Here is a 72,089-nt window from a genome sequence, read left to right as displayed (position 1 = left end):
TGTTCCTGTAAGATATTAACAATCTCTTCAAAACTTTTCTCCATTGGTTTAGCTGGGGTAATTAAATTCCGTAATAGGCCGTACGTTCTCGCGCCCATCAAATTTAATAATACCGACGCCTTCTTTCCATCGGCCACCTCATTTGCCTTGCAGTACACTTCAATTCTTTCCACATACGTGGTCCAGTCTTCTACCTCGTTGTCGAAAGCAGTGATACTGCCACTCTTTGGCATCTTGGGTGGTTTAAAATGGCACCTCCCGCGCTTTTTCTTCTTCCCCAATGGAATAAAATGGTGCCTCCCGCGCTTTTCCTTCATCCCCTTGCTGCCACGCTACTCCTAGCATTCTACAGGGTAATGGCGGCGACCCGCGGCTTCGGCGCGTCTCACTTTTCCTTCCCCTCGTTTTATTTTCTCTACGCTGCCCGGTTCTTGTGCGCGCCACCCTCTCTCTCTTTTCCTCCCGACGACGCTGCACGGCCCCTTTGCAGAGCCGCTCGATCGAGCTCGAGCCCGCCGCAGTCCGGAAGGGTCAGCACACTACCTGCTACCAGCATGATTTGCTGGATCACCTTGACTGGGGAGCCAAGCCCAGCTCTCCACAGCCTCCCCTGTAATTCTCCGAACTCCGATGGATCCCTGGGCGGTTGCCCGCGGTCGACGCCCGTTGCTCTGACTTCGACCTCCAAGAAGCTTCTTTTCAGGGAAAGATCCCCGTGAGGTGATGCAGTACTGCAGGTGAGTTTGAACCTGCTCGTCGCCAGTGTAGTGTCCGCATATCAATAATACACGACTGCAGGAGAACAATAATAACAGGTATTTACTGAACAGAGGGTAAGCTTAAACTGAAAGTACAGAAGCCTGCTATGGCTTTATATACAGGTGTGGTCACTGCCGGTACTACAGTATAAAAAGTCAGTTCTCTCTTAAAGGTACATACACAACTTCCTTAACAATGGATTGCAGCATTTTCCCGATGACTGATGTAGCTTTCAAAAGCTCTTATAATAATGTGTCCATGACTACACAAACCACTCTGGGTCCAGGTATAGTGTGTATCAGTAAAACAGGTTTATTAAGCATTAAACATCCGGTACAAAGAAGTAGTACTTAACAAGAAGATAGTCACAGTCTGTTCGTTCAAACCCCGGCATTCCTTCCGAGTGTCCGCGGCGCAAGTCTCCTGATGTATCTTGCTGTGTTCTGTTGACCGAAGCTCCTATCAATCTCTGGTTACACAGTGCGTGCTTTCGATGTTCAAAACCTGTATCTTTATACCCATTTCCCTCTCGTTTTGCCGACATGGCAGTAATTAACCCTCTAACATCTGGTAAAAAGTCTTGTTCCCCTCTTTACCCATCTTATGACCTTGTTTGATCCTTCTGACTTTTTCTCCATGCATAACAAAGTACCCTTATCTCAGATCTTCACTTTTCACAGAACACTCCCCAGAATGTTGACAAAACAGTCGGTCCATCCAATAGCTGGACCAATGAAGGACGTCTCCAACTCTTATCTATCTCTCTAGTTTTATCTCTTTAAGCATAATATTGCTGAATTCCTCGTCTCCGTAAAGTTAACACAACATTCCATTACTTCAGTAATTTTAAACAGAGCTTTTTAGTCAGGTTGGCATAATCCCATCCTGCTTTGCTCTCAGCCATTCTCCATTTTATACAGGCTTTTAGGCTCTTAACATACAATTTCACATATTATAGTTATATTAGAATGGTTATCGAATCTTAATAATGTTTACTAAATCCTACAGGTGCACCCTATCCTACACTGATGTCACGCTAACTGGCCTGTAGTTCCCTGTTTTTCCTCTCCCTCCTTTCTTAAACAGCGGTGTTACATTTGCGACCTTCCAATCCGCTGGGACCATTCTACCGCTATAGGGGGGGAGGAGCTAAACACGATCAAAATCACTAAGGAAGTGGTACTCTGTAAAATAATGGGACTCAAGGTGGATAAATCACCTGGACCTGATGGCTTACATCCTAGGGTCTTGAGGGAAGTGGTGGTAGGGATTGTGGATGAATTGGTAATAATTTTCCAAAACTCCCTGGACTCAGCAAAGGTCCCGGCAGACTGGAAAACTGCTAATGTAACACCCTTATTTAAAAAGGGCAGTAGACAGAAGGCTGGAAACTATAGACCGGTTAGCCTAACATCTGTGGTAGGTAAAATTTTGGAGTCCATTATTAAGGAGACAGTAACAGGACATTTGGATAACCATAATTTAATAGGACAAAGTCAGCATGGTTTTATGAACGGGAAGTCATGTTTGACAAATTTGCTGGAGTTCTTTGAGGAAGTAACATATAGGGTGGATAAAGGGGAACCAGTGGACGTAGTGTATTTAGACTTCCAAAAGGCATTTGACAAGGTGCCACACAAAAGATTATTGCTTAAGATAAAAAATCACGGGATTGGGGGTAATATTCTGGCATGGATAGAGGATTGGCTATCTAACAGAAGGCAGAGAGTTGGGATAAATGGTTCATTCTCAGACTGGCAATCAGTAACTAGTGGTGTTCCGCAGGGGTCAGTGCTGGGTCCCCAACTCTTTACAATCTATATTAACGATTTGGAGGAGGGGACCGAGTGTAACATATCAAAGTTTGCAGATGATACTAAGATGCGAGGGAAAGTACTGAGTGAGGAGGACATAAAAAACCTGCAAGGGGACATAGACAGTAAGTGGGCAGAGATTTGGCAGATGGAATACAATACTGGAAAGTGTGAGGTTATGCACTTTGGCAGGAAAAATCGTAGAGCAAGTTATTATCTTAATGGCAAGAAACTGGAAAGTACTGAAGTACAAAGGGATCTGGGGGTCCTGGTGCATGAAACTCAAAAGGTTAGTATGCAGGTGCAGCAAGTGATTAAGAAGGCCAATGGAATGTTGGCTTTCATTGCTAGGGGGATAGAATATAAACATAGGGAGGTATTGCTTCAGTTGTACAAGGTATTGGTGAGACCGCACCTGGAATACTGCGTACAGTTTTGGTGTCCATACTTAAGAAAGGACATACTTGCTCTCGAGTCAGTACAGAGAAGGTTCACTCGGTTAATCCCGGGGATGAGGGGATGGACATATGAGGAGAGGTTGAGTAGATTGGGACTCTACTCATTGGAGTTCAGAAGAATGAGAGGCGATCTTATTGAAACATATAGGATTGTGAAGGGGTTGGATCAGGTGGATGCGGGGAGGATGTTCCCGATGATGGGTGAAACTAGAACTAGGGGGCATAGTCTTAGAATAAGGGGCTGCTCTTTCAAAACTGAGATGAGGAGGAACTACTTCACTCAGAGGGTGGGAGGTACATGGAATATGCTGCCCCAAAAAGCTGTAGAAGCTACATCATTACATAAATTTAAAACAGAAATAGACAGTTTCCTAGAAGTAAAGGGAATTAAGGGTTACGGGGAGCGGGCAGGAATTTGGACATGAGTCTAGGTTCGGATCGGTCATGGCCCTGTGGGTAGCGGAGCGGGCCCAGAGGCCGTGTAGCCTGATCCTGCTCCTATTTCGTGTCTCTAATTCTGTTAGATTCAGGAGATGGTTCTATGATAGTAGATTGGCGGTTAGGATCAGATCAGCCATGATCTTATTGAATGGCGGAGCAGGCTCGAGGGGCCGATTGGCCTACTCCTGCTCCTATTTCTTATGTTCTTATGTTCTTACAATCTAGGGAATTTTGTAAGATCAAAACCAATGCATCCACTATCTCTTCAGCCACCTCTTTTACAACCCTAGGATGTAGGCCGCCAGGTCCAGGGGATTTGTCGGCTTTTAGTCCCATTAGTTTTCCGAGTACCTTTTCTCTACTTATATTAATGACGTTAAGTTCCTCACCCTCATTACACCCTTGGTTCCCCACCATTGTTGCTGTGCTTTTTGTGTCTTCTACTGTGAAGACATTTTTTTAATGTTTCTGCTATTTTCTTATTCCCCATAATAATTTCTGCTGCCTCAGCCTCTAACATAGAAACATAGAAGATAGGAGGAGGAGTAGGCCATTTGGCCCCTCGAGCCTGCTCCGCCATTCAATGAGATCATGGCTGATCATCCAAACTCAGTACCCTGTCCCTATAGAAACATAGGCTAAACCTATTACAACACAGTCCAAGCAGAATCTATTACCTGTGAACCAACAGCTTCAAATATCTGATTAATCATTCCAGTAAAATATTTGCATTCACAGTGGAAGATAAGCTGTTTTACCTCTACGATAGATGGGTTCATGTTCCGGAATATGCAGAGCCAGTATACACACGCCTGCCTTGTACTGAAGGGTCTGCAATGTTAAAAACAATGTTTGGCAGGTTTTCTCAATTACAAAAATGAATCTGACCAGCACAAGTCAAATGAGGAATATCCGGGGGCAGTAGATGACACACGGTCCAACCACCCAGTCCCCAGGTTTGACACATACCGTACACTACTCTGCCCATCTTACCTTCAGCCGCCTGTTCAGCCATTCATTACACACCACATTCAGTGTTCTCGCAGCTCTGTACATGTGTACATATGTTGGAAAGTACAGGGGCTGCACTGTGGTACAAAGCAGTAACATAGTGAGGGATTGAGATGACAACACAAAAAAACAGGTTTTAGCTGTTTATTGATATCTTCTCAACCCTGAGATAAGACAGATCCTGACTACACACTCCAGCCTGTTGGTCTTACTATTACATACAGGACTTACATGGGCAGCTTTATTCCTTTTCATCAGCATCGTGACATACAACTCAAAGTACAGTGAGATAAGGTAGCAGCTGGTGTGAATGGGGGGCTAGAGGGAGGACAATGATGAGGAGGAGATAGGTTCTTGTGACCAATTCCCCACATGGTCAGCTCTCAATCATACAGAGGCTAGCTGCTTCCCTGCATTTATATAGTGCCTTTCACGACCACCGGACTTCTCAAAGCACTTTACAGCCAATTAAGTACTTTTTTTGAAGTGGAGTCACTGTTGCAATGTAGGAAAGGGACCAACGTTTACTTTTGCTACTCTTTTCCTTTTTACATACTTGTAGAAACTCTTACAATCTGCTTTTATATTTCTTACTAGTTTTCTCTCATTCTATCTTTTCCCTTTTTATCAATTTTTGGTCACCCTTTACTGGTTTCTGAAACTCTCCCAATCCTCAGGCTTACTATTATTCTTTGCAACATTATAAGCTTCTTCTTTCAATCTAATGTTATCCTTAACTTCTTTAGTTAGCCACGGTTGGATCACTTTTCCTGTGGAGTTTTTGTTTCTCAATGGAATGTATTTTTGTTGAGAATTATGAAATATTTCTTTAAATGCTAGCCACTGCTTATCTACCGCCATATCTTTTAATCTATTTTTCCAATCTACCTTAGCTAACTCGCCACTCATACCTATGCAATAGGCTTTATTTAAGTTTAAGACTCTAGTTTTGGACTGAGGCAAGTGTCTCTCAAAATTAACATAAAATTCTATTATATTATGATCACTCTGCCCCAGAGGATCCTTTACTATGAGATTGCTAATTAACCCTGTCTCATTACACAACACATGATCTAAAATAGCCTGTTCCCTGGTTGGTTCCATGACATATTGTTTTAGGAAACTGTCCCAAATGCATCCCATGAACTCATCCTCCAGACTACCTTTGCCAATTTGATTTGTCCATTCTATATGAAGATTAAAGTCCCCCAAGATTATTTCATTATTTTTGTTGCAAGCTCCTGCTATTTCTTGATTAATATTCTGTCCAACGGTTTAGCTACGGTTAGGGGGCCTATATACTACTACCAGTGTTTTCTACCCCTTGTTATTCCTTAGCTCCTTATTCTACTTCCTGATCTTCCGAGTCGAGATCATTTCTCGCTTCCGTTTTTCAAAATGACGGCCACGGGATCTTTTACGCCCCCCCGAGATGGCAGAGGGGGCCTTGGTTTAACGTCATATCCGAAAGATGTCACCGCTGATAGAGCAGCTCTCCCTCAGTACTGCCCTGGAGTGTCAGCCTAGATTACGTGCTCAAGTCTCCAGAGTGGGACTCAAACCGACGACCTTCTGACTCTTACTCCCTGTAAGGGCGGGAGCGGGGACTGCAGGGAGGATGAGCAACCTGGCCACAGCACCATGGTACAGGGGGCCATTCAAGTGGAGGGAGTAAAAAGAAATGTTGTAGTGGTAGGGGATAGCATCATTAGGGGGATAGATAGGGTTCTCTGCCATCAAGAGCGGGAGTCCCGAAGGCTGTGTTGCCTGCCCGGTGCCAGGGTTAAGGACATCTCTTCTGGGCTGGAAAGAAACTTGGAGTGGGAGGGGGAGGATCCAGTTGTCATGGTCCATGTTGGTACAAACGATGTAGATAGGACAAGGAAGACGGTTCTGTTAAAGGAGTATGAGCAGCTAGGGGTCAAATTAAAAAACAGAACCTCAAGGGTAATAATCTCTGGGTTATTACCTGAGCCACGAGCGAATTTGGCTAGGATAAATAAAATTAAAGAGTTAAATGCGTGGCTCAAAGACTGGTGTGGGAGAAATGGGTTTTGCTTCTTGGGACACTGGCACCAATACTGGGACAGGAGGGAGCTGTTCCATTGGGACGGACTCCACTTGGCCAGTGCTGGGACTAGAGTCCTGGCGAATCATATAACTAGGGCTGTAGAGAGGACTTTAAACTAATAAGTGGGGGGGAGGTTTCTAGAGAGCAAATAATAGAAATGAGAACAGAGAAGGTCATAGACTTAGGTAGCAGCGGGGGAATTAAAAAACAGAACATGTCAGGAAGGGACAGAAGGTATGGAGTAAAAAGTAAAGTACTAAAAATGGAAAAAACAGGAACTAAGTGTTACAAAACATATTTGAAAGTTCTTCATCTGAATGCACGTAGCATTCGTAACAAAATGAATGAGTTAACGGCACAAATAACGACATATGGGTATGATCTTGTGGCCATTACAGAAACATGGCTGCAGGGTGACCATGACTGGGAATTAAACATACCAGGTTATTTAACAATCAGGAAGGACGGGCAGGAAGGGAGAGGAGTTGGGGTGGCTATGTTAATAAAGGAAGGAATCACTATAATACAGAGAAATGATATTGGGTCAAAGGAGCAGGATAGTGAAACAGTTTGGGTGGAGATAAGGAATAATAAGGGGAAAAAAACACTAGTGGGTGCAGTCTATAGGCCTCCGAACAATTGCAACTCTGTTGGACGGAGTATTAATCAGGAAATAGTTGAGGCTTGTAATAAGGGAACAGCTATAATTATGGGGGATTTTAATGATCATATTAACTGGACAAATCAAATTGAGCAGAGCAGCCTTGAGGATGAGTTCATTGAGTGTATTAGGGATGGGTTTCTTGAGCAGTATGTAACTGAACCGACCAGGGGGCAAGCAACCTTAGATTTGGTCCTGTGTAATGAGACAGGATTAATTAAAAATGTCCTAGTAAAGGATCCCCTTGGAATGAGTGACCATGACATGGTTGAATTCCATATTCAATTAGAGGGTGAGAAGCTTGGATCTCAAACAAGCGTGCTGAGCTTGAATAAAGGAGACTATGAAGGTATGAGAGATGAATTGATTAAAGTGGACTGGGAAAATAGATTAAAGGGTAAGACGGTACATGATCAGTGGTGTACATTTAAGGAGTTATTTTACAACTTCCAAAAAATATATATTCCACTGAGGAAAAAAGGGTGTAAAAGAAAAGACAGCCATCCGTGGCTAAGTAAAGTAATTAAGGATAGTATCCGACTAAAAACAAGGGCATATAAGGTAGCCAAATCTAGTGGGAGGATGGAAGATTGGGAAGTCTTTAAAAGACAGCAAAAAATAACTAAAAGATTGGTTAAGAAAGGGAAGATAGATTATGAAAGTAAATTAGCAAAAAATATAAAAACAGATAGCAAAAGTTTCTATAGTTATATAAAAAGAAAAAGGGTGGCTAAAGTAAATGTTGGTCCCTTAGAGGATGAGACTGGGAAATTAATGGTGGAAAACATGGAGATGGCAAAAACACTGAACAATTATTTTGTATCAGTCTTTACAGTAGAGGACACTAAGAATATCCCAACACTGGACAAACAGGGGGCTCTAGGGGGGGAGGAACTAAATACGATTAAAATCACTAAGGAAGTGGTACTTGGTAAAATAATGGGACTCAAGGCGGATAAATCCCCTGGACCTGATGGCTTGCATCCTAGGGTCTTGAGGGAAGTGGCGGTAGGGATTGTGGATGCATTGGTAATAATTTTCCAAAACTCCCTGGACTGAGCAAAGGTCCCGGCAGATTGGAAAACTGCTAATGTAACACCCTTATTTAAAAAGGGTAGTAGGCAGAAGGCTGGAAACTATAGACCTGTTAGCCTAACATCTGTGCTTGGTAAAATGTTAGAGTCCATTATTAAGGAGACAGTAACAGGACATTTGGATAAACATAATTTAATAGGACAAACTCAGCATGGTTTCATGAAGGGGAAGTCATGTTTGACAAATTTGCTTGAGTTTTTTGAGGAATTAACATACAGGGTGGATAAAGGGGAACCAGTGGACGTAGTGTATTTAGACTTCCAAAAGGCATTTGACAAGGTGCCACACAAAAGATTATTGCTCAAGATAAAAAATCACGGGATTGGGGGTAATATTCTGGCGTGGGTGGAGGATTGGCTCTCTAAAAGAAAGCAGAGAGTTGGGATAAATGGTTCGTTCTCAGACTGGCAACCAGTAACTAGTGGTGTTCCGTGGGGGTCAGTGCTGGGTCCCCAACTCTTTACAATCTATATTAACGATTTGGAGGAGGGGACCGAGTGCAACATATCAAAGTTTGCAGATGATACAAAGATGGGACGGAAAGTAGCGAGTGAGGAGGACATAAAAAATCTGCAAAGGGACATAGACAGGCTAAGTAAGTGGGCAGAGATTTGGCAGATGGAATACAATACTGGAAAGTGTGAGGTTATGCACTTTGGCAGGAAAAATCATAGAGCAAGTTATTATCTTAATGGCAAGAAACTGGAAAGTACTGTAGTACAAAGGGATCTGTGGGTCCTGGTGCACGAAACTCAAAAAGTTAGTATGCAGGTGCAGCAAGTGATCAAGAAGGCCAATGGAATGTTGGCTTTTCTTGCTAGGGGGATGGAATATAAAAACAGGGTGGTATTGCTGCAGCTGTACAAGGTATTGGTGAGACCGCACCTGGAATACTGCATAGAGTTTTGGTGTCCATACTTAAGAAAAGACATACTTGCTCTCGAGGCAGTACAAAGAAGGTTCACTCGGTTAATCCCGGGGATGAGGGGGTGGACATATGAGGAGAGGTTGAGTAGATTGGGACTCTACTCATTGGAGTTCAGAAGAATGAGAGGCGATCTTATTGAAACATATAAGATTGTGAAGGGGCTTGATCGGGTGGATGCGGTGAGGATGTTCCCAATGATGGGTGAAACTAGAAGTAGGGGGCATAATCTTAGAATAAGGGGCTGCTCTTTCAAAACTGAGATGAGGAGAAACTTCTTCACTCAGAGGGTGGTAGGTTTGTGGAATTTGCTGCCCCAGAAAACTGTGGAAGCTACATCATTAAATAAATTTAAAACAGAAATAGATAGTTTCCTAGAAGTAAAGGGAATTAAGGGTTACGGGGAGCGGGCAGGAAATTGGACATGAGTCTAGGTTCGGAATGGTCATGGCCCTGTGGGTAGTGGAGTGGGCCCAGGGGCCGTGTAGCCTGGTTCTGCTCCTACTGTGTTCTAATTCTGTGTTAGATTTCAGGAGATGGTTTTATTCCTGTTCCTGGCTGGGGTGGAGATCGCCTTTACAGAAGGTAAGTACTGTAGAAAATATAGGGACAGAGTGATCTCCTGGAAGAATTTCGATCGCCTAGATGGGTCGGAGAGGAATTTCCCAGATTTTTTTCTCCCAAATTGGCCATTGGGTCTTTTATCTGGTTTTTCGCCTCTCCCGGGAGATCACATGGGTTCGGGTGGATGGAGAGTGATAGAAGATTTGAGGTTAGGATCAGATCAGCCATGATCTTATTGAATGGCGGAGCAGGCTCGAGGGGCCGATTGGCCTACCCCTGCTCCTATTTCTTATGTTCTTATGTTTCTTATGTTCTAGAGGTGAGAGTGTCGCCCACTGAGCCGAGGCTGAGCCCTCTTAAACTCCAGCCTAGTTACTGGGGTTATCAGCATCTTCAAACCGCCCCCCACCCCACCAACCCCGTAATTGCCATTATTAACACAGAACAGTCCTTCATGTGATTAACAGCAGAATGGGACCAGTGCGCTCAGGTGTGAACTCGCTGGTGTCTCAGCAGGCGAGTTGAACTGGTGAATTCCTTTTCACACACTGAGCAGGTGAACAGCCTCTCCCCGGTGTGCAGTCGCTGGTGTCTCACCAGGTGCGATGACTGACCAAACCTCTTCCCGCAGCGAGAGCAGCTGAACGGCCTCTCCCTGGTGTGGATTCGTCGATGCTTCTTCAGGCCCTTGGAGCATTTGAAACTCTTGTCGCAGTCGGAACATTTAAACGGCCTCTCGTCAGTGTGAACCAGCTGGTGTTCTCGCAGAGAGGTGAGACGAGTGAATCCTTTCCCGCACTCGGAGCAGGTGAACGCCCTCTCGTCAGTGTGGACTCGCTGGTGCAGCAGTAGAGAGGAGGGACGAGTGAATCCTTTCCCGCACTCGGAGCAGGAGAATGGCCTCTCGTCAGTGTGAACCAGCTGGTGTTCCCGCAGAGAGGTGAGACGAGTGAATCCTTTCCCGCACTCGGAGCAGGTGAACGTCCTCTCGTCAGTGTGAACTCGCTGGTGCAGCCGCAGAGAGGAGGGATGAGTGTATCCTTTCCCGCACTTGGAGCAGGAGAACGGCCTCTCGTCAGTGTGAACCAGCTGGTGTATCAGCAGGGTGGAGGAGAGAGTGAATCCCTTCCCACACACGGACAGGTGAACGGCCTCTCCCCGGTGTGAACACGCTTGTGTATCAACAGCTGGCAAGACTGGTTAAACCTCTTCTCACAGTGAGAGCAGGCAAACGCCTTCTCCCCGGTGTGAACTCGCCGGTGTCTCAGCAGAATGGATTGTGTAGTGAATCCCTTCCCGCACACTGAGCAGGTGAATGGCCTCTCCCCGGTGTGAACTCGCCGGTGTCTCAGCAGAATGGATTGTGTAGTGAATCCCTTCCCGCACACTGAGCAGGTGAACGGCCTCTCCCCGGTGTGAACTCGCCGGTGTCTCAGCAGAGCGGATTGTTCAGTGAATCCCTTCCCGCACACGGAGCAGGTGAACGGCCATTTCACAGAGTGACTGCGTTGATGAGTCTCCAGCTCGGAAAGGCAACTGAATCCCTTCCCGCATTCCCGACATTTGCACGGACTCTCCTCGCTTTGGTTACACTTGTGCCTCCCCAGGCTGCTCGTTCGGTTGAATCCACGTCCACACACAAGACACGTGTGCAGTTTGCCCGCACTCTGATTGCTGCTTTCCGCTTCCATATGTCGATGATATTCAGGTCCTGATGAATCGAGTGACTCTGTCAGATCTTCGTGTGAAGTTTGCGTTAAGCTGCCCATCTGTAATTCCTCCCCTTGCAGGAGACGGTAAAAGAGGTTTATATAAGTAATTAATGTAAATACAGGAGAGAAAATAAAGAAAGACTGGCCTTTATACAGTGCCTTTCACGACCAACGGTTTTACAGCCAATGAAGTACTTTCTGAAGTGTAGTCGCTGTTGTAATGTGGGAAACACTGCAGCCAATTTACATGATAAATAATGGCCAGGACACCGGGGATAACTCTCCTGCCCTTCTTCAAAATAATGGGATCTTTTATGTCCACCTGAACGTGTCTTCCGAAAGACAGCCCTCTGACAGTGCGGCACTCCCTCAGTGCTGCCCCTCCGACAGTGCAGCGCTCCCTCAGTACTGCCCCTCCGACAGTGCGGCGCTCCCTCAGTACTGCCCCTCCGACAGTGTAGCACTCCTTCAGTACAACCCCTCCGACAGTGCAGCATTCCTTCAGTACAGCCCCTCCGACAGTGCAGTGCTCCCTCAGTACTGCCCCTCCGACAGTGCAGCGCTCCCTCAGTACTGTCCCTCCGACAGTGCAACGCTCCCTCAGTACTGCCCCTCCGACAGTGCAGAGCTCCCTCAGTACTGTCCCTCCAACAGTGCGTAGCTCCCTCAGTACTGTCCCCCGACAGTGCAGCACTCCCTCAGTACTGCCCCTGCGACAGTGCGGCGCTCACTCAGTACTGCCCCTCCGACAGTGCGGCGCTCCCTCAGCACCGCACTGGAGTGTCAGCCTCGCTTTATATGCTCAAGTCCCTGGAGCGGGATTTGAACCCACAACCTTCTGACTCTGCTATCCACTGAGCCACAGCTGACTCCAGTCTTTTACACAGTTTCATCATAACTTCCTTGCTTTTGCACTCTACGCCTCTCCTAAAGCAAGGGAGAGTTATGATGAATTGTTAAACAGTTTTTTTTGCAGAGTGACCAAGGCTGTCTGTAGGAAACAATTTTACATTTGAAAGAAGCTTGTATTGTGAAGCTTGTGCCCCTTTGCCAGGCCCGCTGCCTGCGGCCCCTCTCCCAGATTCCAGCCCCAGCTCTGTGCTGCCTGCGGCCCCTCTCCCAGATTCCAGCCCCAGCTCTGTGCTGCCTGCGGCCCCTCTCCCAGATTCCAGCCCCAGCTCTGTGCTGCCTGCGGCCCCTCTCCCAGATTCCAGCCCCAGCTCTGTGCTGCCTGCGGCCCCTCTCCCAGATTCCAGCCCCAGCTCTGTGCTGCCTGCGGCCCCTCTCCCAGATTCCAGCCCCAGCTCTGTGCTGCCTGCGGCCCCTCTCCCAGATTCCAGCCCCGGCTCTGTGCTGCCTGCGGCCCCTCTCCCAGATTCCAGTCCCAGCTCTGTGCTGCCTGCGGCCCCTCTCCCAGATTCCAGCCCCAGCTCTGTGCTGCCTGCGGCCCCTCTCCCAGATTCCAGCCCCAGCTCTGTGCTGCCTGCGGCCCCTCTCCCAGATTCCAGCCCCAGCTCTGTGCTGCCTGCGGCCCCTCTCCCAGATTCCAGCCCCAGCTCTGTGCTGCCTGCGGCCCCTCTCCCAGATTCCAGCCCCAGCTCTGTGCTGCCTGCGGCCTCTCTCCCAGATTCCAGCCCCAGCTCTGTGCTGCCTGCGGCCCCTCTCCCAGATTCCAGCCCCAGCTCTGTGCTGACTGAGCTGCTCTCACCTGGGGACAGCGCGTCACAATCGGGCCCCAGCCTCAGCGCCGGAGGAAGGTCCCGCCCCCTTGCCGCGCCGCCATTCGTTGGAGGACCAGGCCGCCCAGTTCAGTCCTCCCAGCTCAGCCCTCTTCCGATTGGTCAGCACTCCTGTCAGTCAGAATCACGTTGCTCCGGCTCACTCCACCCCCCCGCGCGGCTCAATCCGCTCCGTTCGGCGCCCGCGTAGATCCCGCCCGCCCGACTCTCAGGTTTGGTTTTTCTCGTCCTTTAATTTATAATCTCGCTCTCCGCTCCCCCCTCACCTCGATTTAAATCGATTCCCCAACACTTTACCCCGGCCGCTGATTCCGCCTCTTCCCCGGGCCCGGCCTTCCGTCTGCTCCCCGGAGGCCCCGCACAGGCGCACTGGCAGCCTGGTGTTGTGGTGAGGGGCCGAATGAGCATGCGCGGCCCTGCCTCTCCACATTTAAAGGGACACGCACCCCCTCCACATTTAAAGAGACACCCACCCCCTCCACATTTAAAGGGACACCCTCTCCCTCCACATTTAAAGGGACACCCACCCCCTCCACATTTAAAGGGACACCCACCCCCCTCCACATTTAAAGGGACACCCACCCCCTCCACATTTAAAGGGACACCCACCCCCTCCACATTTGAAGGGACACCCACCTCCTCCACATTTAAAGGGACTCCCTCCCCCCCTCTCATGTCCACTACTGTGGAGGAGGAATTATGGTTTCCTGGACCAATATGTCGAGGAACCAACCAGAGATCAGGCCATCTTAGACTGGGTATTATGTAACGACAAAGGATTAATTAGCAATCTTGTTGTACAAGGCCCCTTGGGTCGGAGTGATCATAATATGATAGAATTCTTCATTAAGATGGAGAATGAAGTTGTTGACTCAGAGACTAGGGTCCTAAATTTAAATAAAGGAAACTACGATGGTCTGAGGAGCGAGTTGGGTAGGATTGATTGGGGAATGTCACTCAAAGGGTTGACGGTGGATAGGCAATGGCAAACATTCAAAGACCGCATGGATGAACTACAGAAGTTGTTCACCCCAGTTTGGCACAAAAATAAAACAAAAAAGGTGACTCAACCGTGGCTAACAAGGGAAATTAGGGATAGCATAAGATGCAAGGAGAGGACATATAAATTGGCCAGAAAAAGCAGTAAACCTGAGGATTGGGATCAGTTTAGGATTCAACAAAGGAGTACAAAGGGATTAATTATGATGGGGAAAATAGAATATGAGAGTAAGCTTGCAGGGAACATAAAAACTGACTGTAAAAGCTTTTATAGATATGTGAAGAGAAAACGAACATAAGAACATAAGAAGTAGGAGCAGAAGTAGTCCATACGGCCCCTCGGGCCTGCTCCGCCATTCAATAGGATCATGGCTGATCCAAATCTAGACTCACGTCCACTTCCCTGCCCACTCCCCATGACCCCTAATTCCCTTATCAGTTAGGAAACTGTCTATCACAGTTTTAAATTTATTTAATGTCGCAGCTTCCACAGCTATCTGAGGTAGCAAATTCCATAGATTTACTACCCTCTGAGTGAAGAAGTTTCTCCTCATCTCAGTTTTGAAACAGCAGCCCCTTATTCTAAGATTATGCCCCCTAGTTCTAGTCTCACCCATCAGTGGAAACATTCTCCCCGCATCCACCCAATCAAGCCCCCTCATAATCTTATATGTTTCGATAAGATCGCCTCTCATTCTTCTGAATTCCAATGAGTAGAGGCCCAACCTACTCAACCTTTCCTCATAAATCAACCCCCTCATCTCCGGAATCAACCGAGTGAACCTTCTCTGAACTGCCTCAAGAGCAAGTATATCTTTTCTTAAATATGGAAACCAAAACTGTACGCAATATTCCAGGTGTGGCCTCACCAGTACCCTGTATAACTGAAGCAAGACTTCCCTGCTTTTATACTCCAGCCCCCAAGCAATAAAAGCCAAGATTCCATTGGACTTCCTGATCACCTGCTGTACCTGCATACTAACCTTCTGTGTTTCATGCACCAGGACCCCCAGATCCCTTTGTACTGTAACACTTTGCAGTTTCTCTCCATTTAGATAATAACTTGCTCTTTGATTTTTTCTGCCAAAGTACATAACCTCACACTTTCCAACATTATATTCCATCTGCCAAATTTCTGCCCACTCACTTAGCCTGTCTATGTCCTTTTGCAGGTTTTTTATGTCCTCCTCACTCACTGCTTTCCCTCCCATCTTTGTATCGTCAGCAAACTTGGATATGTTGCACTCGGTCCTCTCCTCCAAATCGTTAATATAGATTGTAAAGAGTTGGGGTCCCAGCACTGACCCCTGCAGAACACCACCAGTTACTGATTGCCAACCCGAGAATGAACTATTTATCCCAACTCTCTGTTTTCTGTTAGATAGCCAATCTTCCACCCATGCCAGTATATTACCCCCAATCCTGTGATTTTTTATCTTGTGCAGTAATCTTTTGTGTGGCACCTTGTCACATGCCTTTTGGAAGTCCAAATACACCACATCCACTGGTTCCCCTTTATTCACTCTGTTTGTTACATCCTCAAAGAATTCGAGCAAATTTGTCAAACATGACTTCCCCTTTATAAAACCATGCTGACTCTGTCCGATTAAATTATGCTTATCCAAATGTCCTGTTACTGCTTCCTTAATAATGGACTCCAACATTTTACCAACCACAGATGTTAGGCTAACTGGTCAATAGTTTCCAGCTTTTTGTCTACGTCCCTTTTTAAATAAGGGCGTAACATTAGCAGTTTTCCAACCTGCTGGGACCTTGCCTGAATCCAGGGAGTTTTGGAAAATTACCACCAATGCATCCGCAATCCCCACCGCTACCTCTCTCAAGACCCTAGGATGTAAGCCATCAGGGCCAGGGGATTTATCCGCCTTAAGTCCCATTATCTTACTGAGTACTGTGGAAATGTGAATAAAATGGACGATGAATTGGCTTACAAAAATGGCTTTGCACAAGGAAAGTCATATTAGATTAAAGAGCAGCCACAGCTTTGCAAAGTGCAAAGCTAGCAGAAAAGAGAGACACCTGCCCCAGCCTGCGGCCAAGTGTTAACGAGCAATAAAGGTCACTGAAAGGGCTTAACTGCTAGCTAGAAGATGATTGACTAGCTATTGTGCGGTGCCCAATCACGATCCGGTACTTCAGGAAGGCATATGCAGCAGTGAGCCTACTCAGGACTTGCCCGCCAGACTGAAGACCAGATCATGGCCAAACTGAAAGGGCTTAAGTGATCCCCATTGGAGAACGCTTGTTGCCAGGGAAGTGATGTAATGACCCTTGTCCCACTGTATAAAAGGGGCTTCCCTACCGGTATTCGCTCTTAGCCAGAAGACGTGTGGATCATCAAGAGAGTCAGACACCTCCGGGGGACGTAAATGCTGGCAACACGTGCCTAACCCGGTGTGACTCTCGGGACACGAATGTACTGTAAAAGACCTCAATATACTGTGTGACCACTGCGAACAGTTGGAAGTAATAAAATGTTGTTTTAACTCTCCGAACCCTCGAGCCTGAAATCATTCTTCGTACTACGGAACTCAAGACGAGGACCAGGAAAACCCGGTTCTAACAACTTGGCGTAATCGGCAGGATCGCAAGACATCAAGAAAGGGGAAAAAGGTAAGCACTATAATTTATTGTGCCCTTTTTGCACCCTGTCTCTGCGATCTTTATTGAACGAACCAACCGGGTAGCGTACCCTCTGGCTGGTGGTTAATGGAGCACAGTGTCCCATTGCTAGCACGCGACAGAGTCCAGGACTCTGATCTATCGATAAACTTATTCGTTAAGTCTACGACCTGTGGCAACATGACAGAACCAAGTAAAAAACCAACGACGGAAAAAGGAGGCAAAGCCCCTCCCGAAACCACGTTAGAAGAAATAGTAATCCAACTTAAACAGTATATAGAAAGTACATTCGATGTCCCACAACATGAATATAATATCGAACAAAAATTTGGTGCCTCAAAAGGACAATGGTCCCTTGATGATATAAAAAGAGCATGGGGCAAGACCACCCGTATGAAAGGAGGGAAAAGAAAAACGGGCTGGGTATTGGCCACCTTGAAACAGTGTAGGCAGAGAGGAGAAATAACTCGGAAGGCGGCAGAGGCCAAAGAAAAAGAACAAAAAACAGCTCTCCATGAACAGATAACAAAATACAAAACCGAGTTAGAGAAACACCAAAAATGCCTTGAAAAAGCAAACGAAAGAGCAGAAAAGTGGAAGGCAAAAATCAAGAAGGAAAGGGAGGCACACAGGGAAAGCCCAAAAGTGGTGATGATTACCCCGACGCCCTTGTACCCTACCTATCCTGCAGCCCCCCCTACAGCCCCTCCGGCATATGAACAGCCCACGCCCCAACCCCGATCAAACGAAGCCCATATTGCTAAAATAAATACTCCTCTTACGGACTCATCAGACGAAGAAGATATAACCGAGAAACCACCCCCACGCCTTGCCCCCATCAGGTTACAAAAACATGAAGTAGGCGGCCGAAATCTCCGAATTTATACCTATTACCCGGCCAACCCAAAAGATATAGATCAATGGGCAACTGATATGCCGCACCCAAAGAAAAGCGGAGTAAAAGCCTGGCAGTTCTTGGAACGAAAAAGAACAATCTATAACCTGCACCCATTTGATGGATGCCAGTTTATAGCAGTAGTAGTTAGCGCAAGAGAGTCGGCCGCCCTGACGGCAATAGTAAATATGGCCGTCACCAGACGAGCAAATGCCCTACTTAACGCAGCCAGACAAGCACACCAAGCGGCATTAGCGGCGCACCAAGCAGCCAACCCACCTCCAGCAGCCGGAGCCGCACTCCCTGCCGTACCACCTCCAGCTCCACCAGTCCTAATAGTCCCCCCTGACCTAGCTATGATAGAATCAGAAGCCGATAGGACAGAAGGGTGGACGGCCATTAGAAATTGGCTACAGGAAAGGGGCCCGACCAATCCAGACTGGTCCAAAATAGCCTCCTGTGTCCAAAAAGAAAAAGAAGACCCCAATGACTTCGCCGTTCGTTTCGCTAACCAGTGGGTAGAGTACTCTGGCATGGGACAGAATACCGAAGCAGAGGTGGATGCCTGCACCCATGAACCATTGAAAAATGCATTTATGAATGGTTTGAGACCTGACCTGGCAAAATTGGTAAAATTAACAATGGCAAACTGGAAAACAAACGCAGTTTCTTTTGCGAACCTGACCCAACAAGCCGTAACCCAGGATAGAGAACACTGTGCCAATCTCCGAGTCATGAAACTAAACCCCCCGGAGCAAGCAAGCTCTGCACCCCCCTCGGGAAACCCAGATAAGAAACCAGGCACTTGCTACAAATGTGGGAAAGAGGGACACTGGGCTAGAACATGCCGAGTGGGCAACAGGGGTAGAGGAAGAAGCAATAACGGAGGAAGAGGTGGGGAGGACAATGGCAAGGACAGGCAGTCCCAGATAATCAACCCGGCACAAATCCGTGGCAGACCCTGGGCGCCGCCGGCCTGTATGACACCCAGACAATTACCCCCTCCCCACCAACCCTTAGCCCTGGAGAGATGGCGATGGTAGAAATGTACCGGAACTCAAACTCCACCAGAAGGGAAACCTTCGATAGCATGGCCCGACAGCAAGCAAAAAAACAATAGACCCCACCAACGAACCCCCGAAGGTAGAGGTACCTTGGCAACTGAGAGCTTTAATCACCCAAGCCAGGGACGGCCTCTATATGACTTTGTTGGTGGGAAAAACAGATAACTCACCCCCACTGAAAGTAGACTGCCTATTGGACACAGGAGCAGAATTGACGGTCTTCCCCACACAATATGCCCAAGACTGCCCGCTAGATGGGAAAACTGAGAAAGCCTTAGGGGCCAGTGGAGAAGACATCATCTTACATAGAACCCACAAAATGACCTTGTGTTTCGGCCCCCATGAAACAAGGGAACATATATGGATTGGACCCGTCACCGCCCCCATCATAGGCTTGGACATATTGACAAAGCTAGACTTTAGCCTACACTTCACTGGGAATGGAGACATAGGCTGGACGATCCAAAACAGTCCCCGCAGGGTAAGAGCTGTGAAAGAGAATAGTAAGGACGAGTGGGGACTGAAGGACCATCCTATCTGGGCGCAAGATAAATATGTGTGCGGAACCCTACGGATAGACCCCGTAACGTTCACAGGGAAGCCGCCACCTTCCACAAAACAGTACCCTATAAGCCCCGCCGCCATTTTGCCTATAATCGAACAATTAGAAAAACGAGGGGTGTTAATTAAGACACACTCTGCCTCCAACAGTCCCGTGTGGCCAGTGGTAAAATCCAATGGACAATGGCGACTGACCATGGATTATCGAAAGGCCAACGAGTGCATAGAACAAAAGACCCAATTGGTGGCGGACCCATCAGTTATCTTTAACTCCTTGGGATCTGAGGAAGAAATCTTCTCAGTAATAGATATGGCCAATGGCTTTTGGGCCGTACCCTTAGCCAAAGAGGTGCAGCCGTGGTTCGCCTTTACGGTAAACCAACAACAGTACACCTGGACAAGGATGCCACAGGGCTTCCACAGTAGTCCTACGGTGTACCACCGAGCGATACAGACGGACCTACGAACACTGCCCCCTCTGGAATCTACGGTGATCCAATATGTAGATGATATCCTTATAGCCTCAAAAACAAAAGAGCAACACCAAAAAGATCTTCTGATAATCCTAGGGCACCTAGAGCGGGCAGGACACAGAGCAACGTGGGATAAAGCACAGATTAATAGAACCACAGTCACATACCTAGGACAACAGATATCCAAGGGAAATAGGGGACTGACGGAGGATAGAAAAAAGGCAATTCAAATGGCCGCATGCCCACGAACTGTAAAAGCCCTGAGATCATTTCTAGGCCTGTGTAACTTCAGCCGCCTCTGGATAGAATCATACAGCCAAAAAGCGCAGCCTTTGACCAAACTGCTAAAGGACAATCCGGGTTCCAGGGATCAGATCGCATTAAACCCAGAGCAAATGCGGACGTTCGAAGAACTGAAGCGCGCTCTATGTAGTGCACCGGCTTTAGCCATTCCCGATGCGCGGATGCCATTCCGCCTCTATGTACACGAAAAGGACGGCTATATGACAGCAGTACTAACCCAGGCCCACGGAGATAGACACAGGCCCGTAGGATACTATAGTACCCAGTTGGATTTGGTGGCCCAAGGATGGGGTAACTGTCTGAGAGCTATGCAAGCAACCTGCCTAGCAATAGAAGTTACAGCCCCGGTAGTTTTATCACAAAAGCTGGTGGTCCAATGCCCGCACACCGTCCATGCCATGTTAGGAATGAATAAGGTAGCTCAAGTGACCGCCTCTCGATGGACCCGATGGACCACGATTATGGAAACAGATAATTTGACCATTACTAAATCCGGGCCGGGCAATCCAGCAAGCATGATTACCCTGACAAACCCCGAAGAACTAGAAAGTGATCACGACTGTGTAAACCTGTTAGATGCCACGCAGCAGAGGGCTGAGACGCAGGAACTACCCTTACACAATCCCGAAATGGTCCTTTACACGGATGGGTCATCCTTTGTGGAAAAAGGAACCCGATTGGCAGGGTGGGCGGTTACAACAGAATTCGCAGTAGTACGAGCAGGAAGTATGGGAGGAGGGGCCTCAGCACAACAGGCAGAACTAGTCGCCCTCACCCAAGCCTGTCTCTATGCTCGAGACAAGACGGCCAATATATATACCGATTCTAGATATGCCTTTGGCATCGCTCATGACTTTGGACAATTATGGAAACAAAGAGGTTTTCTGACAGCTGCAGGTACACCCATAAAAAATGGAAGCGAGGTAACAGCATTAATGGAGGCCATCCAGTTACCCGAAGAAGTGGCCATACTAAAATGTAAGGGCCATAGCAAAGAAGATACCCCTGAAGCTAGGGGCAACGCTAGGGCAGACAAAGTAGCAAAACACGCCGCCCGTACCATTACCCCCCCCAACACCCCAGGTGCGATATATCACGACAAACAACGACCAAGGGGACATCCTACTAATGCAAAGAGAGACCCCAAGGGAGGAACAATGGACATGGTTAGAAAATGGGTTGCAACCCAATAGAGATGGCATATGGCAACATCTTAAAACGGGAGCAGTAGGATGCCCAAAGAAACTGATGCCGTTTTTGGCCCAACAAATACACTCGTGTGGACACATAGCCGCACAGCAAATGACAGCCAGATTCCAGAGAAACTGGTGGGCAAAAGGGTTTCGAACTCAAGCTCAAAGAATAGTGGAGCAATGTGTGACATGCCAGAAAGTAAATCCTGGACAAAAAATTGAAGTACCAATGTTAAAAGCACCTGCTCCGGCAGGGCCCTTCCAACATTTACAGGTCGACTATATTTCCTTGCCAAAATGTCAGGGATATACAGATGTATTGGTGATAGTCGATTGCTTTTCACGATGGATTGAAGCCACCCCAGTTTGAAGCGCCACCGCTGCTGCAACCGCGAAAGTCTTGTGTAAAGATTACATTCCTAGATGGGGCGTGCCCTTATGTATTGACTCAGACCAAGGCACACATTTTATGGGGGAAATAATTAAAGAACTTTGCAGACTACTACAAATACAATGGTCATTGCATTGCCCATACCACCCCCAATCATCGGGACAAGTGGAAAGAGCAAACAGGACAATTAAACAATGGCTCACTAAGTATCACTCTGAAGGAGTGCCATGGCCTCAGGCCCTACCCCTTGTCCTATGTAGTATTCGAGCCACCCCGAATAGGACCACTGGACTCAGCCCCTATGAGGTCGTTACCGGTAGACCAATGTCGCTACCCAGAACAATAGATCTACGTAGGGCTGACATTCATCTTCTAAGTGACACAGTACTAAAGTATTGCAAAGATCTAACAGATGCTGTCAGTTTTGCTTCCCAACAGGTCAGCGCAGCTTGGCAAGAACCCCCACCGGGAGGACACAGTTTAGTCCCCGGGCTACAAGTTTGGGTAAAGAAAATAAAGCCAGCCCCCCTGGAAGACAAGTGGGAAGGTCCGTATGTCATCCTGTTGACCACAGGAGCAGCCGTGAAAGTACAAGGAAAGAAGGCTTGGATACACGCGTCACACGTGAAAAGAGATACGACAGGAGCCCCAAAAGAAGAATAAATTGGACTTATTGTGTATCATGATTCCCATCAACATATTGCTAACCATCTCCTTTACCCCTTTTCTAACATGGGTAGGAGGCATAGAGAATAACTTATTTTATCGGACCCACCTACAGATACACGGAGACCGGAGTGTATGCTACCCCCGGCCACATCAGTGGAATCCTTGTTTGCAGCCACACCAGGTTGGCAACCCCTCCCACTATATACCGCCGACACAACGAAACAGACATGCAAGGGCCAGACGGGTCGATATAGCCAGGGCGTTCGGGGGCAATGCGTGCAGCTAATAAGCTCAACAGACCCCGGTTGCCGAGGGCTCGTGGGTGAGAATTGCACAACGTCAGGTAGCTATCCTGTGTTTTACGGGTAAAGGATGGGGATGCGTATATGCCCTTATCCCCAAGGACAAAACCTGCATACAACAACAATGTGCCCGACACCACTGTCAGGTACACAGGGGCCAGCTGGCCTGTACATGCGAGGAACAAAGGTGCTTTAATGTCACAGCAGGAAGACAATTCATTTGTGGTCAGTGTAACGGGACCCATGTATCATCCGGTAAATGGATCTTCCCATTTGATACATTCCAGCTGTCCGGGTCTGGGGGAAACTCAAATGACCCCCTTAACTATTATTATACACAGTTTGCGAAGGTTAATAACCGGGAGGTCAAATGTTACCGAGCGAAGCACGGGTTTGCGTTCCTCCTCAATGGAACGTACACAACAGCGACGCCAAAACTCCCCTCTCTCTTCGCAGTAGGAGTAATCGCCCCCGTAGCTGTTCCCTGCCCCACCAGTACACCATCCAGACGGAAACGCCGGGCAGTCTCCGAGGAGTTCTGTGCAGATTGGCGAGATCCGACCACACTGGGTAGCTCAGTAGGGTGCGGTATTCTATCGGCCATATCATTGGGAGGGGGCGCAGGAGTGATAGCAGCCAAGAATAGGAATTATCTAATGTGCGGAATCACCCTCCTGGGCAATAGCACCATTAAAGCATTAACCGCCATAAATAAGGAAATGGCAACCCTACGTCTTTTTAGCATGCAAAACCGATATGCTTTGGACTACCTCTTGGCACAAGAGGGAGGTGTGTGTATGATTATAGGAGACAAATGCATTACAAACGTCAATAGTGAGAGACAAAATATCCAAGACGCTATAGACAAGATTAAAAATCAACTGGCCGACTTCATTGAAGCCGGAGGGGGTGAAGGATGGTTTACATGGCTGAAAACATTGGGACAGAAATTACTGTATGGTTTGATTGTTATAAGTGGTGTAATTTTGGGAATTATTATTGTAAATAGTATCAAATGTTGTATAAGTCATGCAGGAGCTACTATACCCCCTCGTCTCTCCCGAATTAGGGTAGAAGTAGACACAGCAAAGCAGGGGGAACCCCCAGAGGAAGCCTGTTCGGTCACAGAAACCCCACAGTGCAGATAGAGGCCATTTCGGCCCATCGAGCCTGCACCGACACATATCCCACCCTATCCCCGTAACCCCACGTATTTAATCCCCTAACACTAAGGGTCAATTTATCATAGCCAAATCAACCTAACCTGCACATCTTTGGACTGTGGGAGGAAACCGGAGCACCCGGAGGAAACCCACGCAGACACAGGGAGAATGTGCAAACTCCACACAGACAGTCGCCCGAGGCCAGATTTGAACCCGGGTCCCTGGCGCTGTGAGGCAACAGCGCTAACCACTATGCCACCGTGCCCCCCTACACAGTTATGTGTAAATTCGAAATGAAAACCCTTTTGGTTGTGTTCATAGCCAGAACACAAACAAAACGGAGACACAGGGTGTGTTTTTGATAAAGTGCACTATCAAGAGTATACCTTGTATATAATGATTCTTGTAGATTGTATAAAGAATCAAAGGGAGGGATGTGGAAACGTGAATAAAATGGACAATGAATTGGCTTACAAAAATGGTTTGGATGTGGAAATGGGAATAAAATGGGCAATGAATTGGCTTACAAAAATGGCTCCACACAAGGAAAGTCTAGATTAGATTAAAAAGCAGCCCCAGCTGTGCAAAGTGCAAAAGCTAGCAGAACAGAGAGAATCTGCCTCAGCCTGAGGCCAAGTGTTAACGAAGTGCCAACGACCAGATCAGGGCCACTGAAAGGGCCTAACTGCTGACTAGACAATGATTGACTAGCCATTGTTCGGTGCCCACAGCAGTGAGACAAGTCAGGACCTGCTTGCCAGACTGAAGACCAGATCATGGTCAAACCGAAAGGGCTTGAGTGATTCCCATTGGAGAACGCTTGTTGCCAGGGAAGTGATGTAACAAAACACTTGTTGCCAGGAAAGTGATGTGGTGACCCTTGTCCCACGGTATAATAGGGGCTTCCCCACCGGTATTTTCTCTCTCTCTTAGCCAGAAGGCGTGTGGAACATCAAGAGGGTCAGACATCTCCCGGGGACGTAAATGCTGGCACCACGTGTCTAACCCGGGGTGACCCTCGGGACACGAATGTACTGTCGATATGCTGTATGACCACTCCGAACAGTAATGAATAAAATGATGTTGTTTTAACTCTCCGAACCCTCGAGCCTGGAATTCTTCGTACTACGGAACTCAAGAAGAGGACCAGAAAAACCCGGTTCTTACAGCTGTTTTCTCCTTCCATGTACAAAGGCCGATGATATTCAGATCCTGATGAATCGAGCGACTCTGTCTGATCTTGAGGTGATGTTTGATCTGAGCTTCCTGTCTGTAAATGCTCCACTTCTAAAACCCTGGAGTTTAGAAAGGGGGTAAGAGGGAGAATGTTGTCTCATGTCCCCCTTTCCCAGCCCAGGCTGGTGTCTCTTCAGATCCTGGGACCTTTTAAATCTCTTCCCACAGTCAGAACATTTAATCAGTCTGCACAAGATAAAAAATCACAGGATTGGGGGTAATATGCTGGCATGGGTGGAAGATTGGCTATCAAACAGAAAACAGAGAGTTGGGATAAATGGTTCATTCTCGGGTTGGCAGTCACTAACTAGTGGTGTTCCACAGGGGTCAGTGCTGGGACCCCAACTCTTTACAATCTATATTAACGATTTGGAGGAAGGGACCGAGTGCAACGTATCCAAGTTTGCCGACGATACAAAGATGGGAGGGAAAGCAGTGAGTGAGGACATAAAAAACCTGCAAAAGGACATAGACAGGCTAAGTGAGTGGGCAGAAATTTGGCAGATGGAATATAATGTTGGAAAGTGTGAGGTTATGCACTTTGGCAGAAAAAAATCAAAGAGCAAGTTATTATCTAAATGGAAAGAAACTGCAAAGTGCTACAGTACAAAGGGATCTGGGGGTCCTGGTGCATGAAACACAGGTTAGTATGCAGGTACAGCAGGTGATCAGGAAGGCCAATGGAATCTTGGCTTTTATTGCAAGGGGGATGGAGTATAAAAGCAGGGAAGTCTTGCTTCAGTTATACAGGGTATTGGTGAGGCCACACCTGGAATATTGCGTACAGTTTTGGTTTCCATATTTAAGAAAAGATATACTTGCTCTCGAGGCAGTTCAGAGAAGGTTCACTCGGTTGATTCCGGAGATGAGGGGGTTGACTTATGAGGAAAGGTTGAGTAGGTTGGGACTCGACTCATTGGAATTCAGAAGAATGAGAGGCGATCTTATCGAAACATAAGATTGTGAGGGGGCTTGATCGGGTGGATGTGGGGAGGATGTTTCCACTGATGGGTGAGACTAGAACTAGGGGGCATAATCTTAGAATAAGGGGCTGCCCTTTCAAAACTGAGATGAGAAGAAACTTCTTCACTCAGAGGGTGGTAAATCTATGGAATTTGCTACTTCAGAGAGCTGTGGAAGCTGCGACATTAAGTAAATTTAAAACGGAGATAGACAGTTTCCTAACTGATAAGGGAATTAGGGGTTACGGGGAGCGGGCAGGGAAGTGGACGTGAGTCTAGGTTCGGATCAGCCATGATCCTATTGAATGGCGGAGCAGGCCCGAGGGGCCGTATGGTCTACTTCTGCTCCTACTTCTTATGTTCTTTTTCTCTTCACATATCTATAAAAGCTTTTACAGTCAGTTTTTATGTTCCCTGCAAGCTTACTCTCATATTCTATTTTCCCCTTCATAATTAATCCCTTTGTCCTCCTTTGTTGAATCCTAAACTGATCCCAATCCTCAGGTTTACCGCATTTTCTGGCCAATTTACAGGAAACTTTGTTATCTGGCACTGACAGGACCGAGCTGGTGCCGTTAGATCAAAACAGCCGTATAAACCAGCGCGAATGTTAAAACATACAGAGCTTTTCAGCTCCGTGTGAATCAACAAACCCTCTTGCTTAGCAACAGCTTCAAAACAGTCAGCTGCAGCTGCAAGCGTCTCTAGCTGAAGCTGTTGCTTAGCTACAGACCTTGCAGAGCCTGACTGGGGAAAAAAAAAGCAACGAGAAGTAAAAAAACTTATAGAAAACAGCTCCTGAATTTTGCTGGTAGATAGAGCTTTCTGGACTTTTAACTTCCGGTTAAACGAAAGTTTCCTGTATATGTCCTCTCCTTGGATCTTATGCTGTCCCTAATTTCCCTTGTTAGCCACGGTTGAGTCACCTTTTTTGTTTTATTTTGTGCCAAACTGGGATGAACAACTTCTGTAGTTCATCCATGCAGTCTTTGAATGTTTGCCATTGCCTATCCACCGTCAACCCTTTGAGTGCCATTCCCCAATCAATCCTACCCAACTCGCTCCTCAGACCATCCTAGTTTCCTTTATTTAAATTTAGGACCCTAGTCTCTGAGTCAACAACTTCATTCTCCATCTTAATGAAGAATTCGATCATATTATGATCACACCGACCCAAGGGGCCTTGTACAACAAGACTGCTAATTAATCCTTTCTCGTTACATAATACCCAGTCTAAGATGGCCTGATCTCTGGTTGGTTCCTCGACATATTGGTCCAGGAAACCATCCCGTAAACACTCCAGGAATTCCTCCTCCACAGTAGAGGACATGAGAGTGGGGGTGGGTGACCCTTTAAATGTGGAGGGGTGGGTGTCCCTTTAAATGTGGAGGGGGTGGATGCCCCTTTAAATGTGGAGGGGGTGGATGCCCCTTTAAATGTGGAGGGGGTGGATGTCCCTTTAAATGTGGAGGGGGTGGGTGTCCCTTTAAATGTGGAGGGGTGGGTGTCCCTTTAAATGTGGAGGGGGTGGATGCCCCTTTAAATGTGGAGGGGGTGGATGCCCCTTTAAATGTGGAGGGGGTGGATGTCCCTTTAAATGTGGGGGGGGCGGAGTCCCTTTAAATGTGGAGGGGGTGGGTGTCCCTTTAAATGTGGAGGGGGTGGGTGTCCCTTGAAATGTGGAGAGGCGGGGCCGCGCATGCTCATTCGGCCCCCTCACCACAACACCAGGCTGCCAGTGCGCCTGCGCGGGGCCTCCGAGGAGGAGGCGGAAGGCCGGGCACGGGGAAGAGGCGGAATCAGCGGCCGCGGTAAAGTCAAGTGTTGGGGAATCGATTTAAATCGAGGTGAGGGGGGAGCGGAGAGCGAGATTATAAAGTAAAAGACGAGAAAAACCAAACCTGAGAGTCGGGCGGGCGGGACCTCCGCGGACACCGAACGGATCGCCGATTGTGACATCATCAGAGGAAGAGGCCCAATCAGGTGGATGGAGACTGGCCCGGCCTGGGACTGACGGGAGCTCTGACCAATAGGAAGAGGGCTGAGCTGGGAGGACTGACCTGGGCGGCCTGGTCCTCCAACCAATGGTGGTGCGGCAAGGGGGCGGGGCCTCCTCTCCAACTCAGGTGCGCTGGGGCCGATTGTGACGCGCTGTCCCCAGGTGAAAAAAGGGAAGAGGGATAAACCTGGTAACTACAGGCCAATCAGTCTAATGTCAGTGGTGTAGGTGGGCATCCTTTACCTGGTTACGGTAATTTACCTGGTCAGGCAGCCTTTGCCACTGCACTGTGACCAATTCCAATCAGCGGTTTTGAATTGCTAAACCCCCCCCACCCTCCAGTTCTGACTTGAGGAACTTATAATTAATGATATATTAAAAACGGACAAATGGTCTGGATGCAAGAAAGTCAAATTTTATTAAAACTAAAGAAACTACACCACACGATCAAAGTAATCACGGTAAAATTGCTTAACAGGGGAAGGCAGACGGCAAAAACGAGGGATAAATGGCTACAATGTTAACCGTACAATCTTAGCAACATTTCCCTTAAATTACCACCCCTTTACTTCTCCCTAGATTGTCTTGCTAGTGGGTCAAAACCTTGCTCACCTGCAGTCCAAAGAGTAAGAGACAAAAAAGGGGGCAGAGGACTTCCTGGGAGTCCCTGCTGTTTTCGCGCCGAAAAGGTCCGTGCGCAATTTTGCGCTGAAAAGTCCGAATACACAAGAGAAGGGCATTTAACTTCCTCCATTCATACATGGAGACATCACGTAGTAGAGTCAATTTCAGTGAATGGATGTGTGTTAGCAACCCATTGTGCTTGCCGTCCGATGATTGGGGAGTGGCCCATTTGAATCAGCCAGTGTAAACAAGCAGCTTGTAGGTTACCGGACCCGCCCAATACCACAGGGTGACTGACAGCTCGGTCTCCATTCAAACTTACTACAGGGCAGCGCTGAGCTTTTCATATGCTAACAGCCTGTCTGTCCTTTTCTGCTGCCTTTTAAAATTCTGTTACCATGAAGTCTGTTCAGCCATTTTTATGCCCTGGGCAATTTAAACAGTCCAAAACTCAAGAGTACATCTTTTAATAAAATGTACAATCTGAAAGTGTGCGATTTTCACAAAGTTCTTTGATTCCAGTGTCCAAGCGCTGCCGAGCTTACGAGCTTTTTAACGCAGCCTTTTGCGGTTCTGGGTCTGTTTTAAAACATTGCCCAACCCAGAGACAATTTAAATCACACAAGTCTTCGTCTACGATGTGGATTAATATTTCCCCATCTTCGGGGGCTGAGGGGATTTTGCGACCCCTACAGTGGTGGGTTAACGACTAGAGACCATTGTCAAGGACAAAATTAATTCTCACTTGGAGAAGCGTGGATTAATAAGGGGCAGCCAGTGTGGATTTGTTAAAGGTAAATCGTGTCTGATTAACCTGATTGAGTTCTCTGATGAAGTAACAGAGGGTTGATGAAGGTAGTGCAGCAGATGTTGTATATATGGACTTTCAAAAGGCATTTGATAAAATACCACAAGAGACTTACTCTGAAAATAGAAGCAGAGGGAATTAAAGGGCTGATGGTAATTTGGGTATATAATTGGCTAAGGGAGAGGAGGCAGTGAGCAGTGCTGAGGGATGTTTTTCTGACTGGAGGGAAGTATGCAGTGGGCTCCCCCAGGGGTCGGGATTAGGACCATTGCTTTTCTTGTTATATATAACTGACCTGGACTTGGGTATAGGTGAACAATTTCAAAGTTTGTAATCTCTGGATTACTCCCGGTGCCACGTGCTAGTGAGTATAGGAATAGGAGGATAGAACAGATGAATGCGTGGCTGAAGGGATGGTGCAGGAGGGAGGGCTTTAGTTTCCTGGATCACTGGGACTGCTTCTGGGGCAGGTGGGACTTGTACAAGTCGGACGGTTTACACCTGAACCAGAGGGGAACCAATATCCTTGCGGGGAGGTTTGCTAGCACTGCTGGGGGGGGTTTAAACTAACTCGGCAGGGGGATGGGATACAGAGTGGAGCTATAGTAGGGGGTGAGGTACAGCCAAATACGGAGGAAAAAACAAGTCAGCAGGGAAGGCAGAGCAAAGATGTGAAGGCAAAAGGGAATATGGCAGGGCTGGAATGCATTTATTTTAATGCAAGGAGTCTTGCAAATAAGGTGGATGAACTGAAGTTGTTGATGAACACATGGGAGTACGATATTGTGGCTATCACGGAGACATGGTTGAGGGAGGGTCAGGACTGGCAGCTGAATATTCCGGGGTATAGAATCTTCAGGCGAGACAGAGGGGGGGGTAAAAGGGGAGGGGGTGTTGCAATATTAATTAAGGAGTCTATTACTGCTGTAAGGAGGGATGATATATTAGCGGGTTCCTCTAATGAGGCCATATGGGTAGAACTTAAAAACAAAAAGGGGGCAAGCACCTTGCTGGGAGTGTACTATAGGCCCCCAAACAGCCAGGGGGAGATAGAGGAACAGATATGCAGGCAAATCTCAGAGAAGTGCGAAAATAATAGGGTAATAATAGTGGGGGATTTCAACTTCCCCAATATAAATTGGGATAGTCAGAGTGTGAAAGGCTTGGAGGGTGAAAAATTCTTAAAGTGCATTCAGGAAAGCTTTTTGAGCCAACATGTAGAAGGTCCTACAAGAGAGGGAGCGGTGCTGGACCTAATTCTAGGGAATGGAGACGGGCAGGTGGTGGACGTGTCTGTAGGAGAGCATTTTGGCGATAGTGACCACAATTCGGTGAGATTTAAGGTGGTCATGGAAAAAGACAAAGACGGCCCGGAAATAAGGGTTCTAAATTGGGGGAAGGCAGATTTTAATAAGATAAGACAGGATCTGGCCAAAGTGGACTGGGAGCAGCTACTTATAGGAAAATCCACATCAAAACAGTGGGAGGCTTTCAGAAGGGAAATAGAGAGAGTACAACACCAACATGTTCCTGTAAGGGTCAAGGGTGGGACCAACAAGCAAAGGGAACCTTGGATGACAAAGGACATACAAAAATGCATTAGGAAAAAAAGGGGGGCTTTTGGCAGTTACAAAAGACAAAAGACGGTGGAAGCCCTAGAGGAGTATAAGAGGTGCAGGGGCATACTTAAAAAGGAAATTAGGAGGGCGAGGAGGGGCCATGAAATAACACTGGCGAGCAAGATAAAGGAAAATCCTAAGATGTTTTATAAGTATATTAAGGGCAAGAGGATAACCAGGGAAAGGGTAGGGCCCATTAGGGACCAAAGTGGCAAGCTGTGTGTAGAGCCAGAAGAAGTAGGTGGGGTTTTAAATGAATTTTTTGCCTCCGTGTTCACTGTGGAGAAAGATGATGTAGGCATAGAAATCGGGCAAGGGGACTGTGACATACTTGAACATATTAGCATCGAGAGGGAGGAGGTACTAGCGGTTTTAGCAGGCCAAAAAGTGGATAAATCCCCAGGCCCGGACGAGATGTATCCCAGGCTGTTGTGTGAGGCAAGGGAGGAGATTGCGGGGGCTCTGACACAAATTTTCAGAACCTCTCTGGCCACAGGGGATGTACCAGAGGACTGGAGAACAGCTAACGTAGTACCATTATTCAAGAAGGGTAGCAGGGATAAACCAGGGAATTACAGGCCAGTGAGCCTAACATCTGTGGTAGGGAAATTATTGGAAAAACTTCTGAGGGACAGAATTAGTCTCCACTTGGAGAGGCAAGGATTAATCGGGGATAGTCAGCATGGCTTTGTCAAGGGTAAATCATGTCTGACCAATCTGATTGAATTTTTCGAGGGGGTGACTAGCTGTGTAGATGAGGGAAATGCTGTGGATGTGGTTTACATGGACTTCAGTAAAGCTTTTGACAAAGTCCCGCATAGGAGACTGGTCAAGAAGGTAAGAGCCCATGGGATCCAGGGGGCCTTGGCGCGTTGGATCCTAAACTGGCTGAGTGGCAGGAGGCAGAGGGTGATGGTCGAAGGTTGCTTTTGTGACTGGAAGCCTGTGTCCAGTGGGGTACCTCAGGGATCGGTGCTGGGTCCCTTGCTGTTTGTGATCTACATTAACGATTTGGATGAGAATGTAAAGGGTATGATCAGTAAGTTCGCGGATGACACGAAAATTGGTGGGGTGGTAAATTGCGAGGAGGAAAGTCTCAGGCTACAGGACGATATTAACGGGTTGGTCAGATGGGCGGAAAAGTGGCAAATGGAATTTAACCCGGAAAAATGCGAGGTGATGCATTTTGGACGGTCAAATAAGGCAAGGGAATACACAATGGGTGGTAGGGCCCTAGGAAGTACAGAGGGTCAGAGGGACCTTGGTGTACATGTACATAGATCCCTGAAGGCAGCGGAGCAGGTAGATAAGGTGGTTAAAAAGGCATATGGGATACTTGCCTTCATTAGCAGAGGCATAGAATATAAGAGTAGGGAGGTTATGATGGAGCTGTACAAAACGCTGGTGAGGCCACAGCTGGAGTACTGTGTGCAGTTCTGGTCGCCTCACTATAGGAAGGATGTGATTGCTCTGGAGAGGGTGCAGAGAAGATTCACCAGGATGTTACCTGGGATGGAGCGCCTTAGCTATGAAGAGAGACTCTACAGGCTGGGGTTGTTTTCCTTGGAGCAAAGGAGGCTGAGGGGGGACCTGATTGAGGTGTACAAAATAATGAGGGGCATAGATAGGGTAGATAAAGAGGAACTTTTCCCCTTAGTAGGGGGGTCAATAACAAGGGGGCACAGATTCAGGGTAAGGGGCAGGAGATTTAGGGGGGATTTGAGGAGGAACTTTTTCACCCAGAGGGTGGTTGGAAGCTGGAACTCACTGCCTGAAAGGGTGGTAGAGGCAGGAACCCTCACAACATTCAAGAAGCATTTGGATGAGCACTTGAAATGCCATTGCATACAAGGCTATGGACCAAATGCTGGAAAATGGGATTAGACTGGACAGGGATGGATGGGCGGCGCAGACACGATGGGCCGAAGGGCCTCTTTCTGTGCTGTAAAACTCTATGACTCTATGACTCTATTTACGGATGATACTATTTACGATGTTGCCAAGTTTTGTGAGTGTAGTAGTAGCAGACTTCAGAAGGACAGAGACAGACTGTGAAATGAGCAGACACAAGGCAGATGACATTAAATGAGGATAAGTGTGAAGTGATGCACTTTGGGAGAAACAACAGGGAGAGGCCGTATAATCTAAATGGGACTAGTTTGAGGGGGTGCAAGGGCAGAGGGACCTGGGGGTCCATATTCACAAGTCTTTGAAAGTGCCACGGCAAGTTGGTGAGGCGGTTCAGAAAGCGTATGGGATACTTGTCTTTGTAAACAGGGCCATTGAATACAAAAACAAGGAAGTTACACTAAACCTTTACAAATCACTAGTTAGGAACATAGGACAGGAGGAGGCCATTCAGCCCCTCGAGCCTGTTCCGCCATTCAATGAGATCATGGCTGATCTGTGACCTAACTCCATACGCCCGCCTTTGGCCCATATCCCTTAATACCTTTGGTTAACAAAAACCTATCAATCTCAGATTTAAAATTAACAATTGATCGAGCATCAATTGCTGTTTGCGGAAGAGAGTTCCAAACTTCTACCACCCTTTGTGTGTAGAAGTGTTTCCTAATTTCACTCCTGAAAGATCTGGCTCTAATTTTTAGACTATGCCCCCAGTCCTAGAGTCCCCAACCAGCGGAAATAGTTTCTCTCTATCTACCCTATCTGTTCCCCTTAATATCCTGAAAACTTCGATCAGATGACCTCTTAATCTTCTAAATTCCGAAGAATACAACCCTAATTTGTGTAATCTCTCCTCGTAACTTAACCCTTGAAGTCCAGGTATCATTCTGGTAAACCTACACTGCACTCCCTCCAAGGCCAATATATCCTTCCTAAGGTGTGATGCCCAGAACTGCTCACAGTGCTCCAGGTGTGGTCTAACCAGGGTTTTGGCCTCAGCTGGAGTCTTGTGTACAGTTCTGGGCACCACACTTTAGGAAGGATGTCAAGGCCTTGGAGAGGGTGCAGAGGAGGTCGACCAGGATGGTACCAGGGATGAGGGACTTCAGTTATGTGGAGAGACTGGAGAAGCTGGGATTGTACCCCTTAGAGCAGAGAAGGTTAAGAGGAGACCTAATAGAGGTGTTCAAAATGATGAGGGGATTTGATCGAGCAAGTAGAGAGAAACTGTTCACTTTGGCAAGTGGGTCGGTAACCAAAGGTCACAAATTTAAAATAGTTGCTAAAAGAACTAGAGGGGAAATGAGGAGAATTGTTTTCATAGAGGGTTGTTCAGATGTGGAACGCACTATCTGAAAGGATGCTGGAATCAGGTTCCACTGGAACTTTCAAACAGTAATTGGACGAGTCCTTGAAGAGGACTAGTTTGCAGAGTTCTGGGGATAAAGCTGGGGTGTGGGACTAAATTGGACAGCTCTTTCAAAGACATGATGGGCCGAATCACCTCCTTCTGTGCTGTTAGATTCTATGATCAGTGTGAAGTCGCTGGTGTCTCTTCAACTCCCCGGAGCTTTTAAAGCTCTTCCCACAGTCAGAACATTGAAAGGGTCTCTCGTCAGTGTGAACTCGCTGGTGTGCCAGCAGGCTGGAGGGCCGAGCGAATCCCTTCCCACACATGGAGCAGGTGAACGGCGTCTCCCCAGTGTGAACTCCCTGATGTACCAGCAGGTGGGATGAATTAGTGAATCCCTTCCCACACACTGAGCAGGTGAACGGCCTCTCCCCAGTGTGTAGGTGTTGGTGTAGCTTGAGGACCCCGGAGCTTTTAAAACTCTTCCCACAGTCAGAACATTTAAAGGGCCTCTTGCCAGTGTGAACTCGCTGATGTATCAGCAGGTTGGATGAATTAGTGAATCCCTTCCCACACACCGAGCAGGTGAACGGCGTCTCCCCAGTGTGAACTCGCTGATGTACCAGCAGGTTGGATGACTGAGTGAATCCCTTCCCACACACAGAGCAGGTGAACGGCGTCTCCCCAGTGTGAACTCGCTGATGTACCAGCAGGTTGGATGACTGAGTGAATCCCTTCCCACACACGGAGCAGGTGAACGGCCTCTCCCCAGTGTGTAGGTGTTGGTGTCTCTTCAAATCCCCGGAGCTTTTAAAGCTCATCCCACAGTCAGAACATTTAAAGGGTCTCTCGTCAGTGTGAACTCGCTGGTGTACCAGCAGGCCGGAGGGCCAAACGAATCCCTTCCCACACACGGAGCAGGTGAACGGCGTCTCCCCAGTGTGAACTCGCTGATGTACCAGCAGGTGGGATGAATTAGTGAATCCCTTCCCACACACGGAGCAGGTGAACGGCCTCTCCCCAGTGTGTAGGAGCCAGTGTCCCTTCAGCTCCTGGGGGCTTTTAAAGCTCTTCCCACAGTCAGGACATTGAAATGGTCTCTCCTCAGTGTGAACAAGCTGGTGTGTTTGCAGGTGGGATGAACAAACAAATCCCTTTCCACACACGGAGCAGGTGAACAGACTGTCCCTGGTGTGACTGCGCCGTTGAACTTTCAATGCAGACGGGGAACTGAAGCCCTTCCCGCCGTCCCCACCTTTACCCAGTTTCTCCTTGGTGTGACGGTGCACGTGTCTCACCAGGTCAGGCGATCGGCTGAATCCGCGTCCACACACTGAACACGTGTGCGGTTTGTCTGCGTTGCGATCCCTGCTCTCTCCTTCCATGTGCAAAGGCCGATATTCAGTCCTGATGAATCCAGCGACTCTGTCAGATCTTGACGTGATGTTTGGTCTGAGCTTCCCGCCTGTAACTGCTCCACTTCTATAACCCTGTAAATTGAGATCAGAAAAGGATCAGAGGCAAACTGTTGTTTAATTTTCCCCTTTCCGAACCTAGGGGCAGTGAAGCTGATTTTCAGGCCCCAGCTGCTGCACAAGTTGGTTGAAAGGATCAGCAGTAATGGCGGCTGTAATACCCACAAGGCCCCGGCTCTGCAGAAAGTGCTCTGTTGACTGAGTCCCGCGCATGTGCTCATGGCCCCCACGCTCTCCCTCCTGCTCTACAATCGCCCGTCCCGAGCGGTCCGCAACACGTATGCTCAGCACACAAAACCCTGCGGTTGGAACATCGGGCGTGCATGCGGAGCCACAACATCTGGTACGCGTGCGCGGCTCAGGTGGGGGCGAGTCAGTGTTTTGCCTCAGCCGCCAGGGAGGTGCGCATGCGCAGGACGACCCAACATTCTTCCCGTCAGCAATCACTCCCTCGTTTCTTTATTTCCAGCATTTTCTGTTTTTATTACTCAGCAGGTCAGGCAGCATCTGTGGAGTGAGAGTTAACATTTCAGGTCGATGACCATTCATCAGAACTGCTTGCTCTTTAGTGTCAGCCAGTGGCTCAGTGGGCCGCACTCTCGCCTCTGAGTCAGAAAGTTGTGGGTTCATAGTCCCACTCCAGAGACTTGAGCACAAAAATCCAGGCTGACACTGCAGGGCAGTGCTGAGGGAGTGCGGCACTGTCGGAGGTGCCGTCTTTCGGATGAGATGTTAAATTGAGGCCCCGTTTGCTCTCTCAGGTGGATGTAAAAGATCCCATGGCATTATTTCAGGAAAGAAAGACTTGCATTTATATAGTGCCACCAGATATCCTAAAGTGCTTTACAGCCAATGAAGTACTACAATGAAGTAGTCACTGTTGTAATGTGGGAAAGAGCAGGGGAATTATCCCCAGTGTCCGAGCCAATGTTTATCCCTCAATCAACATAAAAAATGATAGATTATCTGGTCATTATCACAGTGCTGTTTGTTGGAGCTTGCTGTGCACTAACTGACTGCCACATTTCCTACATTACAACAGTGACTACACTTCAAAAGTACTTCATTGGCTGTAAAGTACTTTGGGACGTCCGGTGGTGAAAGGCGCTATATAAATGCAAGTCTTTCTTTCTTCACTGGTCTCACCAGCGACCTCTTCTGGCAGTTGGTTGATTGACAGACGAGAGCCCACGCATGCGCACTGGGAGCGGCGGTTTGGGCCGAGTCCGGCACAGTGACCCCTCCCGGTCACAAAGGGTAATGACCGCGCATGCCCAGAGACCAACCCTCCTCCCCCACTTGGAGCTGTGCCTGCGCACTTGGATCCTGCCAGACGGAGTCGGCGCGGGGCCATTCCAGGGAAAGGCCTTGGTGTCGGTTCCAGAGTCGCGATCGGTGACGCGAAGTGTGTTTTCTCCGCTCCAATTGGGTGGAGAATGGCGCGGGGTGGATCGGGAGAGAATCGAGAGAAATAGAAAAACCTCAGAGTCCACGAGGCCCCGGACCGAGCGGCGGCACTTGGACGGTGCACGTGATCTCCTCGGGGACACGTCACCCGGGCCCGCGGCCTGATTGACGGCAGCTTCCGACCAATAGGGAGTGAAATAATGAGTAGATTTGCCTTTCTAAATCTAGGCTTTATTAACCTTAAAACGCCAGCAGCACATCTTTACACCCAGTCCCAACCAAGGCTGTAGAGAACTGAATTTAAGATGGCCACCACAAATCACATGACATCAACTACCAATGAGTTTACAGCATATATCTCATGGCAGGAAACAGGCAACCAATTACAATGCTTCTTATGAAACAGAATAATCACCACATTCACCCCTCCTTTTAAAACATACTCCAACCTAGGTAGCCTTTACAATTTACAATTAGTTATTTATAACTAAAACAATACAAGTATAAGATTTCAACAATTTTAAAACCTTACTATCAAATTATTTTAAAAGTCCATTTTCAATCGGTCGACCGGATATCTTGTTCGTGTCGACCTTGTTAACCCTGGTGAAATTCCTTGCCCTCCCACACCAGGAGACACGGAAGTATCTTCTGCAGGAAGGCTATCCATATCCCGATTATCAACGGTTTCCGGATTGGAAATCCCATCAGGAGGTAAACTGGGACGGTCATGAACATCCATCGAGGGCTGACTAATAGAATTATAATTATCTGCAATAGGATTGGAAATATTCGTAGTATCTGTGACGACATCCACATTATCTGAATCATGACTATTGTTAATATCCTCAGAAGAGGGCTGGCCACCACAAGGAGCCAAATCTTTAATTGAAACAGTACTTTCTTTCCCATCTTGGAATCGAATATGAGCATATTGGGAATTTGCCTCCAACAGCTCCACCTCCTCCACTAAAGGATCATATTTTGACAGTCTAACATGGCGTCGGAGCAGCACAGGTCCCTGCATAGTAAGCCATGAAGGTACCAAATATCCCGTAGTAGATCTCCGCGGATAGTTAAAGAGCCTTTCATGGGGGGGTCACATTAGTAGCCGTTGAAAGCAATGATCTAATGGAATGCAGGGCATCAGGCAATACCATTTCCCACTGTGTATTCTTAAGGTTCCGGGATGTCAAAGCCAACATAACTGCCTTCCAGATCACCCCATTGTATCGTTCACACTGTCCATTACCCTGGGGATTATACGGGGTAGTTCTGCTAGTAGATATTCCGACTCTGGAGGTATTCCTTCAACTGGGAAGACATAAAAGAACTTCCCTGATCCGAATGGATATACACCGGCATCCCAAAGATGACAAAAAGTTGAGTCAGACATTTGATAACTGTAGCAGCTGATACATCTGCACAAGGAAAAGCAAAAGGGAACCTTGAAAACTCATCTACAACAGTAAATATATATCGATTCTGAGTCGTTGAAGGAAGAGGCCCCTTAAAATCAACACTCAAACGTTCAAAAAGGAGAAGTAGCCTTTATAAGATGAGCTCGTTGAGGCTCAAAGAAATTCGGTTTACACCGAGCACAGATAGAACATGAAGTCATCCGCTTGACGTCTTCAACTGAAAAGGGCAAATTCTTACTGCGTACGAAGTGTATCATCCTCGTAACCCCAGGATGGCAGAAGGCATTGTGAAGATTAATAAGCGTATCTCCGTGAATCACAGAACAATAAGCCCTCGACAGCGCATCAGCAAAAACATTATCCTTCCCCGGACGATAAACTATATCAAAATGGTAGCATGCCAACTTAATCCTCCACCTCATTATTTTATCATTCTTGATCTTTCCAAAATGTTTGACATCAAACATAAAGGACACAGATTTTTGGTCAGTTACCAACGTAAAATGTCGCCCCGATAAATAATGTCTCCATTTACGCAGTGCTTCTACTATTGCATACGCCTCTTTCTCTATTGAGGAGTGTCTTTTCTCACTATTGTTCAAAGTACGCGAGAAAAAGGCCACAGGTCTTCCATTTTGGTTCAGAGTAGCCCCAATTGCAAAATCGGAAGCGTCCGTCGCAATCACAAAGGGAACCTGCTCATCAATAGAATGCACAACTGCTCCAAGGATATCCTTTTTAAAATTATCAAAACACGTCCTGGCCTCCCATGATAGAGGATATGTCGTAACCCGAATAAGGGGCCAGATCTTCTGTGAAAAGTTTGCAATCCAATTAGAATAAGAAAACAGTCCAACAACTCGTTGCAAAGCCTTAGAATTAGTAGGACAAGGTAAATCAATCAATGGTCGCAGACGTTCTGGATCTGGTTTAATCTTGTTTCCCCGAGATAATATATCCCAGTAGATTTACCTCAGTAGTCGAAAAGATACACTTCTCTATTAAAAGTTAAACCAACTTTTTCCGCAGCTTGAAGGAATCTTTCTAAATTAGAATCATGCTCCACCCTTGATTTGCCACACACCGTGATGTCATCTAAATATGAAAAGGTGTCAGAGAGAGAGTTATCACTTATAAAAGCATCCATTGCCTGTTGAAAACAGGCAACACCATTAGTAACACCAAATGGTACTCGGCAAAACTGATACAGCTTTCCGCCAGCCTCAAAGGCCGTATATGGTTGATCCCTCTTAACGATAGGAATCTGATGATAAGCACTCTTTAAATCAATAGTGCTAAAAACCTTATACTGAGATACTTTGTTGATAAGCTCATCAATCTTAGGCAAAGGGTACACATCTAATTGAGTATACCTATTAATAGTTTGGGAGTAGTCTATCACCATTCGTTTCTTATGTCTCTCGTTAGTGGTGACAACTACCTGTGCCCGCCAGGGCGAACAACTAGGTTCAATGATTCCTTCCAATAAAAGACGTTGAACTTCAGAATTAATAAATTCTTTATCCTGACTGCTATACCTTCTTGACTTGGTAGCAATTGGCTTACAATCCGGCATCAAATTGGAAAAAAGTGATAATGGAGAAATGGATAAAGAAGTTAATCCACAAATAGATAAAAGGTGGCTTAGTTCCTCCAAAAGAAAGACTGAGAGACTCGTGTAATTGAAGCACATCATGACCAATCAAAATATCCGCAGAGATTAGGCAAAACAGATAGGCGTATATCAGTATACGTATTACCTAGAAGAGTTAATTTCACAAGGCAACAACCAGCTACTTGTGAGGCGAGAGTCGTCTAAGCCATACACACCTGATAAGTAACAGGCAAAATTTTCAAATGCTTCTCCTTCACAAACTGAAGACTTATAAAACTCTCAGTACTGCCCATATCTATAAGGGCCTTCACTTCTAACACATTAACTTGGGCCGTAACTATAGCTTTGTTTAAGCCATGAGCAAAGGCAGCAGAAACTGATGCAATAAACGCCCTATCTAAAGGCTGAATAGTCACAGAGGAGGCAATTAATTTACAAACACGTGCGTAATGACCTCTCTTGCCACATTTACTACACACAGCCTCCCGAGCAGGACACTTCAGACGAGGGTGCCGGGCGTTCCCACAAAAATAACACTTCTGAATCCTAGAGGCAACAGCTGCCGAAGTAGAAACTGTTTCAGAATCTGGTAAACCACTCCCATTAAGTCCACATAATTCCTTTTCATCCGGAACTGCCGAAACCACAGTCGCAGGCCGATTAAAAAGAGCATAAGCATCCGAACTTCTCTGAGCCAAATCCAATGTAGAGGCTTGCTCAAAAGCACTCGAGATCCAAAGTCTTATTTTCTAATAACCGCTGACGAATTGATCTAGACAGTAATCCATTAATAAAAGCATCCCGTACCGATTCTTCCTTATATTCTTCTGCTGACACGGCCTTATAATTACAGTTAGCACCAAGGCGCCGAAGTGCTTGTAAATAAGCATCCAAAGATTCTCCCACCTGCTGCCTACGGGCAGATAGAAGGTGACGTGCAAATACCTCATTCTTCGATTTAACAAAAATCTTTTCCAATGTAGCAATAGCCAATTCGTAAGTTTCACAGTCCAAGATATGCTTATACACATCCGGAGCAATGTAGTTGATCAGTATATTCAACTTATTTAGAGACTCTTGATCCAACAAACCCAAAAAGTTTTTAAATGTACGATACCAATGTTTCCATTTATCATCCACTCCTGCAGAATTAGGGTCAGCATTAAATCGTTCCGGTTGAAGATATCGCTCCATTCTAGCAAAAGGTTAATAAATTGAAATAATGAGTAGATTTGCCTTTCTAAATCTAGGCTTTATTAACCTTAAAACACCAGCAGCACATCTTCACACCCAGTCCCAACCAAGGCTGTAGAGAACTGAATTTAAGATGGCCACCACAAATCACATGACATCAACTACCAATGAGTTTACAGCATATATCTCAAGGCAGGAAACAGGCAACCAATTACAATGCTTCTTATAAAACAGAATAATCACCACAGGGAGCGAGCGGGGTGGGGCTGGAGGAGCGAGCCGGCGGCGGGTTCTCCAATCGGGGAGCCTGAGGGGCGGGACTAGCGGCACCCAGTGGGCAGGGCTGGAGGAGCGAGCGGGCTGCGGGCCCTCCAACCAATCGGAGAGCCCGAGGGGCGGGACCAGCGCCGGCTGATTGTCTGATCCGCAGGGCAGCGAGTTTCTCCAGTCCCTTGTTCAGGGCCCGGGGCCAGGGGAGGCTGTGGGCCTTCATTCCCCGCATTGGACACAAGGCTCTTTGTTTCAGGCATAGGGTGACGTCGCACTGAAATTTTCCGCTCTCCTATACAAAGATGGCTGCCGTTAACCTGGGCCTGTAAGGGGAAGAAATCCCCACAACTGCAAACACGGGATCTTCAGCTTATTATTGGGAGCTTGCCTCCTGCACGAGTTGTTTATGAAGCCTCTCCACCCACCTACCGGTCCATTACTCCCTCCGTCGCGATTTATACCCGCTGCACCATCGCGCTCCCGGCTTCAGCCCACCTCCATCTCCAGTAACGCACTGCGCATGCTCAATATACCGGCCCCCTCCCGCGCCTGCACGCTGGGCTCTTGTAGTCTGGGTGCGGCACGTGGTCCACCGCGGGGAATGCTGGGTAGAAGACCAGATTAGTGAATGGAACATGATTTACTGTGATCAGATTGAGGACTGAACCATGTTCATTCTGGTAGTCATGGTTTGTTTCTGCTGATCGTAATAACTCCTGTATCTGCGCTGGAGATGAATATTCTGTTTAAATAGTGAATAAATAAAGCTCGAGGAACAGCACCTCATCTTTCGATTAGGCACTTTACAGCCTTCTGGACTCAACATTGAGTTCAACAATTTCAGACTTTGACCCTTACTCCCATTTTTCATGCTGTATGATTTTGCCATCCCCATTTGCAACATTTTCCAAGACTCGGTTTCACAGCCACATCTCTTTCCTCAGCAACTGTCTCCAGTTCCAACTTATTCCACGTGGATTCCAACTGAACTTCCACCCTTCGTGTTTCAGATCCACCCAGGATAACTTTCCTGCCTCTTACCTTAGTAATATCTGTTACATCTCCAGCTTTTTCCAGTTCTGATGAAGGGTCCCAGACCTGAAACGTTAACTCTGTTTCTCTCTCCACGGATGCTGCCTGGCCTGCTGAGTATTTCCAGCATTTTCTGTTGTTATTTCAGTGAATAAATAAGCTTTGTTTCAAACACAGTGTGTCACATATTTGATTTCTCCATGATAAGAGAAGACAAATTGATGTTCTGTTCCAGACTGTTTAATTTTCGGGCCTTTTCTTACTCTAGATTATTTCCGTTCTCATCTCGTTCGCCTTCTACCACATCAAACCCCAAGCCTGCTCCGTTTACATAGAAACATGGAAGATAGGAGCAGGAGTAGGCCATTCGGCCCCTTGAGCCTGCTCCGCCATTCAATGAGATCATGGCTGATCATCCAAATTCAGTACCCGGTCCCTGCCTTCTCCCCATATCCCTTGATACCTTTAGCTTTAAGAAATATATCTAACTCCTTCTTGAATATATTTAAAGACTTGGCCTCAACCGCCTTCTGTGGTAGAGAATTCCACAGGTTCACCACTCTCTGGGTGAAGAAATTCTTCCTCATCTCTGTCCTGAATGGCTTACCCCTTATCCTTAGACTATGACCCCTGGTTCTGGACTCTCCGACCATCAGGAACATTCTACCTGCATCTAATTTGTCCAGACCTGTCAGAATTTTATAAGTTTCGATGAGATCCCCACTCATTCTTCTAAACTCCAGCGAGTATAAGCCCAATCGACCCAATCTCTCCTCATACGTCATTTCTGCCATCCCAGGGATCAGCCTTGTGAATCTTCGCTGAACTCCTTCCATGGTAAGAACATCCTTCCTCAGATAAGGCGACCACAACTGCACACAGTACTCAAGGTGTGGTCTCACCAAGGCCCTGTACAACTGCAGCAGGACATCCTTGCTCCTGTACTCAAACCCTTTTGCTATGAAGGCCAACATACCATTTGCCTTCTTCACCGCCTGCTACACCTGCATGCTTACCTTCAGCGACTGGTGCACAAGGACACCCAGGTCTCGTTGCACTTCCCCTTCTCCCAATCTATTGCCATTCAGATAACAGTCTGCCTTTCTGTTTTTGACACCAAAGTGGATAACCTCGCATTTATCCACGTTATATTGCATCTGCCACGCTTCTGCCCAATCACCCAACCTCTGGGATCTCAGAAAACACCATGAATATACAACTGGTGGATTTGACTGCTGTTTTACAATCATAATTCTCCATTTGTGTGTGTGCCCATGCATTATAACTATCAATCAGCAGCCTTTCCTTTCCCCACTGTGGAAATGTAAAAGCGATTGTTAATTCAGTACCAGTTTGAGTCTTAGTGAAACAGCAAAGTACTGAATTTTACAAACGCTGCCACTAGTGTAATAAACACACAAAAGCAACAGAGGGGCAGGGAGAATGTGTGAGAAATGATTAGTGGTAACATAATAGGGAACACTAATGCCTTTTATAAACATATAAAGCGTGAAAGAATAGCCCAAGGAAAGGTGGGGCCGATTACTGACCAAAAAGGCAATCTTGTGGAAGCAGAGGACATGGCTGAGGTACTAAATTAACACTTTGCCTGCGTATTCACTAAAGGAGAGGATGCTGCCAATCGTACAGTAAAGGAGGAGGTGGTAGAGAAATTGGACAGGATATAAATCGATTCGGACGATGTACTAAATTGGTTGGCAGGGCTCAAAGTAGAAATGTCACCCGCTCTGCCACAATCTTCCAATCCTTAGATATGGGAAAGGTGCCAGAGGATGGGAGGGCTGCAAACGTTACTTCACTGTTCAAAAAAGGAGAGCGCGATGAACCAAATAACTACAGGCCACTCAGCTTAACATCGGTGTTATTTCCGAAACACAATTAACCGTCACTTGGAAGAACATGGGTTTATTAGCGACAGACAAAATGGATTTTATTTAAAGGCAAATCTAACCTGGCTGACTTGAATGAGCCAATGGATGAAATAGGAGAGGGTTGATGAAGGTAGTGCAGTTGATGTTCTGTTTCTGGACTTTCAGAAGGCCTTTGATAAAGTACCTCATAATAGACTGGTGAACAAAATTGGAGCCAATGATATTAAAGGAGCAGTGGCAGCGTGGATACTAAATTGGTGAAGGGACAGAAAACAGACAGTAGTTGTGAACCGATATTGTTCACACTGGAGGGAAGTTTACAGTGTCCCCAGGGGGCGGGATTAGGACCACTGCTCTTTGATTTATTTCAGTGACATGGACTTAGGTATACAGGGCATAGTTTAAAAGTTTGTCGATGACACGAATCTCGGAAAAGTCGTAAACCGTGAGGAGGACAGCAGAAGACTTCAGGAGGAAATAGAGACACTGGTGAAATGGGCAGACACATGGCCGGTGAAGTTTAATGCAGAGAAGTGTGAAATGCTGCATTTTGGAAGGAAGAATGAGGCGATGCAATTTAAACCAACTGGTACAATTTAAAGGGGTTGCAGGAACAGTAAAACTTGGGGGTATAGATACAGAAATCTTTTGACGGTGGCAGGACAGGACGATAAGGCTTTTAGAAACGTATATGGGAGCATTGGCTTTATAAATAGAGGCACAGGAACATCGGAACAGGAGTAGGCCACTCATTCACTCCAGCTTGTTCCTCCATTCAATTCGATCATGGCTGAGCTGTATCTTAACTCCATCTCCCCGCCTTGGTTCCATATCCCTAAATACCATTGGCTAACACAAATCTATCAATGGCAGTTTGTCATTTTCAATTGACCGAACCTCAACAGCTTCTTGAGGGCGAGTGTTCCAGATTTCCACTACACTGTGTCTGAAGAAATGCTTTGTAACATCACCCCTGAACGGCCTCGCTCTGCGGTTAAGGTTACGTGGACCCCTCGTTCTCTCTGCCCATCCACAGTTCCTAACTTCTAACATCACCCCTGAACGGCCTCGCTCTGCGGTTAAGGTTACATGGACCCCTAGTTCTCTCTGCCCATCCACAGTTCCTAACTTCTAACATCACCCCTGAACGGCCTCGCTCCGCGGTTAAGGTTACGTGGACCCCTAGTTCTCTCTGCCCATCCACAGTTCCTAACTTCTAACCATTTAGAACATTCTCTGATCGATCCTTTAGGTCCAACGTGAATGAGCTCATTTCTTTCTGAAGTGAGGGGAGTGCGACAAACTCACTCAATCCATTCCAGGAGGGTGGGTTCTCCGGCGTTCTGAATGTTATTTAATATTGGTGTCGCGAGTCTAACGCCCTCGAACGTCTATGTGGACACGGTGTCAAGCTGTAATGAGAGTGGGAGGAGGCTCCCGTGGAGTATAAACACAGCATAGACCACTGGAGCCGAATGGACTGTTTCTCTGCTGCAGTTTCGATGTAAATCTAATCTGCCCCGAACGGTCACAAACTCCAATCTCTGTGACTGTGACCATGGTGTGTAACCCTTCCTTGTCCATCATTCACCTTCCCACAGCATTCGATATAGTCTCATCTGGCATTCTTTTCCATGTCATGGCCTCCATTGTCCATCCCATAAAACTGATCCTCGTGTGCTTCCTGCCCTAGCTCACTGATCGCAGATCGCAAATCTCCAGCAATGGGTTAACTTTTGTCTTTCTATCCACACCTATACTGTTGGCCAATATTGAACCGATGATGCTGCTTCTGGTGCACAATAACTGATTACTGTAGCGCCGGAGGCAGATGGGATTGTTTCAATACATGCTTCTTGGGATTTGCTGGTGCATTGAAATCTCTGTGCCGAGATCGCCTCATCAGGCACCTCCATTGACTGGGCGAGGCTGCATCATAGACTCATAATATGATACAGCACAGAAGGTCATTCAGCCCATCAGGCACCTCCATTGACTGGGCGAGGCTACATCATAGACCCATAATATGATACAGCACAAAAGGTCATTCAGCCTCATCAGGCACCTCCATTGACTGGGCGAGGCTGCATCATAGACCCATAATATAATACAGCACAGGAGGTCATTCAGCCCATCACACCGGTGCTGACTCTTTGGAAGAGCGATCCCATTATTCCCACTGTCCCTCTCTTTCCCCATAGCCCTGTAAATGTTTTCCCTTCAAGTATTTATCCAATTCCCTTTTCAATGTTACAACAGAATCTGCTTCCTCCACCCTTTCGGACAATGCATTCCAGATCTCACTAACTCGCTGTGTAACACAATGTTACCTCACCACCCTTTCGGGCAATGCATTCCAGATCTCACTAACTCGCTGTGTAACACAATGTTACCTCACCACCCTTTCGGACAATGCATTCCAGATCTCACTAACTCGCTGTGTAACACAATGTTACCTCACCACCCTTTCGGGCAATGCATTCCAGATCACACTAACTCGCTGTGTAACACAATGTTACCTCACCACCCTTTCGGACAATGCATTCCAGATCTCACTAACTCGCTATGTAACACAATGTTACCTCACCACCCTTTCGGGCAATGCATTCCAGATCACACTAACTCGCTGTGTAACACAATGTTACCTCACCACCCTTTCGGACAATGCATTCCAGATCACACTAACTCGCTGTGTAACACAATGTTACCTCACCACCCTTTCGGACAATGCATTCCAGATCTCACTAACTCGCTGTGTAACACAATGTTACCTCACCACCCTTTCGGGCAATGCATTCCAGATCACACTAACTCGCTGTGTAACACAATGTTACCTCACCACCCTTTCGGACAATGCATTCCAGATCACACTAACTCGCTGTGTAACACAATGTTACCTCACCACCCTTTCGGACAATGCATTCCAGATCTCACTAACTCGCTGTGTAACACAATGTTACCTCACCACCCTTTCGGACAATGCATTCCAGATCTCACTAACTCGCTGTGTAACACAATGTTACCTCACCACCCTTTCGGACAATGCATTCCAGATCACACTAACTCACTGTGTAACACAATGTTACCTCACCACCCTTTCGGACAATGCATTCCAGATCTCACTAACTCGCTGTGTAACACAATGTTACCTCACCACCCTTTCGGACAATGCATTCCAGATCTCACTAACTCGCTGTGTAACACAATGTTACCTCACCACCCTTTCGGACAATGCATTCCAGATCACACTAACTCGCTGTGTAACACAATGTTACCTCACCACCCTTTCGGACAATGCATTCCAGATCACACTAACTCGCTGTGTAACACAATGTTACCTCACCACCCTTTCGGACAATGCATTCCAGATCTCACTAACTCGCTGTGTAACACAATGTTACGTCACCACCCTTTCGGGCAATGCATTCCAGATCACACTAACTCGCTGTGTAACACAATGTTACCTCACCACCCTTTCGGACAATGCATTCCAGATCTCACTAACTCGCTGTGTAACACAATGTTACCTCACCACCCTTTCGGACAATGCATTCCAGATCTCACTAACTCGCTGTGTAACACAATGTTACCTCACCACCCTTTCGGGCAATGCATTCCAGGTCATACTAACTCGCTGTGTAACACAATGTTACCTCACCACCCTTTCGGACAATGCATTCCAGATCTCACTAACTCGCTGTGTAACACAATGTTACCTCACCACCCTTTCGGGCAATGCATTCCAGATCACACTAACTCGCTGTGTAACACAATGTTACCTCACCACCTTTTCGGACAATGCATTCCAGATCACACTAACTCGCTGTGTAACACAATGTTACCTCACCACCCTTTCGGACAATGCATTCCAGATCTCACTAACTCGCTGTGTAACACAATGTTACCTCACCACCCTTTCGGACAATGCATTCCAGATCTCACTAACTCGCTGTGTAACACAATGTTACCTCACCACCCTTTCCGACAATGCATTCCAGATCTCACTAACTCGCTGTGTAACACAATGTTACCTCACCACCCTTTCGGACAATGCATTCCAGATCACACTAACTCACTGTGTAACACAATGTTACCTCACCACCCTTTCGGACAATGCATTCCAGATCACACTAACTCACTGTGTAACACAATGTTACCTCACCACCCTTTCGGACAATGCATTCCAGATCACACTAACTCGCTGTGTAACACAATGTTTCCTCACCACCCTTTCGGGCAATGCATTCCAGATCTCACTAACTCGCTGTGTAACACAATGTTACCTCACCACCCTTTCGGACAATGCATTCCAGATCTCACTAACTCGCTGTGTAACACAATGTTACCTCACCACCCTTTCGGACAATGCATTCCAGATCTCACTAACTCGCTGTGTAACACAATGTTACCTCACCACCCTTTCGGACAATGCATTCCAGATCTCACTAACTCGCTGTGTAACACAATGTTACCTCACCACCCTTTCGGGCAATGCATTCCAGATCACACTAACTCGCTGTGTAACACAATGTTACCTCACCACCCTTTCGGGCAATGCATTCCAGATCAGACTAACTCGCTGTGTAACACAATGTTACCTCACCACCCTTTCGGGCAATGCATTCCAGATCTCACTAACTCGCTGTGTAACACAATGTTACCTCACCGCCCTTTCGGACAATGCATTCCAGATCTCACTAACTCGCTGTGTAACACAATGTTACCTCACCACCCTTTCGGACAATGCATTCCAGATCTCACTAACTCGCTGTGTAACACAATGTTACCTCACCGCCCTTTCGGGCAATGCATTCCAGATCTCACTAACTCGCTGTGTAACACAATGTTACCTCACCGCCCTTTCGGACAATGCATTCCAGATCTCACTAACTCGCTGTGTAACACAATGTTACCTCACCGCCTTTTCGGACAATGCATTCCAGATCACACTAACTCTCTGTGTAACACAATGTTACCTCACCACCCTTTCGGACAATACATTCCAGATCTCACTAACTCGCTGTGTAACACAATGTTACCTCACCACCCTTTCGGACAATGCATTCCAGATCTCACTAACTCGCTGTGTAACACAATGTCACCTCACCACCCTTTCGGACAATGCATTCCAGATCTCACTAACTCGCTGTGTAACACAATGTTACCTCACCACCCTTTCGGACAATACATTCCAGATCACACTAACTCGCTGTGTAACACAATGTTACCTCACCACCCTTTCGGACAATGCATTCCAGATCACACTAACTCGCTGTGTAACACAATGTTACCTCACCGCCCTTTCGGGCAATGCATTCCAGATCTCACTAACTCGCTGTGTAACACAATGTTACCTCACCACCCTTTCGGACAATGCATTCCAGATCACACGAACTCGCTGTGTAACACAATGTTACCTCACCACCCTCTCGGACAATGCATTCCAGATCTCACTAACCCGCTGTGTAACACAATGTTACCTCACCACCCTTTCGGACAATGCATTCCAGATCACACTAACTCACTGTGTAACACAATGTTACCTCACCACCCTCTCGGACAATGCATTCCAGATCTCACTAACTCGCTGTGTAACACAATGTTACCTCACCACCCTTTCGGGCAATGCATTCCAGATCTCACTAACTCACTGTGTAACACAATGTTACCTCACCACCCTTTCGGACAATGCATTCCAGATCACACTAACTCACTGTGTAACACAATGTTACCTCACCACCCTTTCGGACAATGCATTCCAGATCACACTAACTCGCTGTGTAACACAATGTTACCTCACCGCCCTTTCGGACAATGCATTCCAGATCACACTAACTCGCTGTGTAACACAATGTTACCTCACCGCCCTTTCGGACAATGCATTCCAGATCACACTAACTCGCTGTGTAACACAATGTTACCTCACCACCCTTTCGGGCAATGCATTCCAGATCTCACTAACTCGCTGTGTAACACAATGTTACCTCACCACCCTTTCGGACAATGCATTCCAGATCACACTAACTCGCTGTGTAACACAATGTTACCTCACCACCCTTTCGGACAATGCATTCCAGATCACACTAACTCGCTGTGTAACACAATGTTACCTCACCACCCTTTCGGACAATGCATTCCAGATCACACTAACTCGCTGTGTAACACAATGTTACCTCACCACCCTTTCGGACAATGCATTCCAGATCTCACTAACTCGCTGTGTAACACAATGTTACCTCACCACCCTTTCGGACAATGCATTCCAGATCTCACTAACTCGCTGTGTAACACAATGTTACCTCACCACCCTTTCGGACAATGCATTCCAGATCACACTAACTCGCTGTGTAACACAATGTTACCTCACCACCCTTTCGGGCAATGCATTCCAGATCACACTAACTCGCTGTGTAACACAATGTTACCTCACCACCCTTTCGGACAATGCATTCCAGATCACACTAACTCGCTGTGTAACACAATGTTACCTCACCACCCTTTCAGGCAATGCATTCCAGATCACACTAACTCGCTGTGTAACACAATGTTACCTCACCACCCTTTCGGACAATGCATTCCAGATCTCACTAACTCGCTGTGTAACACAATGTTACCTCACCACCCTTTCAGGCAATGCATTCCAGATCTCACTAACTCGCTGTGTAACACAATGTTACCTCACCACCCTTTCGGACAATGCATTCCAGATCACACTAACTCGCTGTGTAACACAATGTTACCTCACCACCCTTTCAGGCAATGCATTCCAGATCTCACTAACTCGCTGTGTAACACAATGTTACCTCACCACCCTTTCGGACAATGCATTCCAGATCACACTAACTCGCTGTGTAACACAATGTTACCTCACCACCCTTTCGGACAATGCATTCCAGATCTCACTAACTCGCTGTGTAACACAATGTTACCTCACCACCCTTTCGGGCAATGCATTCCAGATCTCACTAACTCGCTGTGTAACACAATGTTACCTCACCACCCTTTCGGACAATGCATTCCAGATCTCACTAACTCGCTGTGTAACACAATGTTACCTCACCACCCTTTCGGGCAATGCATTCCAGATCTCACTAACTCGCTGTGTAACACAATGTTACCTCACCACCCTTTCGGACAATGCATTCCAGATCACACTAACTCGCTGTGTAACACAATGTTACCTCACCACCCTTTCGGACAATGCATTCCAGATCTCACTAACTCACTGTGTAACACAATGTTACCTCACCACCCTTTCGGACAATGCATTCCAGATCTCACTAACTCGCTGTGTAACACAATGTTACCTCACCACCCTTTCGGACAATGCATTCCAGATCTCACTAACTCGCTGTGTAACACAATGTTACCTCACCACCCTTTCGGACAATGCATTCCCGATCTCACTAACTCACTGTGTAACACAATGTTACCTCACCACCCTTTCAGGCAATGCATTCCAGATCACACTAACTCGCTGTGTAACACAATGTTACCTCACCACCCTTTCGGGCAATGCATTCCAGATCACACTAACTCGCTGTGTAACACAATGTTACCTCACCACCCTTTCGGACAATGCATTCCAGATCACACTAACTCGCTGTGTAACACAATGTTACCTCACCACCCTTTCGGGCAATGCATTCCAGATCTCACTAACTCGCTGTGTAACACAATGTTACCTCACCACCCTTTCGGGCAATGCATTCCAGATCACACTAACTCGCTGTCTAACACAATGTTACCTCACCACCCTTTCGGGCAATGCATTCCAGATCACACTAACTCGCTGTGTAACACAATGTTACCTCACCACCCTTTCGGGCAATGCATTCCAGATCACACTAACTCGCTGTGTAACACAATGTTACCTCACCACCCTTTCGGACAATGCATTCCAGATCACACTAACTCGCTGTGTAACACAATGTTACCTCACCACCCTTTTGGACAATGCATTCCAGATCTCACTAACTCGCTGTGTATCACAATGTTACCTCACCGCCCTTTCGGGCAATGCATTCCAGATCACACTAACTCGCTGTGTAACACAATGTTTCCTCACCTCGCCTGTGGCTCTTTCTCCACTCACTTTAAATCTGCATCGTCTGGTTACTGACCCTTCTGCCAATGGAAACAGTTCCTCCTTATTTACTCATCAAAACCAATCATGAGTTTCAACAGCTCTATAAAATCTTCGTTTAACCAACTCTGCTCTAAAGAGAACAAACCAGCCTCTCCACAGAACTGAAGTCCCTGATCCTTAGTGCAATTCTCTCAAATCTCTTCTGCACTGTCTCCAAGGCCTTGATATCCTCCCTAAAGTGTGGTGCCCAGAATTGAAAACCAGACTCCAGCTGAGGCCTAACCAGTCTGTTCTAACAGTTGAACATCACTTCCTTGCTGTTATTCGCTATTCCTCTTGTAATAAAGCCGAGGACCTCGCTCATGGTGTCAGCACTTGACTAATGAGCACTGTAGGTGGTGAGGACATTCACCACTGCTCCACTAATATTAACAGTGGGGTCACTTTAAGCAGATTGGTGACGTAATATCTTTAGGGGTCTTACAGTATCTGGAAACCTCTTAAATACATAACTGGTTTGATCTGACTGCTGTTTTACAATTATAATTCTCCACGTGTGCACATGTCCCGCTGTGTGTCTAACAAACTCTCAGTCAGCGTCCTTCCCTTTCCCCACTGGGGAAATGTGAAAGCGATTCAGTCCCAGATCAGTAATTTCTCCAAACTTAAGTTGATGTTATTCGCCGGCATTAAGTTATAACCCAATTTGAGACCTTGTAAGATGGAGTTTTCTGCTGTTTGACACACGCAGACTCTGGTATAATAAACACACGACAACAGCAGCAGCACCGTAGGGAATCAAGCTGAATACAGAAAGTACAGAGGAGAAATCAAAAACAAACTAAGAGGGGCACGGAAAAACTGAGGAAAGATTAGTGGGAATAGAATAGGGAACATTAAAATCTTTCTTAAACATGTAAAGCCTAAAAGGAGAGTCAACGGAAAGGTGCGATGATTAAGGAGCAAAAGGGCAATCTTCTGGTGGATGCAGTGGGCATGGCTGAGGTACCGAATGAGTACTTTGTATCTGCCTTCACTAAAGAAGAGGATGCTGCCAATGTTACAGTAAAGGAGAGGGTGGTAGTGAAATTGGACAGGATATAAATAGACCAAGAGGATGTAGTGAAACAGTTGACAGCGCTCAAAGTGGAAGTGTCATGGTCTGGATGGGATACATCCTGGGTTACTGAGAGAAGGAAGGCTCTGGCCACAATCTTTGAATCCTCCTTGGATAGGGGAGTGGTGCCACAGGACTGGGGATTTGCAAATGTTACCCCCTCGTTTAAAAATGGAGCGTGTGGTAAACCAATGAACGACAGGCGAATCAGTCTAGCGCCGGTGTTCAGGAACCTTCTGGAGATAAATCATTGAGAACCTGCTAAGATATCATCTCTCCTTACAGCAGTAATTGACTCCTTGATTAATATTGCAACACCCACTCCTCTTTTACACCCCTGTCTTGTCTGAAGATTCTATACCCTGGAATACTGAGCTGCCAGTCCTGCCCCTCCCTCAACCATGTCTCTGTGATAACAATATCATACTCCCATGTGTTCATCAACACCTTGAATTCATCTGCCTTACTCGCAAGACTCCTTGCATTAAAATAAATGCCATCCAGCCTTGCCATACTCCCTTGTGCCGTTACATATTTGCTCTGCCTTGCAGGCTGACCTGTTTTTTCCTCTATATTTGGCTGTGCATCACCCTCTACTGTAGCTCCACTCCGTATCCCATCCCCCTGCCAAGTTAGTTTAAACTCCCAACAGTACTAACAAACCTCCCTGCAAGGATGTTGGTCCCGTTCCGGTTCAGGTGCAAACCGTCCGACTTGTACAGGTCCCACCTTCCCCAGAAAAAGAGCCAGTGATCAAAGAAACTAAAGCCCTCCCTCCTGCACCAACTCTTCAGCCACGCATTCATCTGCTCTATCCACCTATTCCTATACTCACTAGCACATGGCACTGGGAGTAATCCAGAGATTACAGTCTTTGAGGTCCTGCTTTTTAATCTGCTACCTAGCTCCCTAAATTCTTGTTGCAGGACCTCATCCCGCTTTCTACCCATGTCCTTGGTACCAATGTGAACCACGACCTCTGACTGTTCGCCCTCCCCCTTCAGAATGCCCTGCAGCCGTTCAGTGACATCCCTGACCCTGGCACCAGGGAGGCAACATACCATCCTGGAGTCACATCTGCGGCCACAGAAACGTCTATCTGTTCCCCTTACGATAGAATCCTCTATCACTATTGCTCTCCCACTCTTTTTCCTCCCCTCCTGTGCAGCTGAGCCACTCGTAGTGCCACGGACTGGGCTCTTGCTGCATTCCCAAGAAAGCATCTCCCCCAGCAGTATCCAAAACGGAAAATCTGTTGGCAAGGGAGATGGACCCTGCACTACCTTCCAATTCTTTTACTCCGTCTGACCACTTCGTTAGACGAGCTATGAAGATCTCAGCTTCGCGGATGCTCCACAGTGACTCCAGCCGCAGCTCCAGCTCAGAAACGTGGATTTCGAGTAGCTGCAGCTGGAGACACTTCCTGCACACATGTTCGCCCTGGACACCGAAAGTGTCCCCGACTTCTCATAGCACAGGAGGAGCACTCCACACTGCCGAGCTGCCCTGCCATGTCCTACCCTTAATTTACTCCCTTTAAAGAATATTAAATACACTAGGGACCTTACTTCCCTTTAAACACTACTTACGCTAAACTAGAAACCTTACTTTTACTTTAACGACAGGACTGTAGAAATATTCATCAGGTCCTACTTCCCAATCAGCTCCTTCCCTGGTTGCGACGTCACTTTAGCGGTTTTGCAGTTGTAGTTTGACTGCTCCCGCTCTCAGACTCTTTCCTGCAGTCCTGTGACGTCTCTCCTCGATTTTGTTGTACTTTTGGAATTCGCCGGACTTGTATCTGCCTCCTCACTGCTGCCGACTCCTTGAAGGTCCGCGCTGTCCTCAGCCTCCCGCTCTATTTATGCCTCCTCGCTGCTGCTGCCGACTCCTCGCAGGTCCGCGCTGTCCTCGGCCTCACGCTGTATTTATGCCTCCTCGTTGCTGCTGCAGACTCCTCGCAGGTCCGCGCTATCCTCGGCCTCCCGCTCTATTTATGCCTCCTCGCTGCTGCTGCCGACTCCTCGCAGGTCCACGCTGTCCTCGGCCTCCCGCTGTATTTATGCCTCCTCGCTGCTGCTGCCAACTCCTCGCAGGTTCTCTTTAGAGCAGAAAAATGTTAATTGGGAGATTTAATAGAGGTGCTCAAAATCATGAAGGTGTTTCCATAGAGTAAATAAGGAGCAACTGTACCCACTGACAGAAGGGTCGGTAAACAGAGGAGACGGATTTAATGTAATTGACAAAACGCCAGAGGGGAGGTAAGATAAGATTGTTTTTAGGCATCGTGTTATGATCTGGAATGCAATGTCTGAAAGCGTGATCGGAGCAGAGGCAATAGTAACTTTTAAACCTGAATTAGTGAAACACACGAAGGGGAGAACATTAGCAGTGCTCTGGGCACAGAGCAGGGGAGTGGGACACATTGGTCTGCTCTTTCAAAGAGCCGGTACAGGCACGTTGTGCCCAATGGCCTCATTCTGGGCTGTCTGGTCCCAAGTTTCTATGGTATCAACCTCGAACTCTTTGTTCCTGAGCGAGTAATAAACGATAAATGTACCTGAATGCTATTTACAGAAGCAGATCTTTAGCGTGTGAAATTGCATTGGGAAGTTTAATTCTGTTAACCAGCAAACTATGACCAAAAATTGATAAAAAGGGAGAAAAATCAACTGAGTATATCAGCAAGAAACATTTAAAAATTGTAGGAGCTTCTGAAAGTAAGTAAACATGAAGAGTAGCAAAAGTAAGCATTGGTCCCTTAGAGGCTGAGACAGGAGAAATTATAATGGGAAATAAGGAAATGGCAGATTTTAAACAAATATTTTGTATCTGTCTTCACAGTAGAAAACACAAATAACGCACCAAAAATAGCAGGGAACCAAGGGACTAATGAAAGGACTGACATCAATTACTTTCAGTTCCTGCGAGAAAAAAAGTACTTGAGAAACTAATGGGACTAAAAACCGACAAATCCCCAGGACCTGACGGCCTACATCCTAGGGTTCGACAAGAGGTGGCTGAAGAGAGAGTGGATGCATTGGTTGTGATCTTCCAAAATTCCCTAGATTCTGGAACAGTCCCAGCGGATTAGAAGGTAGAAAAAGTAACCCCGCTATTCTAGAAAGGGGGGAGAAAGCAGGGAACTACAGGCCAGTGAGCCTGGCGTCAGGAAAATGCTGGAATCCATTATTAAGGGAGGGGTAAGAGGGCACTTAGAAAATCATATGATCAGGCGGAGTCAACATGGTTTTATGAAAGAGAAATCATGCTATTAGTGTTTTTTGAGGATGCAACTAGCTGGATAGATAATGGGGAACTGGTGGATGTCAAATATTTGGATTGCCAAAAGGCATTTGATAAGGTGCCACATAAAAGGTTGCTGTGCAAGATAAGGACTCATGGGGTGAGGGGAATATATTAGTTACAAGGACAGGTTGGAGAAGCTGGATCTGTTTTCATTAGAGCAAAGGAGGTTGAGGGGTGATTTGATCGAGGTGTACAAGATTATGATGGGTTTGGATAGGCTAGACAGGGAAAGGCTGTTCCCACTAATGGATGGTACGAGGACTAGGGGACACAGATTTAAGGTTTTGGGCAAGAGGTACAGGGGGCGAATGTGAGTAAAAACCTTTTTACACAGCGAGTGGTGAGGACCTGGAACTCGCTGCCGACGGAAGTGGAGACACTCGATGTTTTCAAGGGGAGACTGGACAGGCACTTGAGGGAAATAAACTTGCAGGGCTACGGGGATAGAGCGGGGGAATGGGACTGACTGGATTGCTCTACAGAGAGCCGGCACGGACTGGATGGGCCGAATGGCCTCCTTCTGTGCCGTTATGACTATTAGCATTGATAGAGGATTGGTTAACTGACAGAAAACAGAGAGTAGGGATAAACAGGACATTTTCAGCTTGGCAGGCTAGTGGGGTGCCACAAGGATCAGTGCTGGGGCCTCTGCTATTTACAATCTATATTACTGACTTAGATGAAGGGACCGAGTGCAATGGATCCAAGTTTGCTGCTGATACAAAGCTAGGTGGGACAGTAAGCTATGGGGACACAGAGCCTGCAAAGGGATATGGGCAGTCTAAGTGTGCGGGCAGTAAGGTGACAGATGGAACATAATGTGGGGAAATGTGTGCGTATTCACTTTAGTAGGAAGAACAGAAAAACAGAACCTTTTTTAAATGGTGAAAAATTATTAAATGTTGGTGTTCAGAGAGATTTAGGTGTTCTCGTACAGGAAACAAAGTTAGCATGCAGGTACCGCGAGCAATTGGGCAGGCGGATGGCATGTTGGCCTTTATTACAAGGGGTTGGAATACAACAGTGAGGAAGTCTTGCTACAATTGGACAGGGCTTTGGTGAGACAACACCCAGAGTACCGGGCACAGTTTTGGTCTCATATCGATAAAGGATGGGATAAAGACAGTAGGGAGAAATGATCTTAGCTCCAAAAATAAAGTAAATAAATCAGTTTGGGTGGAGCCAAGAAACAGCAAGGGGCAGAAAACATTGGTTGGAGGTGATTATAGGCCCCCAAACTGTAGTTGTAATGTAGGGCGGCGTATAATTCAGGGAACTAGAGGTGCATGTAGCAAGGGTAATATAGTAATCATGGGGGATTTTAAGCTATGTATAGATTGGGGAAACCAAATCTGCAGTAATAGTGTGGGGACATCATCTGAGTCAATGGGACTCTCTGACCTTTCTCCCCAGTCCATCTCCAGGGCCAGTGTGTATCTGAGTCAATGGGACTCTCTCTGACCTTTCTCCCCAGTCCATCTCCAGGACCAGTGTGTATCTGAGTCAATGGGACTCTCTCTGACCTTTCTCCCCAGTCCATCTCCAGGACCAGTGTGTATCTGAGTCAATGGGACTCTCTCTGACCTTTCTCCCCAGTCCATCTCCAGGACCAGTGTGTATCTGAGTCAATGGGACTCTCTGACCTTTCTCCCCAGTCCATCTCCAGGGCCAGTGTGTATCTGAGTCAATGGGACTCTCTGACCTTTCTCACCAGTCCATCTCCAGGGCCAGTGTGTATCTGAGTCAATGGGACTCTCTCTGACCTTTCTCCCCGGTCCATCTCCAGGACCAGTGTGTATCTGAGTCAATGGGACTCTCTGACCTTTCTCCCCAGTCCATCTCCAGGGCCAGTGTGTATCTGAGTCAATGGGACTCTCTGACCTTTCTCCCCAGTCCATCTCCAGGACCAGTGTGTATCTGAGTCAATGGGACTCTCTCTGACCTTCCTCCCCAGTCCATCTCCAGGACCAGTGTGTATCTGAGTCAATGGGACTCTCTCTGACCTTTCTCCCCAGTCCATCTCCAGGACCAGTGTGTATCTGAGTCAATGGGACTCTCTCTGACCTTTCTCCCCAGTCCATCTCCAGGACCAGTGTGTATCTGTGGTGATTATTCTTTATGTTTAGTAAGAAGTATTGTAATTGGTTGTTTCTTTCCTGCCTTGAGATATATGCTGTAAACTCATTGGTAGTTGATGTCATGTGATTTGTGGTGGCCATCTTAAATTCAGTTCTCTACAGCCTTGGTTGGGACTGGGTGTTGAAAGATCTGCTACTGGATTTTTAAAGTTAATAAAGCCTAGATTTAGAAAGGCAAATCTACTCTTTATTTCAATTTATTAACTTTAAGTCAGAATGGAGCGATATCTTCAACCGGAACGATTCAATGCTGACCCTAATTCTGCAGGAGTGGATGATAAATGGAAACACTGGTATCGTACATTAAAAAACCTTTTGGGTGTGTTGGATCAAGAGTCTCTAAATAAGCTGAATATGCTGATCAACTACATTGCTGCGGATGTGTATAAGTATATTTTGGACTGTGAAACTTACGAATTGGCTATTTCTACATTGGAAAAGATTTTTGTTAAACCAAAGAATGAGGTATTTGCACGTCACCTTCTATCTGCCCGTAGGCAGCAGGTGGGAGAATCTTTGGATACTTATTTACAAGCACTTCGGCACCTTAGTGCTAACTGTAATTATAAGACCGTGACGGCTGAAGAATATAAGGAAGAATCGGTACGGGATGCTTTTATTAATGGATTACTGTCTAGATCAATTCGTCAGCGGTTGTTAGAAAAGAAGACTTTGGAACTTAAGAGTGCTTTCGAGCAAGCCTCTACATTGGATGTGGCTCAGAGAAGTTCGGATTCTTATGCTCTTTTTAAACGGCCTGCGACTGTGGTTTCGGCAGTTCCGGATGAAAAGGAATTATGTGGACTTAATAGGAGTGGTTTACTAGATTCTGAAACAGTTTCTACTTCGGCGGCTGTTGCCTCTAGGATTCAGAAGTGTTATTTTTGTGGGAACGTCCGGCACCCTTGTCTGAAGTGTCCTGCTCGGGAGGCTGTGTGTAGTAAATGCGGCAAGAGAGGTCATTATGCACGTGTTTGTAAATCATCAGGTTCAATTACCTCCTCTGCGACTATTCAGCCTTTAGATAGGGCGTTTATTGCATCAATTTCTGCTGCATTTGCTCATGGCCTAAACAAAGCTATAGTTACGGCCCAAGTTAATGGGTTAGAAGTGAAGGCCCTTACAAAACTCTCGGTACTGCCCGTATCTATAAGTCTTCAGTTTGTGAAGGAGAAGCGTTTGAAAATTTCGCCTGTTACTTATCAGGTGTGTATGGCTCAGACGACTCTCACTTCACAAGTAGCTGGTTGTTGCCTTGTGAAATTGATTCTTCTAGGTAATACGTATACTGATATACGCCTATCTGTTCTGCCTAATCTCTGTGCGGATATTTTGATTGGTCATGATGTGCTTCAATTACACGAGTCTCTCAGTCTTTCTTTTGGAGGGACTAAGCCACCTTTATCTATTTGTGGATTAACCTCTTCCATTTCTCCATTATCACTTTTTTTCCAATTTGATGCCGGATTGTAAGCCAATTGCTACCAAGTCAAGAAGGTATAGCAGTCAGGATAGAGAATTTATTCATTCTGAAGTTCAACGTCTTTTATTGGAAGGAATCATTGAACCTAGTTGTTCGCCTTGGCGGGCACAGGTAGTTGTCACCACTAACGAGAGACATAAGAAACGAATGGTGATAGACTACTCCCAAACTATTAATAGGTATACTCAATTAGATGCGTACCCTTTGCCTAAGATTGATGAGCTTATCAACAAAGTATCTCAGTATAAGGTTTTTAGCACTATTGATTTAAAGAGTGCTTATCATCAGATTCCTATTGTTAAGAGGGATCAACCATATACGGCCTTTGAGGCTGGCGGAAAGCTGTATCAGTTTTGCCAAATACCATTTGGTGTTACTAATGGTGTTGCTTGTTTTCAACGGGCAATGGATGCTTTTATAAGTGATAACTCTCTCTCCCCCCGACACCTTTTCATACTTAGATCACATCACGGTGTGTGGCAAATCAAGGGTGGAGCATGATTCTAATTTAGAAAGATTCCTTCAAGCTGCGGAAAAAGTTGGTTTAACTTTCAATAAAGAGAAGTGTATCTTTTCGACCACTGAGGTAAATCTACTGGGGTATATTATCTCGGGAAACAAGATTAAACCAGACCCAGAACGTCTGCGACCATTGATTGATTTACCTTGTCCTACTAATTCTAAGGCTTTGCAACGAGTTGTTAGACTGTTTTCTTATTATTCTAATTGGATTGCAAACTTTTCACAGAAGATCCAGCCCCTTATTCGGGTTACGACATATCCTCTATCATGGGAGGCCAGGACGTGTTTTGATAATTTTAAAAAGGATATCCTTGGAGCAGTTGTGCATTCTATTGATGAGCAGGTTCCCTTTGTGATTGAGACGGACGCTTCTGATTTTGCAATTGGGGCTACTCTGAACCAAAATGGAAGACCTGTGGCCTTTTTCTCACGTACCTTGAACAATAGTGAAAAAAGACATTCTTCAATAGAGAAAGAAGCGTATGCAACAGTAGAAGCACTGCGTAAATGGAGACATTATTTATCGGGGCGACATTTTACGTTGGTAACTGACCAAAAATCTGTGTCCTTTATGTTTGATGTCAAACATTTTGGAAAGATCAAGAATGATAAAATAATGAGGTGGAGGATTGAGTTGGCATGCTACCATTTTGATATAGTTTATCGTCCGGGGAAGGATAATGTTGCTGCTGATGCGCTGTCGAGGGCTTATTGTTCTGTGATTCACGGAGATACGCTTATTAATCTTCACAATGCCTTATGCCATCCTGGGGTTACGAGGATGATACACTTCGTACGCGGTAAGAATTTGCCCTTTTCAGTTGAAGACGTCAAGCGGATGGCTTCATCATGTTCTATCTGTGCTCGGTGTAAACCGAATTTCTTTAAGCCTCAACGAGCTCATCTTATAACGGCTACTTCTCCTTTTGAACGTTTGAGCGTCGATTTTAAGGGGCCTCTTCCTTCAACGACTCAAAATCGATATATATTTACTGTTGTGGATGAGTTTTCAAGGTTCCCTTTTGCTTTTCCTTGCGCAGATGTATCAGCTGCTACAGTTATCAAATGTCTGACTCAACTTTTTGTCATCTTTGGGATGCCTGCGTATATCCATTCGGATCAGGGAAGTTCTTTTATGTCTTCCCAGTTGAAGGAATACCTTCAGAGTCGGGGAATTTCTACTAGCAGAACTACCCCGTATAATCCCCAGGGTAATGGACAGTGCGAACGATACAATGGGGTGATCTGGAAGGCAGTTATGTTGGCTTTGACATCCCGGAACCTTAAGAATACACAGTGAGAAATGGTACTGCCTGATGCCCTGCATTCCATTAGATCATTGCTTTCAACGGCTACTAATGTGACCCCCCATGAAAGGCTCTTTAATTATCCGCGGAGATCTACTACGGGATATTCGGTACCTTCATGGCTTACTATGCAGGGACCTGTGCTGCTTCGACACAATGTTAGATTGCCAAAATATGATCCTTTAGTGGAGGAGGTGGAGCTGTTGGAGGCAAATTCCCAATATGTTCATATTCGATTCCAAGATGGGAAAGAAAGTACCGTTTCAATTAAAGACTTGGCTCCTTGTGGTGGCCAGCCCTCTTCTGAGGATATTAACAATAGTCATGATTCAGATAATGTGGATGTCGTTACAGATACTACAAATATTTCCAATCCTATTGCAGATATTTATACTTCTATTAGTCAGCCTTCGATGGATGTTCATGACCGTCCCAGTTTACCTCCTGATGGGATTTCCAATCCGGAAACCGTTGATAATCGGGATATGGATAGCCTTCCTGCAGAAGATACTTCAGTGTCTCCTGGTGTGGGAGGGCAAGGAATTTCACCAGGGTTAACAAGGTCGACACGAACAAGATATCCGGTCGACCGACTGAAAATGGACTTTTAAATTGATAGTAATGTTTTAAAATTGTTGAAATATTATATTTGTATTGTTTTAGTTGTAAATAATTAACTCTTTATTTCAATATCTGAGTCAATGGGACTCTCTCTGACCTTTCTCCCCAGTCCATCTCCAGGACCAGTGTGTATCTGAGTCAATGGGACTCTGACCTTTCTCCCCAGTCCATCTCCAGGACCAGTGTGTATCTGAGTCAATGGGACACTCTGACCTTTCTCCCCAGTCCATCTCCAGGACCAGTGTGTATCTGAGTCAATGGGACACTCTCTGACCTTTTTCCCCAATCGATCTCTGAATCGGAAGAGTTCTCTCCGGTTGGTGCTCACAATCCTGTGTTGGTTCACCTGCTGTCGTTCCTCAGTCTACAATCCCGGTTTACTCTCCGCTGTGAACCTCTCAATCACTCAGTCTTTCACCAGGAAATCTAATTATGGCAGGACAGAAAAGAACAATATCAACAGTGTGAAGTAATGTAATATAGACATTTCTTCTGCTTCATAAAAATAAAAGTTTGGGTCAGAGTCCTTCGGTCTGATGTTGTCCCTTTTCTCAGATCCCCGCCATGCCCGCCTGGGCTTCCAGCAAATCACCAAGGTTCTGGATAGAAATGTACAATTTCCCTGTGCTTTAGGCAAACCGAAGCTGGGGCAATCTTTCCCAGGTAACACACTGACTGATCTCACTGGGCCCATCCTCCCCGGGTTACACACTGACTGATCTCACTGGGCCCATCCTCCCCAGGTTACACACTGTCTGATCTCACTGGGCCCATCCTCCCCGGATTACACACAGTCTGCACTGGGCCCATCCTCCCCGGGTTACACACCGTCTGATCTCACTGGGCCCATCCTCCCCGGGTTACACACTGTCTGATCTCACTGGGCCCATCCTCCCCGGGTTACACACTGTCTGATCTCACTGGGCCCATCCTCCCCGGGTTACACACTGTCTGATCTCACTGGGCCCATCCTCCCCGGGTTACACACTGTCTGATCTCACTGGGCCCATCCTCCCCAGGTTACACACTGTCTGATCTCACTGGGCCCATCCACCCCAGGTTACACACTGTCTGATCTCACTGGGCCCATCCTCCCCAGGTTACACACTGTCTGATCTCACTGGGCCCATCCTCCCCGGGTTACACACTGTCTGATCTCACTGGGCCCATCCTCCCCGGGTTACACAATCATAGAAACTTACTGCACAGAAGGCCGCCATTCGGCCCATCTTGTCCGAGCCGGCTGACAAAGATCTATCCACTCTAATCGCACTTTCCAGCACTTGGTCCGTAGCCGTGTAGCTTACGGCACTTCAAGCAGTTTTTAAACGTGATGAGGTTCTCTGCCTCGACCACCCTTTCAGGCAGTGAGTTCCAGACCTCCACCACCCTCTGGGTAAAAAACTCACCTTAAAACCCCTCTAATCCTTTGACCATCTGCTTTAAATCTATGCCCCCTGGCTATTGACCTCTCCACTAAGGGAAATAGGTCCTTCCTATCCACTCAATCTAGGCCCCTAATAATTTGATACACCTCAAATCGAGTCTCCCCTTGGCCTTCTCTGTTCCAAAGAAAAGAACCCCAGCCTATCCAATCTTTCCACATAGCAAAAATTCCCCAGCCCAGGCAAAATCCCCATAAATCTCCTCTGCACCCTCTGGTGCAATCACATCCTTCCTGTAATGTGTTGACCAGAACTGCACGCAGTATTCTAGCTGCGGCCTAGCCATACAGTTCACTCATTACCTCCCAGCTCTTATATTCTATGCCTCGGCTAGTAAAGACCTTTCTCCCCAGTCCATCCACTACAGGGTGCAGAGCAGATGTAATTTTTTTCCACCCAGAGGGTGATAGGGGTCTGGAACTCACTGCCTGAAAGGGTGGTGGAGGCAGAGACCCTCAGCACATTTAAAAAGTACTTGGGTGTACACTTGAAGAGCCGTAACCTACAGGGCTGTGGAGCAAGAGTCTGCAGGACGGGTTCATGGAATCCATTCGGGACATTTTCCTGGAACAAAATGTCATGGAACCAACAATGTTAGAACTTGTATTGTGTAATAAGACCGGGTTAATTAGCAACCTCATAGTAAAGGATCCAGTGGGGCAGAGTGATCATAATATGTTAGAACTTCACATTAATTTTGAGAGAGAGTGACTTGCCTAAGTCCAAAACTATTGTCTTAAACTTAAATAAAGCCAATTACATAGGTATGAGGGGCGAGTTGGCTGAGGTAGATTGGAAAAATAGATTAAAAGGTATGGCGGTAGATAAGCAGTGGCTAGCATTTAAAGAAATATTTCATAATTCTCAACTAAAATACATTCCATTGAAACACAAAAACTCCACGGGAAGTGATCCAACCATGGCTAACTAAAGAAGGTAAGGATAGCATTAGATTGACAGAAGCTTATAATGTTGCAAAGAATAATAGTAAGCCTGAGGATTGAGAGTTTCAGAAACCAGCAAAGAGTGACCAAAAATTGATAAAAAAGGGAAAAAATGCAATGACAGAAAACGAGCAAGAAATCTAAAAGCAGATTGTAAGATTGTCTACAAGTATGTAGGAAGGAAGAGAGTAGTAAAAGTAAACATTGGTCCCTTAGAGGCTGAGACAGGAGAAATGATTATGGGGAATAAGGAAATGGCAGAAACGTTAAACAAATATTTTGTATCTGTCTTCACAGTAGAAGACACAAAAAGCATACCAAAAATGGTGGGGAACCAAGGGTCTAATGAGGGTGAGGAACTTAACGTAATTCATATGAGTAGCGAAAAAGTACTTGAGAAACTAATAGGACTGAAAACCGACAAATCCCCTGGACCCGACGGCCTACATCCTAGGGTTGTAAAAGAGGTGGCTGAAGAGATAGTGGACGCATTGGTTTTGATCTTCCAAAATTCCCTAGATTCTGGAATCATCCCAGCAGATTGGAAGGTCGCAAATGTAACACCGCTATTCAAGAAAGGAGGGAAGAGGAAAAACAGGGAACGACAGGCCAGTTAGCACGACACAAGTCATTCGGAAAACACTGGAATCCATTGTTAAGGAAGTGGTATCCAGGCACTTAGAAAAATCATAACATGATTAGGCAAAGTCAACATGGTTTTATGAAAGGGAAATAGTGTTTGACAAATTTAGAGTTTTTTGATGATGTTACTAGCAGGGTAGATAAAGGGGAACCAGTGGATGTAGTATATTTAGATTTCCAAAAGGCAGTCGATAAGGTGTCACATAAAAGGTTATTGCACAAGGTTAGGGCTCATGGGGTTGGGGTAATACAGTAGCATGGATCAAGGATTGGTTACCAGACAGAAAACAGAGTAGGGATAAATGGATCTTTTTCAGGTTGGCAGGCTGTAACTAGTGGGGTGCCGCAAGGATCAGTGTTGGGGCCTCAGCTATTTACAATCTATATTAATGACCTAGATGAAGGGACAATGTGTAATGTATCCAACGATACAAATCTAGGTGGGACGGTAGGAGGTGAGGAGAACACAAAGACTCTGCAAAGGGATATAGATAAGACTGTGAGTGGGCAGTAAGGTGGCAGATGGAATGTAACGTGGGGAAGTGTGAGGTTATTCACTTTGGTAGGAAGAATAGAAAAACAGAATATTTTTTAAATGGTGAGAAACTTTCAAATGTTGGTGTTCAGAAAGATTTGGGTGTCCTCGTGCAAGAAACACAGAACGCTAGCATGCAGGTACAGCAAGCAATAAGGAAGGCAAGTGACATATTGACGTTTATTGCAAGGGGGTTGGAGTATAAGAGTAAGGAAGTCTTGCTACAATTGTACAGGGCCTTCGTGAGACCACACCTGGAGTACTGTGCACAGTTTTAGTCTCCTTATCTAAGGAAGGATATACTTGCCTTGGAGGCGGTGCAACGAAGGTTCACTAGATTGATTCCTGGGATGAGAGGGCTGTCCTACGAGGAGAGATTGTGTAGAATGGGCTGATACTCTCTGGAGTTTAGAAGAATGAGAGGTGATCTCATTGAAACATGTAAGATTCTGAAGGGGATTGACAGGGTAGATGCCGAGAGGTTGTTTCCCCGGGCTGGAGTGTCTAGAACTAGGGGGCATAGTCTCGGGGCATAGTCTCACAACGTGGACCACTTTCCATACCTCGGGAGCCTACTGTCAACAAGGACAGACGGCGATGACGATGTCCAACACCGCCTTCAGTGTGCCAGTGCAGCCTTCGGTCGCCTAAGGAAGAGAGTGTTTGAAGACCAGGACCTCAAACCCTGCACTAAGCTCATGGTCTACAGAGCAGCAGTGATACCCGCCCTGCTGTATGCCTCAGAGACATGGACCATGTACAGCAGGCACCTCAAAGCACTGGAGAGGTACCACCAACGCTGCCTCCGCAAGATCCTGCAAATCTATTGGCAGGATAGACGCACCAACGTTGGTGTTCTCGCTCAGGCCAACATCCCCAGCAGCAAAGCTTTGACCACGCTCGATCAGCTCCGATGGACGGGTCACATTGTCCACATGCCCGATACGAGACTCCCAAAACAAATGCTCTACTCGGAGCTCCGACACGGCAAGAGAGCCCCAGGTGGGCAGAGGAAACGCTTCAAGGACACCCTCAGACTCCTTGAAAAAGTGTAACATCCCCACCGACACCTGGGAATCCCTGGCCCAAGACCGCACAAAGTGGAGAAGAAGCATCCGGGAAGGCACCAAACACCGAGTATCCTCGCGGGAGCAATCGGAAGACAAACGCAGGCAGCGCAAGGAGCGCACGTCAACCCAAACAGCCCGCTCCCCCCCAACCAGGTGCCCGCTTCCACCACCCCCCGGGCCCCGCGCCCGCTTCGCCCCCAGGTTCCTAGAGATTGCCGGAGAGAGGCCGGCGCTGCTGTAAATGCCGGAGATTCTCTGATCCACACTCACCGCACCATCCGCCGCTCCACAGTCCCGCCGCCATTTTATCTCCTTCCTCAAACCGGAGCCTCATCCGGGGACTGCGAGCAGCACCGAGCATGCGCACTGCGGGCACGCAGCCCGCGCTTAAAGTTCCTCACTAAGTCCGTCTCTTCTATTGGCTGCGACTCGTAGATTGACAGCTGCGCTCACCAATCGCAACGCCTCGGGGCCCCGCCCACTGTGTTGAAAGACAGCCGCCAGCTCCGGGGTCACGTGGCTCCTGATCGGCCGTTCAACCGCCTCAGCGCGCGGGTGAGGTCATAGCCCCGCCCACCCGCGAGCCCTTGTTGCCCAAGGTGCCGCCCGGCGGTTGTCCCTTCTCCCCGGGGGGGCGGACTCCTCTCTAACTCTGGTCTCCAACTACTCCTCCCCACTCCGGGCTGTCCTTCCCCCGGGGGGCGGACTCCTCTCTAACTCTGGTCTCCAACTACTCCTCCCCACTCCGGGCTGTCCTTCCCCCGGGGGGCCGGACTCCTCTCTAACTCTGGTCTCCAACTACTCCTCCCCACTCCGGGCTGTCCTTCCCCCGGGGGGGCGGACTCCTCTCTAACTCTGGTCTCCAACTACTCCTCCCCACTCCGGGCTGTCCTTCCCCCGGGGGGGCGGACTCCTCTCTAACTCTGGTCTCCAACTACTCCTCCCCACTCCGGGCTGTCCTTCCCCCGGGGGGCGGACTCCTCTCTAACTCTGGTCTCCAACTACTCCTCCCCACTCCGGGCTGTCCTTCCCCCGGGGGGGCGGACTCCTCTCTAACTCTGGTCTCCAACTACTCCTCCCCACTCCGGGCTGTCCTTCCCCCGGGGGGCGGACTCCTCTCTAACTCTGGTCTCCAACTACTCCTCCCCACTCCGGGCTGTCCTTCCCCCGGGGGGGGGACTCCTCTCTAACTCTGGTCTCCAACTACTCCTCCCCACTCCGGGCTCTCCTTCCCCCGGGGGGGGGGGACTCCTCTCTAACTCTGGTCTCCAACTACTCCTCCCCGCTCCGGGCTGTCCTTCCCCCGGGGGGGGGGGACTCCTCTCTAACTCTGGTCTCCAACTACTCCTCCCCACTCCGGGCTGTCCTTCCCCCGGGGGGGGGACTCCTCTCTAACTCTGGTCTCCAACTACTCCTCCCCACTCCGGGCTGTCCTTCCCCCGGGGGGCGGACTCCTCTCTAACTCTGGTCTCCAACTACTCCTCCCCGCTCCGGGCTGTCCTTCCCCCGGGGGGGGGGGGACTCCTCTCTAACTCTGGTCTCCAACTACTCCTCCCCACTCCGGGCTGTCCTTCCCCCGGGGGGGCGGACTCCTCTCTAACTCTGGTCTCCAACTACTCCTCCCCACTCCGGGCTGTCCTTCCCCCGGGGGGGGGGACTCCTCTCTAACTCTGGTCTCCAACTACTCCTCCCCACTCCGGGCTGTCCTTCCCCCGGGGGGGGGGCGGACTCCTCTCTAACTCTGGTCTCCAACTACTCCTCCCCACTCCGGGCTGTCCTTCCCCCGGGGGGGGGGACTCCTCTCTAACTCTGGTCTCCAACTACTCCTCCCCACTCCGGGCTGTCCTTCCCCCGGGGGGGGGACTCCTCTCTAACTCTGGTCTCCAACTACTCCTCCCCACTCCGGGCTGTCCTTCCCCCGGGGGGGGGACTCCTCTCTAACTCTGGTCTCCAACTACTCCTCCCACTCCGGGCTGTCCTTCCCCCGGGGGGGGGACTCCTCTCTAACTCTGGTCTCCAACTACTCCTCCCCACTCCGGGCTGTCCTTCCCCGGGGGGGGGGGGACTCCTCTCTAACTCTGGTCTCCAACTACTCCTCCCCGCTCCGGGCTGTCCTTCCCCGGGGGGGGGGGGACTCCTCTCTAACTCTGGTCTCCAACTACTCCTCCCCACTCCGGGCTGTCCTTCCCCCGGGGGGGGGGACTCCTCTCTAACTCTGGTCTCCAACTACTCCTCCCCACTCCGGGCTGTCCTTCCCCGGGGGGGGGACTCCTCTCTAACTCTGGTCTCCAACTACTCCTCCCCGCTCCGGGCTGTCCTTCCCCCGGGGGGGGGACTCCTCTCTAACTCTGGTCTCCAACTACTCCTCCCCACTCCGGGCTGTCCTTCCCCCGGGGGGGGGACTCCTCTCTAACTCTGGTCTCCAACTACTCCTCCCCACTCCGGGCTGTCCTTCCCCCGGGGGGGGGACTCCTCTCTAACTCTGGTCTCCAACTACTCCTCCCCACTCCGGGCTGTCCTTCCCCGGGGGGGGGGACTCCTCTCTAACTCTGGTCTCCAACTACTCCTCCCACTCCGGGCTGTCCTTCCCCCGGGGGGGGGGACTCCTCTCTAACTCTGGTCTCCAACTACTCCTCCCCACTCCGGGCTGTCCTTCCCCCGGGGGGGCGGACTCCTCTCTAACTCTGGTCTCCAACTACTCCTCCCCACTCCGGGCTGTCCTTCCCCCGGGGGGCGGACTCCTCTCTAACTCTGGTCTCCAACTACTCCTCCCCACTCCGGGCTGTCCTTCCCCCGGGGGGGGACTCCTCTCTAACTCTGGTCTCCAACTACTCCTCCCCACTCCGGGCTGTCCTTCCCCCGGGGGGGGACTCCTCTCTAACTCTGGTCTCCAACTACTCCTCCCCACTCCGGGCTGTCCTTCCCCCGGGGGGGGGACTCCTCTCTAACTCTGGTCTCCAACTACTCCTCCCCACTCCGGGCTGTCCTTCCCCCGGGGGGGGGGGGGGGGGGGACTCCTCTCTAACTCTGGTCTCCAACTACTCCTCCCCACTCCGGGCTGTCCTTCCCCGGGGGGGGGGGGGGACTCCTCTCTAACTCTGGTCTCCAACTACTCCTCCCCACTCCGGGCTGTCCTTCCCCCGGGGGGGGGGGGGGGGACTCCTCTCTAACTCTGGTCTCCAACTACTCCTCCCCGCTCCGGGCTGTCCTTCCCCCGGGGGGGGGACTCCTCTCTAACTCTGGTCTCCAACTACTCCTCCCCACTCCGGGCTGTCCTTCCCCCGGGGGGGGGACTCCTCTCTAACTCTGGTCTCCAACTACTCCTCCCCACTCCGGGCTGTCCTTCCCCCGGGGGGGGGGGGACTCCTCTCTAACTCTGGTCTCCAACTACTCCTCCCCACTCCGGGCTGTCCTTCCCCGGGGGGGGGGGGACTCCTCTCTAACTCTGGTCTCCAACTACTCCTCCCCACTCCGGGCTGTCCTTCCCCCGGGGGGGGGGGGGACTCCTCTCTAACTCTGGTCTCCAACTACTCCTCCCCACTCCGGGCTGTCCTTCCCCCGGGGGGGGGGACTCCTCTCTAACTCTGGTCTCCAACTACTCCTCCCCACTCCGGGCTGTCCTTCCCCCGGGGGGGGGGGGGGACTCCTCTCTAACTCTGGTCTCCAACTACTCCTCCCCACTCCGGGCTGTCCTTCCCCCGGGGGGGGGGGGGGACTCCTCTCTAACTCTGGTCTCCAACTACTCCTCCCCACTCCGGGCTGTCCTTCCCCCGGGGGGGGGGACTCCTCTCTAACTCTGGTCTCCAACTACTCCTCCCCACTCCGGGCTGTCCTTCCCCCGGGGGGGGGGACTCCTCTCTAACTCTGGTCTCCAACTACTCCTCCCCACTCCGGGCTGTCCTTCCCCCGGGGGGGGGACTCCTCTCTAACTCTGGTCTCCAACTACTCCTCCCCACTCCGGGCTGTCCTTCCCCGGGGGGGGGGACTCCTCTCTAACTCTGGTCTCCAACTACTCCTCCCCACTCCGGGCTGTCCTTCCCCCGGGGGGGGGGACTCCTCTCTAACTCTGGTCTCCAACTACTCCTCCCCACTCCGGGCTGTCCTTCCCCCGGGGGGGGGGACTCCTCTCTAACTCTGGTCTCCAACTA

The 72,089-nt window shown here is 47.8% G+C and overlaps 1 protein-coding gene, 1 long non-coding RNA gene and 1 pseudogene across 10 annotated transcripts; 1 reads left to right on the top strand and 2 right to left on the bottom strand.

Annotated features, from left to right (window-relative positions):
• Positions 1-801: 801 nt before the first annotated feature.
• On the bottom strand, positions 802-8,834 carry LOC147081528 (uncharacterized). Its single transcript, XR_015076565.1, has 2 exons — positions 4,231-8,834; positions 802-1,202 (listed from the first exon to the last, which is right to left on the bottom strand). It is a non-coding gene; the product is annotated as an uncharacterized LOC147081528 (long non-coding RNA).
• Positions 8,835-23,013: 14,179 nt separating this feature from the next.
• Positions 23,014-24,164, top strand: LOC147081527 (syncytin-1-like; annotated as a pseudogene).
• An 8,672-nt stretch (positions 24,165-32,836) lies between these two features.
• On the bottom strand, positions 32,837-69,149 carry LOC147081526 (uncharacterized). Of its 9 annotated transcripts, none has more exons than XM_085980780.1 (5): positions 68,212-69,143; positions 63,580-63,731; positions 63,403-63,459; positions 55,534-56,026; positions 32,837-35,903 (listed from the first exon to the last, which is right to left on the bottom strand). In XM_085980780.1, exon 5 carries the CDS (start codon positions 35,796-35,798, stop codon positions 34,581-34,583), a length of 1,218 nt encoding a protein of 405 aa, XP_085836906.1. In that variant the 5' UTR covers positions 35,799-35,903; positions 55,534-56,026; positions 63,403-63,459; positions 63,580-63,731; positions 68,212-69,143; the 3' UTR covers positions 32,837-34,580. The 9 variants fall into 9 exon arrangements, 4 of the variants coding, with proteins under 4 accessions (XP_085836906.1, XP_085836904.1, XP_085836905.1 ...); XR_015076561.1 differs by lacking the exons at positions 32,837-35,903; positions 63,403-63,459 and adding exons at positions 37,505-38,066; positions 41,449-41,526 and having other exon boundaries at positions 68,212-69,105; XR_015076560.1 differs by lacking the exons at positions 32,837-35,903; positions 63,403-63,459 and adding exons at positions 40,111-41,526; positions 42,837-42,960 and having other exon boundaries at positions 68,212-69,108.
• Positions 69,150-72,089: the final 2,940 nt, after the last annotated feature.

This window comes from Somniosus microcephalus, unplaced genomic scaffold (genome assembly GCF_052327205.1).
Source record: "Somniosus microcephalus isolate GS21.2 unplaced genomic scaffold, FLI_Smic_1.0 scaffold535, whole genome shotgun sequence".
NCBI classification, from domain to species: Eukaryota; Metazoa; Chordata; class Chondrichthyes; order Squaliformes; family Somniosidae; genus Somniosus; species Somniosus microcephalus.
This window is presented reverse-complemented; position numbering and strand designations above follow the sequence as displayed.

Excerpts from the sequence above, each read along its gene's own strand:
- LOC147081526 (XM_085980781.1), bottom strand. The coding sequence starts at position 35,798 with ATGGAAGGAGAGAGCAGGGATCGCAACGCAGACAAACCGCACACGTGT.